Raw genomic sequence first — 72,089 nt, forward strand, 5'->3', positions numbered from 1 at the left:
TTATTCTCTATAGAAAAAAATATATGAATAATTAAAATCTAATCAGATCATATATTAAGTAGTGACAGAATGTTAGAATTAAAACAAAACAAAAACCCTAATATGGCCGGGCGTGGTGGCTCATGCCTGTAATCCCAGCACTTTGGCAGGCCGAGGCAGGTGAATCACTTGAGCTCAGGAGTTTGAGACCAGCCTGGCCAACCTGGTGAAACTCCGTCTCTACTAAAAATACAAAAATTAGCCAGACGTGGTGGCAGGAGTCAGTAGTTCCAGCCAAATATTGATGTTGTTGCTTTTGTTACATGTCTTTAGGGAGACTTTTTAAAACTAACTGCCTATAATTTCTAAGTAAAAAAAAAAAAAGGTTAGTTTTTAAAGGCAAATAGAAAATATATTCATCATGGCCGGGCACGGTGGCTCAAGCCTGTAATCCCAGCACTTTGGGAGGCCGAGACGGGCGGATCACGAGGTCAGGAGCTCGAGACCATCCTGGCTAACACTGTGAAACCCCGTCTCTACTAAAAATACAAAAACTAGCCGGGCGAGGTGGCGGGCGCCTGTAGTCCCAGCTACTCGGGAGGCTGAGGCAGGAGAATGGCGTAAACCCGGGAGGCGGAGCTTGCAGTGAGCTGAGATCCGGCCACTGCACTCCAGTCCGGGCGACAGAGCGAGACTCCGCCTCAAAAAAAAAAAAAAAAAAAAAAAGAAAATATATTCATCACTACCTTCTATGCTATCAGACTTTATTAGACCTTTGTTTGTACTTCTATTACCAGGTTCTATGCTATTTTGTATTACAGGTGTGCACTCTGCCACACAAAATGACTGTCAGCTCCTTGAGGGAAAGTATCATGCCTTTTAGTTTTATATTCCTTGCCTGGCCCACCCCCACCAAGGGCTATCAGCCATGTGATCATATTGAGAGGGTAGCTGTTATCAGAACCACTATTCTAGACATCCTGAGATATACAGGGTATTCCTATATAACAAAGATTTATATTACACAAGACACTTTTAGAAACAGTAGGCAGTGTAGTATGAAATGATTAAGTTTGTAAACCAGTAGCTGTCATTTACCAGTTAGTATGAATGAGTTGACTAGGTGCATTAGATGATGCAATACATATACATTTATTTATTTATTTTTTTTTTTTTTGAGACAGCGTCTTGCTCTTTCTCTCAGGCTGGAGTGCAATGGCACAATCTCGGCTCAATGCAGCCTCCATTTCTCAGGTTTAAGCGATTCTCCTGCCTCAGTCTCCCAAGTAACTGGAATTACAGACACCCGCACCATGCCCACTAATTTTTTATATTTTTAGTAGAGATGGGGTTTCACCACATTGGCTAGGCTGGTCTCAAACTCCTGACCTCAAGTGATCCGCCTGCCTTGGCCTCCCAAAGTGCTGGGATTACAGGCGTGAGCCACCGCGCCCAGCCACAATCCATATGTACTTTTGTTAGAACTCAGAGTAACTGGAAAATGATGAAAGTATGATGTAATAAATTCACTTCACCCTCAAGAGATCCTGATTCAGCAGTTCTGAGCTATGGCTGTGAAATCTACACTTGTGTGAAGTTCATCAGAATATTTTAATGCTGCTGTCAGGGCTGGAAATCACTACAGGTTTATAATTCACTTCTGAAGGTGGAGTAAGAATAGGAAATAGGATAAAAAAGAGAATTTAGAGTCCCTAAAAGAAAAACTTCCATTCTATCCTGTGTGTTGAGAAGTGATATTGACTGTCGTTGGAATTTGCCAGAAGGCAGTTATTCAGCTTTTGAGTTTTGCTCAAACTCAAAACTGTTGCCTTTCATGTAAGGCTCATAGCTGGTTCCATAGTCTAACTTAGCTAGAGCCATATCTGATATCAGCAGACCCAAACCATCAAGGCAACACAGTTACTTGAAAATTGCTAAGAAAACAGTGTTTCCCCTAGTCTACAGATTTTACAGACATTTTGGGACATAGACACTGTAATTTCTTTCTTAATCCATGAATAATCATGTCTTTTAAACAAGCTGTTCCTAAGAGTTCTATAAAAAATCTGTAACTGCTAGCCCTAAAACATTTGCTCATAGCTGATACTTAAATACAGTTTAAAATGAACTCCAGCTTCAGATGTAAGGATTTATGTGGTATTATGAAATATTATGCTGTCTAGTCACCATATAATGACTGCATGGCCAAATAAACATTTGAATAACTGCTCAGTTGCTCTATTAATCAAACTAATGAAAGTTAAAGGAGCAATATTTTTTTCTACCCAAATGGCAAATATTATTTAACTTACAATACTTAGTGTCAATTACATGCACAAAAATTTATACAAGTTATTTTTTGTTGTTAATAGTAAAATCTAGAAACAATCTAAATGTCTCGCAATAGGAAGATGATTAAATAAATGGACAATTACTCAAGCATTAAAATGAAGAAACAGTTGTCACATAATTTTTTAAGGCAAAGTATGAAAATCGATACATAATATTCAGCAGTTTTATAAAATATAAACATTTGTATATATGAATAGCATATCTATATCTATATATAACAATATAGCAATATAACTATTTCTGGATGGTAATAATATTGGCAATTTTTATTTTTTATAACTTCTCATGGTTTTCCATGTATTGCACCATTAACATGTGTCATATATTTTTAATTAAAAATCAGTACTATTACTAGCTTAGTAATACTCACAACCTCATGGACAATACTCACCAAGTAAGAAAAAGCAAATGCTAAAGACTACTGCCTTAATTCCAGAGAGACTTTAAGGTCTGATTCAATTAGGGAGAGAAAAATCATTACTTTTATTCCCTCTGAGATGTTTTCTATATGTTGTCAGAATTGGAGGTAAAATATGCCATGTGGAATACTAAATCAAGAAAAAATAGATCCATTTTAAGAGAGGGTATTTTGAACTTATTATTATAAGTGAACTTACTCACAGCACATTAGACTTTAATAATAAAACAGCACCTTCCTTTCTCCATGCCTCATGGTTTTCCTGCTCTGTCCTCACACTTCTGAACAGGAAAATAAACCAAATTATGCCAACAAAAAGCATAGTATTCTCCAAAGAGAGGCCCTGTGTCCCTTCCTTTATTCTATATTGTGCTGGAAGAAATCACATGGGACCCTCTCATTGAATCTGTCTACATATAAACCCTTTGGAAATACCAGGCAGCCTCCCCTTCCCCAAATCACATACAATTCCCATTAATGTTAATAAGAGCTATGTGGAGGGATGAGGAAAAACCATTCCCCATTATGTTTTATTACATTTTTATTTTATGAACTGGTCTCTTGGATGATAAATCAGTGCTACTGCAAAACCATAATTCTTTGGGGAAAACCTCCATGAAATTTCCCCTCTCTGTGCTATTCTGATGCTGTCAAAAAGAAAACTTTAAAAGACGAAACACAAGCCTACTGTTTTTGACATGTAGTAGCTACTGTACTGCGGATGACACCCCGTGTAAAGGACCAACTTTATTGTTCATAATCAGCAGCAACTGCAGTTTTGCTAAAAAGAAAAAAAAACCTGCCTGAGGTCATTATCATTGTATTTTACAAACATCCACCCAACAGCTGGCAATCAGATAACCCAGAATCAAATCATGCCCACCATTAGGTATACCTCAGAAGCCCAAATGCTTCAGAGTCACCAGTTGGCAGAAGTCCAGTCATGGCAACATGGCCCTGCCTTATGACTGGCCACAATGGAACGACTTTGTGTTTTCTCTAAGAGAAGTACAAGGATTCATATCTTTATTCTCTTGATCTTTATTATTTCCATACTGTTCATCTAATACTGCAAATATATCCTTTTCTGTATACTTCTTTGTGCATCAAGCCCACCCTTACCTCCATACCTATGTTAAAGTAACTCCCTAAACTGAAAATATCTTGTTTTCTTTCTCACCACGACCTCTTTTCTCCACAAGCTCTTTTACACAAATATTCTGGCCCGCATTGCTCTTTTCCCCTTGCCCTCACTTATTATTGTTACCATTAAGCTTTCTTTTTAGAGCAGTTTTAGGTTCAAGGCAAAATTGATCAGAGTTTCTCCTGTACTTTCTGTTCCCACACATAATACAACCTCCCTCACTACTGACATCCCACAGCATCATGACACATCTGTTACAATCAAAGGACCTATACTGACACATTGTTATCATCTAAAGTCCATAGTTTACACTAAGTTTCACCCATGCTGTTGTGTATTCTATGGGCTTTAAGAAGTGTACAGGCCGGGCATGGTGGCTCAAGCCTGTAATGCCAGAACTTTGGGAGGCCAAGACGGGCGGATCACAAGGGCAGGAGATCGAGACCATCCTGGCTAACCCGGTGAAACGCCGTCTCTACTAAAAAACACAAAAAACTAGCCGGGCAAGGTGGCGGGCGCCTGTAATCCCAGCTACTTGGGAGGCTGAGGCAGGAGAATGGCGTAAACCCGGGACGCAGAGCTTGCAGTGAGCTGAGATCCAGCCACTGCACTCCAGCCTGAGCGACAGAGCGAGACTCCATCTCAAAAAAAAAAAAAAAAAAAAAAAAAAAGAAGTGTACATTGATGTGTATTCACACAGTACAGTGTCATACAGACTAGTTTCACTGCCCTAAAAGTTCTCTGTGCTCTACCTGTTCCAGAAAGTCATGCACTAGGAATCATATAGTCTTTCTAGGTTGGCTTCTTTCACATAGTAAAATTAAATTTGTTCCATGTCTTTTCATGGCTTTGTAGCTCATTTCATGTTAGTAATGAATAATATTCTATTGTCTGCATGTATCATAGTTTATTCAGCCACCGAGAGGCATCTTGATAGCTTCCAAGTTTCATCAGTGATGAATAAAGCTGTGATAAACATCCATATGATGGTTTTTCTGGGGACATAAGATTTCAGCTCATTTGGGTAGATACCAAGGAGCACAATTGCTGGATATCTGGTCAAGGGTATGTTTAGTTTTGTAAGAAACTATACAATTGTCTTCCAAAGTGACTGTACCATTTTGCATTCTCACCAGCAATGAATGAGCATTCCTATTGCTCCATATCCTCACCAACATGGGGTGTTGTCAGAGTTTTGGAATTTGGCTATTGTAATAGATATATACTGGTTTCTCATTTTAATTTGCAATCCCCTCTTGACATATAATGTTGAACACCTTTTCATATGCTTACTTGCCAGCTGATACAGTTTGGCTGTGTTCCCACCCAAATCTCAACTTGAATTGTATCTCCCAGAATTCCCACGTGTTGTGGAAGGGACCCAGGGGGAGGTAACTGAATCATGGGGGCCGGTCTTTCCCGTGCTATTCTCATGATAGTGACTACGTCTCACAAGATCTGATGGGTTTATCAGGGGTTTCTGCTTTTGCTTCTTCCTCATTTTCTCTTGCTGCTGCCATGTAAGAAGTGCCTTTTGCCTCCTGCCATGGTTCTGAGACCTCCGCAGCCATGTGGAACTGTAAGTCCAACTAAACCTTTTTTCTTCTCAGTCTTGTCTTTATCTTCTATGTTTTTATCAGTAGCATGAAAATGGACAAATACGCCATCTGTATAACTTCTCTGGCGAGGTATTAAGGGGTTTTTCCTCATTTTTTAATCAGGCTGTTCATTTGTTTATTGTTGAGTTTTAAGAGTTCTTTGAACATTTTGAACAGTCCTTTATCATATATGACTTTTGCAAATATTTTCTCCCTGTCTGTGGCGCATTCTCCATAGACTTATATTGTCTTTAGCAGAGTGAAAGTTTTCTATTTTAACAAAATCCAGTTTATCAATTTTTTTTTTCATGGATCATGTCTTTGGTGCTGTATCTAAAAAGCTATTCCATATCCAAGGTCATTGAGGTTTTCTTTTTATATTATCTCCTAGGAGTTTTACAGTTTTGTGTGTTACATTTAGGTCTATAACCCATTTTGAGATAACTTTTGTGAAGGGTGCAAGGTCTGCGTCTAGATTCATTCTGTGTGTAGATGCCCAGTTGTTCCCACATCTATTGTTGAAAAGACTACCTATTCTCCACTGAATTGCCTTTGCCCCTTTGTCCATGACCAATTGTCTACATTTCACTGTGGGTCTATTTCTGAGCTCTCTATTCTGTTTCATTGACATATTTGTCTTTTTTTTTTTTCTCAACACCACTGTCTTGAATACTGTAGCTTCAAAATCTTTAGGTTAGGTAGTGTCAGTCGCCTGACTTTGCTCCTCTCCAATATTCAGTTAGCTATTTTCTGCTTTTTTGACATCTCCATATAAATTTTTGAATCAATTTCAATATCCACAAAATAATTTGTGGAGTTTGATTAGGATTGTGTTGAATTTGTAGATCAAATTGTGAAGAACTGACATCTTAATAATATTGAATCTCTTCCTATGCATGATTGTGGAATATCTCATGTAACGCATTTACTTCTTATTTAGTATCTTCATTAGAGTTTTATAGTTTTTCTTATTTGGACTTGATATATATTTTGTTAGCTTTATTTTTTTTTTATTTTTTATTTTTTTTTTGAGACGGAGTCTCGCTCTGTCGCCCAGGCTGGAGTGCAGTGGCCAGATCTCAGCTCACTGCAAGCTCCGCCTCCCGGGTTTACGCCATTCTCCTGCCTCAGCCTCCCGAGTAGCTGGGACTACAGGCGCCCGCCACTTCGCCCGCCTAGTTTTTTGTATTTTTTTAGTAGAGACGGGGTTTCACCGTTTTAGCCAGGATGGTCTCGAGCTCCTGACCTCGTGATCCGCCCGTCTCGGCCTCCCAAAGTGCTGGGATTACATTTTGTTAGCTTTAAATTAAGTGTTCTGTTTTGCAGGGAACTAATTTTATATTCCACTTGTTCACTACTGGTAGATAGAAACGTGCTTGACTTTTGCACATTAACTTTGTATTCTGCAACACTGCTGAAATCACTAATTAGTTCCAGGAGGTTGTTTTAATTTTTTTTTTTTTCAGATTTCTTCATAATCAAATTATCTGTAGACAAAGAAAGTTTTATATCTTCTTTCGCAAATAACACACTATTTTCTGCTTTATTGCATGAGTTAGAAATTCTATTATCAAACAATGCACAGTTTACTTTTTTCTATCTTATTGCATTAGCTAGGATTTCTAGTATGACGGTGAAAGTAGTGTTGAAAGAGGACATCCTTACCTTTTCCTCATCTAATTAGGAAATCCCGTTTCTCACCATTAAGTATGATGTTAGCTGTAGGTTTTTTGTAGATGATGTATATTAACTTGACAAAGTTGCCTTCTATTCCTAATTTACTGAAAATGCATCAGATGAATGCTTTTTCTGCATGTGAGAAAATCCAACACATTTCATGATCATGTGATTTTTCTTATTTATCTTGATATTATGGATTTAACTTTCATAAACTGGACGAGCTTTGCACACCTGGAATAAATCCCACTTGGTCATGATGTATAATTCTTTTTATACATTTTATACATATTTTGATAAGGATTTTTTCCCATTTATGTTTATGAGAGATGGGCTGTAATTTTATTTTCTTATAATGTCTTTATCTGGGTTCAGTATTAGGCCAATGCTGGCCTCATAAAATGAGTTAGGAAGTATTTCTTCTGTCTTCTAAAAGAGATTGTAAAGAATTGGTATACAGTAAGTCCTCACTAAACGTCATCAATAGGTTCTTGGAAAATGTGACTTTAAAGAAAAATGATGTATAATAAGACCATTTTATTCTCATCAATATTGTAACTAAACAACATTGAACAAAATGATGTTATCTGAAGACCTGCTGTATGTCGTTTTGCTGTATTTGTTTTGTATGCTGAATTAAACTATCCAACCTGGAGCTTTCTGTTTTGGAAGGTTTTTAAATATTGATTCCATTTATTTAATAAAAATGGGCCTAAACATATTGCTTATTTATTCTTGTGTGAATTTTGGCAGATTGTGTACCTCTAAAAAATAATTCATTTAATCTAGGTTACCAAATTTGTAGGCATTGAGTTGTTCATAATATTCTTTTATTATCCTTTTCACGTCCATAGCATCCGTAGTGGTGTACCTCTTTCATTTCTGATATTAGTAATTTGTGTCTTCTCTTTTTTCTTAGCATGTCTAGAGGCTTACAAACTTTATTGATCTTTTCAAAGAACCAGTTATAGATTTTGTTGATTTTCCCTCTTAATTTCTGTTTTCAATTTCATTGATTTCTGCTCTAATTTTTATCAGTTTTCTGAATTTAATTTGCCTTCTTTTTCTAGTTTCCTTAGACTATTGACTTTATATCTTTCTTTTCTAATACATGTCATTCAATGTTATATATTTCCCTCAAAGCCCTGCTTTTGCTGTATCCCACAAATTTTGATAAGTTGTATTTTCATTTTCACTTACTTCAAAATATTTTTATATTTCTCTTGGTATTTCTTCTTTGACCTATGAGTTATTAAGAAGTATGTTATTGTTTAATCTGCAAGTATTTGGGGATTTTCCAGCTTTGTTTCTGTTATTGGTTTAGTTTACTACCATTGTGGTCTGACAGCAGAGATAGTATGATTTCTATTATTTTCAATTTGTTAAGGTGTGTTTTATGTCCAGAATGTGGTCTCTCTTGGTGAATGTTCCTTGTAAGCTTGAGAAGAAAGCATAATATACTTTTGTTGGTTAAAATAGTCTATTGATGTCAATTATATTCAGTTGATTGATGGTGATGTTGGGTTCAACTATGTCACTGATTTTCTCCCTGCTGGATCTGTATATTTCAGAGAAAGGGTTGTTAAAATCTCCAACTGAAATGGTAGATTTATCTGTTTCTCTTTGCAGTTATGTTTTTCCTCACCTATTTTGATGCTCTGTTGTTAGTCACATAAATATTAAGGATTATTATGTATTATGTCTTCTTGGAGCAGGAACCCCTTATCGTTATGTAACATCCCTTGTTTTTCTGAGAACTTTCCTTGCTTGGAGATATCTTCTGTCTGAAACTAATATATTTCATAGAATACTACCAATTTTGAAAAAGTAGTATTAGCACATCTTACTTCATTCCTCCATTTTAATATGTGCTTTATGTTAAAAGTGGGTTCCTTGTAGAAAACATATAGTTGAATGTTGTTTTTTGATCTACTCTGGTAATCTCTTTTAATTGGTGAATTTAAACTATTCACATTTAAAGTGATATTCATATGGTTGTATTGATACTTTTTCTATTTATTACTGTTTTATATTCCTTGACTTGGTCTTTGTTTCTATTTTTGTCTTCCATACTTTTTCTGTCTTTTGTGGTTTTATTTGGAGATTATATGTGATTTCATTTTCTATCCTTTCTTAGCATATCAATTATACTTCCTCTTTTTATTTTTTAGAGTTTTTAGACTAAACCTCTTATTGGTGGTTGCTCTAGACTTTGTAACATTTGCAAATTATTCCAAGTCCACTTTCAAATAGTATTATAATACTTCACAGGCAGTGCACATATTTATAATAACAAAATACTCATAATTCCTCTAATGCTTTATGGCATTGCTGTCATTCTTTTCACTTGTACATAAGAATGCATGAGTACATATGTTAGGCTGTTTTTAATACTTGGGACTTGGTAATTTATAAATAAAAGAGATTTATTTGGCCCATGGTGATACAGCCTCTACAAGCACAGCATCAACATCCGTTCAGCTCCTGATGAGGGCCTCAGAAAGCTTACAATCATGACAGAAAGTGAAGTGGGAGGAGCACATCACATGATGAGAGTAGATGCAAGGGGGGGGGGGTGGTGTCACAAACTTTTAAACAACCAGATCTCACATGAACTGAGCAAGAACTCACTTATCACCAAGAAGATGGTGCTAATACCTCCATGAGGGATCCACCCTCATGATCCAATCTCCTTCCACCAGGCCCCACCTTAAACATTGAGAATCACATTTCAACATGAGATTTGGAGGGGGCAAACATACAAACTATATTATTCTTCCCCTTGCCCCCCAAATCTCATATCCTTCTCACAATGCAAAACACAATCATTCCTTCTCAATAGTTCCCCAAAGCCTTAACTTGTTCCATCATTAACTCAATCAAAATTCCTAAATCCAAAGTTCAAAATCTCATCTGGAAATGAGGTCCTTCTGCCTGTGAGCCTGTGAAATTAAAGACAAGTTATTTACTTCCAAGATACAATGATGGTACAGGCAATGGGTAATCATTTCTGTTCCAAAGGGAGAAACAGGTCAAATAAAGGGCAACAGGCTCCATACAAGTCTTAAACCCATCAGAGCAATCATTAAGTCTTAAACCTCTAAAATAATCACCTTGACTCCATGTCCCACATCCAGGTCACACTGGTGCATGGATGAACTCCAAAGGTTTTGGGCAACTGCCCCTGTGGCATTGCAGGGTGCAGCCCCCATGACTGCTCTCATAGGTTGAAGTTGAGTGACTGTGGCTTTTTCATGCTAAGATTGCTAGCTGCTAGTGGTTCTACCATTCTCAGGTCTGAAGGGCAGTGGCCCTCTTCCCACAGCTGCACCAGGCAGTGCCACAGTGGGGACTCTGTGTTGGGGCTCCAACCCCAGTTTTCTTCTTAATACTGCCCTAGTAAAGTATCTCTGTGGGGGCTACCCCCAGACCCCTGTGGCAGCCTTCTTGCCTGGGTACCCAGGCTTTTCCATACATCCTCTGAAAACTAGGTGGAAGCTGTCATGCTTCCTTCACTTTTGCACTCTTAGCATCTACAAGCTTAACACCATGTGGAAACCACCAAGGCTTATAGTTTGTGTCCTCTGGAGTGGTGGACCAAGCTGTACCTGGAGACCTTTAAGCTGTTGGTGTAGCCAGAGCAGCCAGGATGTGGAGATCTGTGTCCTGAGGCTACAGAACCTTGGGCCTGGCCCATAAGACCATTCTTTCCTCCTAGGCCTCTGGGACTCTGATGGGGTGGGGCGGGGGGATGCTGCCTCAAAGACCTCTGAAATGCCTTCTAGGTTTTTCCCCCCATCGTTCTAGATATTAGTACTTGGCTCTTTTTTAGTCATGCAAGTCTCTCTTGCAAGTGGTTGCTCTGAAGACCACTTGTATTCCTCTCCTGAAAACACTTTTTCTTTCTCAGCCACATGTCAGGCTGCAAATTTTTCCATCTTGTACTCTTTGCTTCCCTTTAAAATATAAACTCAAACTTTAAGTCATTTCTTTGCTCCCCTATCTGACCATAGGAAGTTAGAAGCAGCCATGCCACCTCTTGAATACTTTCCTGTTTAAAAATTTCCTCTGCCAGACACCCTAACACACCACTGTTATGTTTAAACTTCCACAGATACCTAGGGCATGGACACAACACAGCCATGTTCTTTGCTAAGGCATTACAAGGGAGACTTTTTTTCCAGTTCCCAATAATTTCCTCATTTCTATCTGAGATCTTGTAAGCCTGAACTTCACTGTCCATATTTCTATTAGCAGTTTGGTTATAACCACTTAACAAGTTGCATTAAGTTCCAAAATTTGCCTCATCTTTCTGTTTTCTTCTGAGACCTCCAAACTCTTTCAACCTTTGCCTGTTATTCATTTCTAAAACCATTTCCACATCTTCAAGTATCTTTATAGCAACACCCCTTTCCTTGGTACCAGTTTTCTATGTTAGGCCATTTTTGCATTTCTATGAAGAAATACCCAAGACTGGGTAAATTATAAAGAAAAGAGGTTTAACGGGATTGTGATTCTGCAGGCTGTACAAGCAGGGCACCAGCACCCGCTCGACTTCTGGTGAGGGCCTCAGAAGGCTTACAATCATGGTGGAAGATGAAGTGGAGCAGGCACATCATATGGTGAAAGTGGGAGAAAGAGAGAGAAAAGGCAGGTACCACACACTTTAAACAACCAGATCTCATGTGAACTGAGTGAGAACTCACATATCACCAAGGGGATGGTGCTAAACACCTTCATGGGGGATCTGCCCCAGTGATTCAGTCACCTCCCACCAGGCCCCACCTTCAACATTGGGAATCACATTTCAACATGAGATCTGGAGGGGACAATCATGCAAACTATATCAGCATGTATACATACACACACACACACATACATAAAAGAGTACATTATTGCCATTATTATATTGAATGGTTACCAGTTTTATCATTTAAGAAAAATAAAAGCTTTTATTTTACCTTCATTTATTCCTTTTCTAATGCTTTTTCTTTATGTCAGTCTGAGTGTGTGATCTGTATAATTTTTCTTCTCTCCAAAGAACTGTTTTTTAACGTGTATTACAAAGCAGATCTACTGGCAATCGATTCCCTCAATTTTTATTTATCTGAAAAAGCCTATTTCTTCTTCATATTTGAACAACAATTTCAGAGTACAGAATTCTATGTTAGTAATTCTCCCCCTTAACACTTTAAATAATTCCTTCCACTTTCTTCTTGCTTGCATGATTTCTGAGGTCAAGTGAGATGTAATTCTTATCTTTGCACCTCTGTAGGTAATGTGTTATTTTCCTCTTTTCTCATATTTTTTATCTTTTATTTTTTGAAGTTTAAATATGATATGCTTTTCTGTCATTTATCCTGCTCAGTGCTCTCCTAGCTTCCTGGATCTCTGGTTTGGTATTTGACATCAATTGGAGGGAACTCTCAGTCGTTATTGCTTCAAATACTTCTTTTCCTTTGTCTTTTTCTTCTCCTCTGGCATCTCCATTATGCATATTTATATCATTTTTTAGTGTTTTCAGCTCTTGAACATTTTGTTCTATTTTTCTTTGTTCTCATTGCTTTTCAGTTTTAAGTTTAGTTTCCATTGTCACATCTTCGAGCTCGGAGTTTTTTTTCCTCAGCTGTGTCCAGTCCACTGACAACCCTGCCAAAGGCATTCTTATTTTCTATTACAATGTTTTAAATCTTTTTATTCTTTCTTAGAAGTTCCATCTTTCTGATTCCATTATTCATCTGTTCTTACATGTTGTCTACTTTTGTCATTAAAATGCATAGTGTATTAATCATAGTTTTTAAAAATTTCTCATATGTTTCCAAGATTGCCGCCATATGTCTCTCTGGTTCTGATGTCTCTTCATTCTCTTTAAACTATGTTGTTTTTTTTCCTTTTACTATGCCTTGTATTTTTTAAATTGAAAGTTGGACATAATTTACTGAGTGAGAGGAACTATAGTAAATGGGCCTTTAATAATGTGGGTGGAAATGTGTGGGGCAGGGGAGGCGTTCTATAGTCTTATGATAAGGTCTCAGTCTCTTGGTGGCCCTGTTCCTCTGGACTGTGACTTTCACCAGTGCTTCTGAGTTGCTTTTTTTTCTTCCTGCTTAGGTGGGACAGGATGCTACTAAAGGGGACTGGAGAGTTGCGTATTTTTCTTCACACCAGGTAGGTTAAGCCCTAAACTCTGAAACAAACAAACAAACAAACAAAAAACCCAGATAAAAGTTTCTCTTGGGGGCAGGTCTTGTTAAGGAGAACAGTGCTCCTGTGAATTTCAAGGTAGTTACTTTACCCCTTGCCCTATTGGAAGTTGCAGAGGGGTTTTCTCCCATATTCACTGTGAGAATTTGTAGTACTCCAGGAGGTAAAACTCACAAAAGTGCTCCCCTCCCCCAAAGCCCCTCCACCCAACTGGATCCCCCTGGAATTTTTAATTATCAGATTTATCCACACAAATCCTGCAGCAATTCGTCATTTAAACTTCAAGTACTTCCATTCCTGCAATGATTCTTGCCTAAGTTTCTGCTCATGGTTTTCTGCTCTAGTAAGTTGTGATTATCCTTATCTGCCTGTCTCTTCATTTTCTGGAGCATCATTTTGCCACTTGAGCTCACTTCTCTGAAAAGACCCAAGGACAGTTGTTGATTTTTCAGTTTGTTTAGCTTTTTACTTGTTGGTAGGACAGGGTAGAGACATCTAAACTCCTTCAATGCTAGATTGGAAACCAAAAGTCCTGTTCTCTTTCCTTCCCATATTTTACTTAAGTTTGTAAGTACCACACAGTTTATACTGATTACATGTTTTATGATATTAATCTTTACATTTTTATCTATATCAACTTGACATTAAGCTTGTTTTCTTAAGAAAATGTCTTACACAGTCTTTATTCTACTGTCCCCACAACACTCAGTACTACTCAATAGGTGTCCACTAAATGATCAATAATTGATTAATGCTTGTGAATAGTTTCTAATCTATGAGCACTCCTTTGGTGAATCATACCATCTTGTGACCTTATTTAATTGTAAGTGGAAGTTGAATATCCTGGACTTTGAAGATGTACAATGATATAAAAAAGCTACTAGAAAACAGTAATGCATTTAAACAATATGCATTTCAGGAATCCAAACATTAAAAATAATATTATATATAAACAATATATAAATTTGTTAATTAGATAATACTTTTGGACAAATTGCATATATAAAGGACTTCTTGCAAAAATTTTGCAGGACCTAACTTCCCTCCTTCCCACCTTAGACAAGCTAGAGTTCAAATCTTAGCTTTGTTGCTTACTAGTCATGGGAATAACTATGGGTTAACGGGGAGTAACTGGCAGTCAATTTAATCACTGTGAGGCTCAGTTTCTTCATGGATAGGACTGTGATTGTAATTACATCGTGGCATGTTTGGGAATATTAAATACTATGGAATGGATAGAGTAGCCAATATAATCCCTGGAAGATAATAGTAGATACCCTGAAAATGTTACTTCTCACTTTTCTCGTCTTCTACTCTGAGTTTACATGCAAGAAAATAAATTGTCTCTATGGATGACTGTATGAATTTTCTTTATTAGGAGAAACAACCACCATGTAATTCAATGTAATTTTTTTCTGCTTTAGCTGCTGATAATCTCTAAGCCAAAAGTATTGCTCAAGTATTTTAATCTAGTCAATTCTTATTCTGGCAAGACTACTTTCTTGTATATCTTTCCTATAGATGAGGATCAGTTTTCAATCAAATCATCTCAATTATCTCAATGCACTAAGTTCATAAATATACATCAATTTAGGTACAAATTATACATACTGGAGAAAGCATTGCATTAAAAATAAGAAAACTGGAGATTTGCTCCCAGCTTTTTCACTATCTGTTGTGCTTAGACATATATCTTAACAGGCTTCAGTAATATTATGGCCGTGCATCACTAATCAACAGAAGTATGTTCTGAAAAATGCATCCTTGGGCAATTTCATTGTTATGCCAACATCATATAGGATACTTACACAACCTCAATGGTACAGTCTGCTATACACCTAAGCTATATGGTGTAAACTATTGCTCCCAGGCGACAAACCTGGACAGTGTGTTACTGTACTGAATCCTGTAGGCAATGGTAAGTACTTACATATCTAAACATAGAAAAAGCACAGTAAAAATATGGTATTATAATCTTATGGGACCACCATCATATATGTGGGTCTATCATTGAGTGAAATATTATTATGTGGTGCATGACCATAATTTTTGAGACCAAAATTATAACATGCAATTATTCTGATCCTTAAATATCGACAACTTCAGAATAGACATTAGGCTTTACACAATTTTTTTACTGTGTCAATTTTTGAAGAGAGAAATTAAATGTATACATATAAATATCTTGAGAAAATGTCTGATATTTCTCTCTCAAGCATGCTTATAGATAGCTAAAACTATAATAATAATAAATTAAGTCTCCTCAGCTTATAAGTCTTTATCTTTTAGTGAAGAAAACAATCTTTAAGTCCCTTGAGAAAATTTGAACTTTCATTTGGTCCACCTAAAACTTTTATTTTTACAAAACATTTGTCTAGTGAAAGGGACATTGGATCAAGGGACAAATTTTAAAATACACTGGGTAAATGCTTGTAGTTACAGAAGAAAACAGGCTACACAAACCTGAGGTACTATTTTTATAAGTTCCTTACCATAAAATGCCAAATACTTTTACAAACTTAAATTGTTTCATATTGGCCGGGCGCGGTGGCTCAAGCCTGTAATCCCAGCACTTTGGGAGGCCGAGACGGGCGGATCACGAGGTCAGGAGATCGAGACCATCCTGGCTAATACGGTGAAACCCCGTCTCTACTAAGAAAAATACAAAAAACTAGCCGGGCGACGAGGCGGGCGCCTGTAGTCCCAGCTACTCGGGAGGCTGAGACAGGAGAATGGCGTGAACCCGGGAGGCGGAGCTTGCAGTGAGCTGAGATCCGGCCACTGCACTCCAGCCTGGGCGGCAGAGCGAGACTCCGTCTCAAAAAAAAATAAAAATAAAAAAAATAAATAAATAAATAAATAAATTGTTTCATATTTTAACAACTAACTTTTTATTAAAGTATTTTTATGAAAAGAAAGAGTAACTATGTTTTATAAAATATGATAGCAAAATGAAACTTCTTTCACATTCACTGATGTGTGTTTCTAATATTTGTGACAATATAGACATAATCTCTCTATACAAATGTGTTATATATTTTCATATTTTGACATAGTTCACATAGATGCAGAATATCCATCTTGTTAATATATATTTGTTGGACTTGATCTTCAATTCTTTAGACATTTTCTTTTGTTATTATTATATATTATGCAGACCAATATGAAATCAAGTTAACAGGATAAAAATGCATTTATTCATTCAATTCCCATTGTCAGCTTCCCTAACTTAATAAGAAAGCAAACGTTTCCAAGTTTTATACCTCAAGCTAAAGATTTCTATTTGCTTTTAGCCTGTATCTACCACGAGTCAATATAATGCTAAGTAAGCACACATCTTTTTTTCTTTCTAAACTGAGACTAATGTTTTGTAGTGCTTTAAAAAGCCAGTCCATCTGATATTCTCACACTCATGACCCTTTCTAGTGTACAGTCTCCTGGCGAGAGAAACAAGGTGTATCTATCCATTCCTATAACACATTTTTGCTTGCTAAAATCTATTTATTTATTAGGTGGCTTGGAATTGAAATATGTGCGAAATCAGAGAGTCCTCATAAATTCTTAAGAACAATGACTTTTCTAACCTATCACCCTCAATTAAATAATTTTTTCTTTTTCAATCATTGCACTATTTTTTTTTTAAATAACTTCTAAGATAATTTCAAATGGCCTTAAAACAGACTTGGCGGATTCACTAGATTTATAAACACAGAAGACATGAGACAGTACATCATGCTTTACAAAGGTTACTTTCAGATCTGACTTTCTGAAAGCACTAAGAGGAAAGAAGGATAAGTATTTTAAAAGCATGATCCTTTTTCTCAGATATGTATTATGCTAGCAATATTTGAAGACTCATGAAAAGTTCCAAATATAAATGAAATGCTGGCAATGTTAAAATATGTAAATTAAGAATAAGAAAACCCAGGGTTAATTCATAATCCACCCCAAAATAATGTTTTCAAAGGTTCCATATGCTACCTCCTACGCTAAATGTCTTCCTTCACATGTGCTAACATTCTGTATTCATTGCAGGATATCAAATGCAGGAAGTGAATTTCACCATTTTTTTCATCATTTGATATTAGGAAGTTACAAATAGTATATTGGATCTTGGGAAGTTAGGAGTAGCATATTGGAGAGTGCAGGCTTAAAGCTGGAGCTCAGTTCTACCCTTGACTCTAGTATTAACTGGCTTTATAATGTTAACACATCAGTTCACCTTTCTATACATTTAAAATTCACTCAATGTTCTGCGTTTTAAAAATATAATCTTTGCTTGAAAAATGTAAATGACAAACTGAATTGTTTCTTCTAGACAAGAAAGAGATGCTCTAATGAAAGCTACTTGGGTAACATAATTTTTTGAAAGGCCAAAGGCCTTCAACAGCAAGAAAAGACAATACTAAACAAATTCTTAGCAGATTTCTCAGGACAGATGGCAAACAACAAGAAACTAGCTTGATGCAGGCTTTGCACAAGAACTTCAGATCTATGTAGTTCCCTCAAGTAAATATTCCCAACAAAACTGCGTGACTGAATGGTCTGTATTTGTTTTACAAAATCAGGGAACTTTAGAATCTGGAGGTTACCAGGAAATTACTGAAAATGTGACTAAAATAATACTAGTGCAGTTACTGGTATCTTATCAGATAAAATACATTTTAAAAAGCAATATGCATTACTAGGGTACATATATTCTCTGCATAATAAAATTATAAGTATGTATGCATTCAATAACATAGACTAAAAATATATATATATATAGAAAAAATTGCTCAAAAACCAAGGAGAAATAGACAATATACAATCATAGTGAATGATAGAATTGAACTTTTTTCAGTAACTGATAATTACTGTAATGGGTAAAATACAATAATTGGTAAAATATAGTAATTGGTAAAAAAAAAAAAAAAAGTCAATAAGGATATAGAAAACACGATTACCAAACTTGATTCGTTGTAATTGGTACCTAAAGAGATAGTATTTTCAAAATAAAGAAAATAACAATAATAGGGAGAAAATATTTACCAAATATAAAATCAATTTAGCATTAACATCAATATTATTTAAAGAATTTCTACAAATAAATTTTGAAAAGAAACAAAAATAAAGTAATTGAAAAATAGGCAAAAGCTGCTTCACAAAAGTGGTGGTTGCAAAGCTACCTTTGTAGAGCGATTATGATGTCTACTTTGGGAATGTCAGAATTGCTTCTATGAAGACACTTTTGAATCTTCATGATAGATTCTATTGCATAGTTTTCTCCAAACTAGGTTCTCCAACTTCACTGGAGATTCTATGAATCGAATTTTTTTTAAATAAATTCTTTTTCCTCTTAAACTAGTCAAAGTAGTATCTCTCTGTGTTTTATTTTTTTGTTTGAACACAAACTCTTAATGACACAGATGCTAACACGGGGACTGTATTGCAAAGTTTAGGCATCACTGACTCTATACCTCAGGTGACTCTATAAACTTAATCCTGCCACCACTAGCTGATACCCACCCTATTGTTACCTTTCCAAGTGCCCACATGTACTAGTTCCATGGTTCCAGTTTTTCATCTTATTTGACTTGCCCTTTGCCCCTCTTGCCAACATTAGTGTTCAGTTTCTCTAGGATGCCAACAATTTCAGAGTTGAACATCTTCATAACACCCTGTGGTTGCATTAACCCCTGTTACAGCAAACATTGTGTTTTCTAAATCCTGCTGACCAACCTTCATGGTGGCCAGCAAAGCATCAAAGTGAGGGGAAAGGAATTGGCCTATCAGAGACCTATCAGAGACCACTATAGAATGAAAAAATCATCTAAAAGACCACATCTTTCCCATATAATTATGTGTCCAAAGGATAAGAATCATCCTTCTTTCTAGTTTTTTTCCCAATAACTTGTTTCGCCCAAAAACAAACTTGGCCATTTAGCTGAAAATTCATTTCCAAAAAATGCTATTATATAACAGGCTATATAATGCTAGTACTATCTGCCTACAAATTCCATTGTCTACAGTATAGCCTTGCCTGTTTGTTCAACCTAGAAAGCCTACAATCTTGCCTAAATAAAGCTCATTGACTATTGATCACCTGTTCCTCCAAAATGATGACATGCTAATTTAAACATAGTAAATTGACCCAACCAGAGTAAGCCAGTCCTCATTAAAGAGCAAGGTAGGCAGAGCTACATACACACACAGTCATACATCATTTAGGACAAGAAGATGTTCTGAGAAATGCATCATGAGGCAATTTCGTTGTCGTGCCGATGTAATAGAGTGTACTTATACAAACCTAGATGATGTAGCCTACTACACATTTAGGCTATACGGTACAGCCTATTACTCCTAGACAACAAACCTGTAGAGCATGTTACTCTACTGAACACTGTAGGCAATTTTAACACAATGGCATCTGTTTATCTAAATGTAGGAAAGGTACAGTAAAGTATGAGGTTTTTTTAATTGATTTTTTTTTTTTTTTTTGGAGTGCAGTGGTGCGATCTTGGCTCACTACAACCTCGGCCTCCTGGGTTCAAGCAATTCTCCTGCCTCAGCCTCCCAAGTAGCTTGGATTACAGGTGCCCACCGCCATGCCTGGCTAATTTTTGTATTTTTAGTAGAGACGGGGTTTCACTGTGTTGGCCATGCTGGTCTGGAACTCCTGACCTCAGGTGATCTGCCCTCCTCAGCCTCCCAAAGTGTTGGGATTACAGGAGTGAGCCACTGCGTCCAGCCAAAATATGGTATTATAATCTTATGGAGTCACTGTTGCGTATGCAGTTCATCGTTGATTGCAGCATATGACTGTACTTTATACCTTTCACTCCAGTGAAATTTTTCCTTCCTCTCTCATCAGTGATATTTTTTCTACCTCCACGGTTATTGATGTCCTTGTGTCTGAAAACATATAAAGTATTGCCCCACCCTCCTTCCTATTCTATCAAATGTATCAACCCTGTTGCCCATTCTTCAGAGTCCTGGCCTAATTACTCTCAGCTAATTCAAATCATTATCTATGCATTAACTATCTATTACATACATGACATATCCATTCTGGGAACTTCAAAGTTAAGCAAGACATATTTCTGTGTAATCTCTTATCCTTAGGAAATTATTTGGCAGAATCAGCCCTGCTGGAAAAAAAAAAAAAAAGGCAGACTGTGATCATCCCTCTGGTCCTGAATGGAGTGCATGAGCCAAAATCTTGTTTTCACAGTTCAAGTTTCTTTGCAGGTACAGATGCTAGCGAGTAGAAGAGGTAAAACAATGTAATTGAACAGGGACGTGGTGATTTTGACTGAGCCTATGGAAGACAGTATGGACTCAAGCTAGCCATTATATACATATTCAGTTTCTTTGCTTCATGACTGCTCCCATTGTCTGTAGAACAAATTCTTCCTGAATACCGACCCAGACTTCTGCTCAGAGGAGTCTATGGACACCATGTCTGACACCACCTGTAATTAATGTGTGCATGGGTTTTCTTCACTGTAATGGCATTACCATGAGGAAGAAGCCTGTTGCCAGGGCAACAGTCCTGTGGATTCTTCCCAGTGCAGTCACTGCTGAAAACTTCATCTTCCAAAACTTTCCCTGTTTTTTTGATGAATAAAATGTTTTGATCAGAAGAGTGTAAACCTGTTGTCCTTACTAGCTGGTTTCTCTCCTTGCTTATTTTGTTGTGGTTTGGTGGTGGTGATGGCGATTGTCATTGATGTTAGCTTTTGGTTTTTGTTGTATTATTATGGTTTTTTCTCTCTATTTTTACTCAAGAGGGAGCTGATCTGTATAGTTTCCCTGAATTTCTTCATAATTTTGAATTTTTGTAATCTCCACTAATATTCATTCCATCTATAAAACAAATCCTTGCCTGAATTTTACTTCTAGAATTTTCCCAATTCAATATGACTCAATCTCTGAAAGTGTCTTCTTACTCTTATTATCTCTCCATAAAAAAGAGTATATTGCAGTTTTTCTCTGCAAGTCCCTCTTGCCTTTCTTTTTAACCACATCACTTTGCTACATTACTTTAAAGCTAATATTCAAAGAAGATATATTTTTATCATTGCTTTATAATTAAATACATAGAACTACATGAAATATCAACTCTCCAATTCATTCTGTCAAAGAATACTTTTAATAGGCCCCAGGCATTTCATTGAGAAGCAATACTTTTTAAACCTCATAGATAAGACCTACTCCTTTTTCTTATTTCTAATTGTGCCTGATTTCTTCCAGTGTTCCCAATGTAGTTTTCATTGCTAAGTCAGAATAAATTCAAGCTTTCTTGCTATGTGAAAGCTGAAATGTAGTTCCTACTTTGGAGTGTTCTCTAGGTAGGAATAAAAATATTCCACATGTTAACACTTTGCATTCTCTCATTAGAATTTTACTCAGATTTTACATGCATGTTGAAATCTTCAGAGCTCAATAAGTAGCAGCCTTCTTTCCTACTCAGGATATGAAGAAATTGTGAAATAAGTAAGACACAGAATTGACAGATGACAGACCAAAATACTGTATTTCAAAAAATCTAATACTTCATGGGCTGTAAGACATTTTGCAATTTCAGAAATGAAAAATGTGAAAAGTACACGATAGTTGTTGAAATGTGCTATCCCCTGTACCACTGATGAAGGATAGGCTGTAGGACATAATTTCCGCATTTAAAAGAGTATCTTTACTAATCAGAATCACAAAATTAGACTTCCATGCAGTGACAGGCAAGGCTGGCCTGGAGCAGACCTCCTCCATGAGGAAGGAGAGTTGGTGCAGCCCAGACAAGACTTGCGGCCTGAAGAAACAGAAAACAGCCGAATCAGGCTGGATGTGGTGGCTCACGCCTGGAGATCAACACTTTGGGAGGCCAAGGTGGTTAGATTACCTGAGGTCAGGAGTTCACCTGATCAACATGGTGAAACCTCGTCTCTACCAAAAATACAAAAAATTAGCAGTGTGTGTGACAGGCGACTGTAATCCCAGCTATCCGGGAGGCTGAGGCAAGAGAATCACTTGAACCCAGGGGTGGAGATTGCAGTAAGCCAAGATTGCACCATTGCACCTAGCCTGGTGACAGAGCAAAAGTCCATCTAAAAAAAAAGAAAGAAAAAAGAAAAAAGAAAACACCTGAAGCTTACTAGCAATCTGCTTTTCAAAGTAGCATGCAAGAAAAGGGGACTGGGCCTCTCATACCTCTTGTCTCCTTCTAAACTGTCTTAGTCTGTTTTGTGCTGCTACCATAAAATGCCACAGACTAGGTAATTTATAAAGAACAGAAACTTATTTCCCCATAGTTCTAGAGGCCTGAAAGTCCAATATTAAGGGGCTGACTTCTGGTCAGGGCCTTTTTGCTATGTCAGCCCATGGTAGAAGGCAAAAGGACCAAAAAGAGTAAGAGAGAAAGAGAGAGAGCAAAAGGGGTCAAAACTTATCCTTCTATAAAGGATCTATTCTCAAAATAACAAACCCATTCCTACAATAATAACATTAATTTATTCATAAGGGCGGTGCCCTCATGATCCAAACACCTTCTGTTAGGCCCCACCTCCCAACACTAACACATTGAAGATCATGATTCCAATGTATAAACTTTGGAGAACACATTAAAATCATAGAATTCTACTTCTTGCCCTCAAAACGCATGTCCTTTTCACATGTAAAATGCATTTACTTCCTTCAAATGGCCCCAAAGTCTTAACTTGTTCCAGCATCAACTCAAAAATCTAAAGTCCAAAGTCTCATAGAGATCAGATATGGGTAAGACTCAAGGTACGATTCATCCTGAAGCAAATTTCCTCTCAGCCCTGAGCCTATGCAATTAAATGCATCATCTGCTTACAAAATATGATGGTGGGACAGGCATAGAACAGACATTCCCATTCCAAAAGGGAGAAATAGGCAAGACTAAAAGGGTCACTGGTTCCTAGTACGTCCAAAACCCAACAGGGCAAATAATATTATATCTTAACACTCTGGAATAATCATTTTGACCCCATACCCCACCTCCAGAGCACACTGAGGCAGGGGTTAGGCTCCCTAGTCCTCAGTTAGCCCCACCCCCATGGCTTTGCCTACAAAGCAGCTTTCACGAATTGAAGGCTCCTACTTGCAACATTGCCGGTGTTGCACACCAGTAGCTCTACAGTTTTGGTGTCTCAGTGATAGCCCTACCTCCACAGCTTCACTAGGCATTGTCCTAGTGGAGACTCTCTCTCTCCATGGCTCCTACCCCACAGTTCCACTGGCCACTTCGCTAGTGTGGGCTCTTGGGGTGACTCCACCCCTGAAGCAGGTTTCTGTGTCCCCAAGATATTCCATACATTCCTTGAAATCTAGGTAGTTCTGCCTCCAAGTTTATGAATCGTCTGCACCCACAGAATTAGATGCTACGTGGGTTTACCTCTTGAACATTCTGGAGTGGTAGCTCAAGCGAAACCTGAGACTTCTTGAGCCATAACTGGGGTGGCCAAGGAGCAGTGCACTGGAATGTGGGGAACAGAATGCAGAAGAGGCTCTGAGAAATGAGCCTTTTCTTCCCTCAAGGTCCTAACATGCTGAGCCTGTGATAGAGGGGCAGCCTGGAAGCGATTTGAATTGTCTTGATGAATAGCACCTGGCTTCCTTCTAGCTCTAGTAATCCCTTTATCAGAGGTTGCTTAGCTGTACTCTTGCATGCTTTTTTGTTCTACATATAGCTAGGATGCAAATTTTCCAAATCTTTACATTCTGCTACCCTTTTAATTATGAATTCTGTCTTTCAATCATTTCTCTCTTCTTGCAGTTTACTATATGTGGTGAAAAGAAGTCATGCAGCACCTTCAGTTTTGCTAAGGAACTTCTCCCACCAGATATCCTAGTTTATCCCCTTAAATTCTTCTTCCCAAAAAGCCCTTGGGTATTCAGCCAAACTCCTTGCATTTTGTCATATGGATGGTCTTTACTCCAGTTTTCAATAATTTATTCCTTATTTCCATCTGATACCCCCACAGAATGGCCTTCATGGTCCATATTTCTACCAACATTCTGGTGACAATCACTTAAGTAATCTCTAAGAAGTTCCATACTTTCCCTCCAACTTTTCTTTTCTTCTGAGCTCTCACCAGAATTACCCTTAATGTTCCATCTATGGCAATGCAGGCTTTTCCTAGCACACTGTTCCAAACTCTTCTAGACTCTACCCATTACCCAGCTCCAAAGCCGCTTCTTCATGTTCAGGTATTTGGTATAGCACCAGCTCTACTTCTGGGATTATTTTGTGCTGCAAGAGCAGAATACTTAAGACTGGGTAATTTATTTAAAAATATAGGAATTTATTCCCTCACAGTTCTCGAGACTGAGATGTCAAGATGGAGAGGCTAGCTTCTCCATCTTGATGGTGAGGGCCTTCTTACTGCATCATCCCACAATGGAAACACAAAGAGAGAGAGCAACAGGGTGTCAAAGTCATCCTTATGTAAGGAACCCACTCTCACAATAATGAGCCCACCTCCACAATGATGGCATAAATCTATTCATTAGGGTGGTGCCCTCATGATCCAAACACCACCTATTAGGCTCTGCTTCCCAACATTGTACACACTGGGGATCGAGTTTCAACACAAACTTTGGGGAACATATTCAAACCATAGCATGATCTTAGCAAACTCATCTCTGTTCCACCTGTGCAAGACAAGGAATAATTGAAACATAAAGTCAGAAATGTTCTAGCAAGAGTTTTGTTCCTTTCACATGGAAGAAAATATAGGAATGAATAATAAGCATTCCATCCCTGTCCCACCACACTCCCCCTCCCAGAATATCCTGTAATTTTCTATATGGTCTGCCTGTAAAGAGTCTCAGCTATAACACATGCACAAACCAGTAAACCTCTAGAAAAATTCTCGAGGTTACAGTGGCCAGCGATTGTTGTTTAGGAACACTGCTCCAACACCCCCATAGAGATGTATGAAAGGCAATTACTTCTTCCCTACAAAAGGGGCAACAATGGCATCCACCTTCCCTGAAGGCTATGTTCCAGCTACGCCATGGTATTGAACCCAGTTTGTTATATAAACTCTTATTTTCAAAAAACCACATGACATTTTATGAAACTATTATATTTTGTCTCACAAAGGACTACTACAGTTTCACCAGCTGGGTCACAAAAGTTTAACTTACTAGACTGGTCTACAAAGATGGAACTCTGATGATCTCATTACAGAAAACATGGGAAGAGCAAAATACTTTATGCAAAATTCCCACATCTTTTGCATGTCTTTCTGCATTTCCATTTTTCTATTTAAAAATCTATCTCCATATTTTATAGTTCTTTGATTTACTAAAACTGCAAAGTAAGATACATGTCATTTGGGTTACATAATACATATCCTCTCCTGTGTGTGATATTCGAAAATGAAGTATGTTACAAACACTTTTTAACATGGTGTGTTAGTTTTCCTGTTTTAGCACAATTATGAATATATAGCTCCTTTAACAACCTTAGCTTGTTCCAATTGACTATAATTTTTACCTTTCTGATGCTCAAATTTTAACAGCTTGGCCACTAACAGCCTTTTAAAAAACGCTGGCCTCTTTGCCCTTTCCAACAAACCCCAAACATCTCTGAAAATGTTTGCTTTCTTACAAAAAATATTTCAGGTTCATCTTTATCAGTTATGCCTCAAGACACGGGATTAGCTATTCTCCCAGGAGTTATAGTGGCCTTAGTAAATGATAGTCATCCTGAAAACTGAGGTCAAGAGGGGCATAAAAATAATTTCCATTGAGTACTTGCAGTAAACAGAGTAACTCCAGAAAGTCTAGGAACACTGCTCCAACACCCCCATAGAGATGTATGAAAGGCAATTACTTTTTCCTACAAAAGGAAAGAAGAATATTTCCTTTAGGTTATGAGTTTATATTGACATTTTAAAATTGCCACTATCTTTTCTCAATTTGTTTTCCTATTGAACTTGGCTAATATGAACATATGGCAATCCAGTTTTTCTGTTCTATTGACTACCACTTCTATCTCCTTTGTCTAGTATCCTTCAAGTACCATTCCTACATACTGCATCATACCAAACCTTTCTATCAAAAAGCATATATTTTTCTATTTTCCTCATTGACTTTCAGCCCGTGCATCCTAGACTTGACCCCAAAGGGAACAGATAAAGATGATTTTATCTGTATTATCTGAAAACATTACTATTTGCAAGGGAATGAAAATGGCCGTCTAACCCAGGGGACACCAGGTAATTTGAAAGCAAATGTGCCTAATACTGTGTACGGACTTCCTCCCTTTGCTTAATAAAAGTCATCAATGGAATATAAAATATAGGTAAATACTGACTCTAAACGTTTTCTCCTTTAAGCTTCACTGTCTTTCCATTGGTTTTATTTTCTTGTTTTATTACTTTGTCATTAGTATTTTGATACTGAGGTCAGTTCAATTATAATTCTATACTTACATTGTATTTAAACATCTACTGTTGTCATTACAGGTAATTGCAGATATGTGTGACCCGCCACCAGTTTTCTTTCTCCTTGTATCCAAGCAACAACAAACAACAACAAAAATCAGAATGTTGTAGCAGTGAAATATTGTAGTGTAAACATACAAATTTTTTCTTTGGTAAAAATATGCCAGATCTGGGATAAATGCCTACTTTCTGAAGAAAGAAAACATACAGTCATCTTATAAAAGTAAAAAGCATCCAAATACTACCTATTAGGTAAGATATCCCCACAGTTTGGATTGTAGCATCAAATAAAAAAAAAGTTTGATGTTCCTTTTTTAGTAAAATATCAACATCTCTGAAAACAATTATTTTTGTGCCAAGTAACTTGAATATATTCAGAAAAAATCATAGCACCTTGAGGTTAGAATATATTACTTTAAGAAAAATGATTTGGTGTGCACATTTCAAAACAGAGATACTTGGACCCAAGCTTCCCCTCCGTGTGGAAATAGCTGAAGCTATGAGCTGGGGCTGGAAAAAGGGTGATTCAGATCATGTTATGTTTTCTCACATGTGCAAATTGTTAAATGGACTCAGGTCCTGGGAATGGGCATTAACTCAGTTCACCTTGCATTCCAAATTATGACAGATGTGGTGATCAGGACGTCTTCCAGAGTTAGAAAGAGAGCAAGAGAGAGAGAGAGAGGGAGCTAGCGCACTGATTTGTCACTTAACTATTTCTTTTCAGCTTCTCCGTGTCAGCAGTGCCAAGTTGATTGGTTCTCAGGATCTCTCTTCAACTCTGCAATGCTGACAGCCCTGTACACTGGGCTCTTCAACTCTGCAATGCTTGCCTCATTCAGAGCCTCCTTTCCTAATGTTGTCTGTATGTAAGAAAGTGTGGGGTGCTTCAGGAGCTAGCCTTAAACCCCTGAACATTGCCATTTTTATCAAAAAGTGATGTATTAGGAACTTTGAACTCATGCCATCTAGTTTGGGTGAAACTTGATTGTTGCATGTATAGGCATTTGTCCAACCTTGGGTATTTCAGAGTAGTTCTCCATTTAAGTGAGGCAGGGTGTTGAAGTCATCATATCAGATAAAAATTATGTACATTTTGGCTGGGCGCGGTGGCTCATGCCTGTAATCCCAGCACTTTGGGAGGCTGAAGCAGGCAGATCGCGAGGTCAGGAGATCAAGACCATCCTGGCTAACACAGTGAAATCCTGTCTCTACTAAAAATACAAAAAATTAGCCGGGCATGGTGGCGGGTGCCTGTAGTCCCAGCTACTCAGGAGGCTGAGGCAGGAGAATGGCATGAACCCGGGAGGCGAAGCTTGCAGTGGGCCAAGATCTTACCACTGCACTCCAGCCTGGGCGACAGAGCAAGACTCCATCTTAAAAATAAAAAAAAAAATTTGCATACTTCAATGATCCTTCAGAAATCTCCCTTAGTATACTTAAGTCAACAGGACAGGAGTTCTCAGACTCCTAAAAGACTATGATTGGCTTTGTCTTTGTTTCTTTCTGTATTTTGGACTTGTCCTTCTTTTACTCTGGGAAGTGGAGGCCCAGAGATCTAGTTTGAATTAAGGGAAAGCAAAGAACTAAAAAAAAAAAAAAAAAGATTTCTCTCCTACTTGGTTGAAGGCAATGAGGTTAAAAGGGCATACATTCAAAACTATACTTCATTTTTTTGATAGATGTTCACTGATCACTGCTGTAAATGCTAGAGGTATGATAAGTGAACCAAACATGGGAAAAATCTCTCTCTTCATGAAATTTACATTCTATAATAGCAACTATATTAATGGTTTCCCAGTTTTGTTAAAGGAGGATACTTTTTTTTTCTTTTACTGCTTTTAGCTGGATTCAGAAGAAAATTAAGTAAAAATACTATTATTTTGCTGTCTTAGTAAGTCACTTGTGTTGGCTTTGTGAATGCAATAGCATGTTGAGTGGATTATAAAGCAGCTCAGCTTACCTGGGTTATTTGAGCAGAGTTATTTATAGAATATTGTAGACATCCACGTGTCCACTGATTTACTGTATTCAGCTACCAAGTCTACACAAATAGACACCTCTGCATACATACACACAATATCTACAACTTGCCTGGGCAAATAATAATAGTTTACAGTAAATTCATGGGCTTGATAAAATTTGTATATTATCTCCTCAACTAAATTTTTGGGTTAGCTACAATCCTTTGCCATAATTTCCTATGTCTATCCAGTGTGCTTCATGATAGAAAAGAATGATCACCCGAATTTTTATTAATGGAGTACCAACCCTCATGGTCTCCGTTCTTTCTTCCTTAATGCAAAAAATAAAAAGGAAAGATTATATTTTTACCATCAGAATTCCTCTGACTCATCATCCATTTCTAAAATTGCTCTGAGACTGCTTTCTGGGCAGAGAAGTGAGAAGCTCACTGTGAATAACACAGCAACTGTCATTTATTACATTCTCTGAGGTTAACTACACTTGCCCCTTCTTTAACAGAATAGTAGCCATTTCTACTATAGAATTCTTCTGGTCCTTGTCCATTTCTTCCCAGTGAGCGCTTGAATTGTTTTTGACAGCAATATGTTCTCTGCTTCTGGCACCATCTCCTATGACTCTACTATAACCAATGTTTGAATTACCATGTGGAACAAGCACAAGCCTGTATTTCTGTCATAATTGCCTTTCATTCAGTAAACTGTGGAATAGGTAAGACCACTGTAGCTCATAAAGAATATTTAGGACTCCTACTGTGATAAAACCTTTCTGATAAGAACATATTTTACATTCTCTCCACTTAGACCGTGAATTACTACTGAATACATCCTGTGTTACTATAGTAATTGATTTACAAAATAGCTTTCATACAGCACATACAAACTCACTCTTTTGCCAAATATGAAAGATTTTTGAATGCAACAGTTTGGTGGGGCAGAGAGCCTGCTGAGCTGAAAAGCAAATACAGCTATCTGATTAATTGATTCTGACCTCATAAATATTATACTTTGGGGGCTCTAATGGAACTTCCTGAGGGTAAATTGTATGGTTCACCTCATTCATTTATATCTCTGGCTGACAGATGTACATTATAAAATGTCACTGAATACGCTGGCAATAAATGAGGTATAACATTAGCATCTTGATTCTGTGGTGAGATTTTTATGGCACACTTCTGTTAAATGATTCCAACAGTAGTAAAAATATTACAATATTATTCAATATATATAGTCCTGTCTTTTTAAAATCAGTCTTCCAGCAATTCACACTGATCTTTACTTATAACTAACATTTCTGCATTTATAAAGCAGGTTTCTCTTTTAATGCATGCTCTCTCTCCTAAATAATTAACAATTGCTGACTAGTGGTAACAAGAAGCTCTGGGCATTCTGGTTGTTGTACTATTAATATTCTTTATAAAATTTCAAACTTCAATATGAGGCAAAACTCAAGAGATATGTCACAAATTGATAGTCTTGTTGAGAATTTAAAATTTCAGCCTCATAATGATGAAAAAGTTATCATTTCATTTCCTTCAAAGAAACATTTATAAATACTAAACATCTACAGAATAAAAGCAAAATCAAAGCAATTTTATAAAATAATAGCATAACTATTTTAACACAATATATTTGATTATGCTCACATCTCCCAGAAAAAAATGTCTTGTACCTATACTATGAGAGTCTAAAATATGCAAATTCCTGGGAACACTAATTTTGCCAGTGAAAAGATGATTATTTTAAAGACAATTTAGCTTCAAGAAAAGATTAAAAAGAAAACCAGCAGGTCTGCCAAATAGAACAGTTTAATAATATACTTGGGGCACCATTATTCTTTTTTGTTTTGGATTTTTGGAACTCAGGAAAATAAAAGAGCATTTACTTTTTAAAAGTTAGAATCCTTTTCACCATTTAAAGATCTGAGAATTTGAATATTAAAGACAGAATTTCGTATGGGTTACATGGTTGTTACCATTCTTATAAAGCTTTGATTTTCTATATTTTGTGTTGTATTATTTTGATATATTTACACAGTTGGAAGGAAAAACATATTTAATCCTGTTTTTTCAATGAGAGGCAAGAATATAGAGAAGTTATGAAGCGTGAGTATGGTGTTAAGAAATCAGGGGTTGAGCTGGTTATTATCAAATGTCACAATCTAATTCAGTCAGCCAGACATGTTCAGTCTGCTTTTTACCTTAACTGAAGCCCAGCTAAACAGACAACCACAACACTCTAAAAAATCTACAGGCTGAACTGCAAATAAGTTCTAACATGATTAGTAAACTTAACGTTTAAAGTTCCTACATAAAAAGTAAATAAAAAAGAACATGGCTTTGGCACAAAGGAAAGACTCACATTTGTTGTAATATGAGTAACTGTAGCATGGATATTTCCAGATACTGCTAATTTAATGTTAAAAGTGGCTACAATTATGCTATAGATGTATTTTCAGATTTCCTCAATTAACTTTCACACAACCTTCAGACTTCCACTTCTGTCCTTTGTGCAGAGAAACCTTCTTTGATCCTCTTTTCTTTTCATGTTCTTTCGTTACTTTCTTTTTGGCCCGTATCCTTATACATTCCTGAGTGTAATTATGTGATTAAACCCTACCTCTCCTACTAGACTACTAGGACCATGAAAGAGGAGTCTAAGCACACTTATTGTATTCCCAGAGTATTAAGTTAATCTGCTGAAAATTTTAATTTACACTGCATTTGACTAAAAATTCTATTTTTTTCAAATATGTGTAAATATCAATTATGTACTTCATAGTTTTATTCAATTTTAATTTACTAGAAATAACTGAAATATGTCTATCTCCTAAAAATGTTGAAATCTAAGCAGGAAATATAGGATTTGATGTGGGAAACTTTTTAATGGAATTCTGTCGAACAATGTTTACTTTTTTTTTTTTTTACAATCCTTTAATCCATGTCTCTAGCAGCACATAAATATCATTATTGTTAATATTTTCAGATGTATTTTATATTTTTCCTTTATTCCTCCCCTTAAAGATTTAGGTAAAGCTTGTCAAACTTGAGGCCCGCGACACAGGACAGTTTTGAATGGGGACCGACACCAATTTTTTAATTTTCTTAAAACATTATGAGATTTTTGTGATTTTTTTTAGCTCATCAGCTATCATTAGTGTTAGTGTATTTTACATGTGGCCCAAAACAATTTTTCTTCTTCCAGTGTGACCCAGGGAAGGCAAAAGATTGTACACCCCTGATTTAGGTGAAAAGTTCTATTAATTTATTTGATTTTTAAAAATCAGCAAATCAGTCATTTGGCAAACTGATTCTCAAATAATTGATCTGAGGTGAATTAACCTGCTTCTTATTTACAGTGTTTAGCAAAAATCCTAGTAAAATAAGTATGTATGGTTTTTTATTTGTAATCTGTAAAGTTATATTTTTAAAAAATAGTTTCCATACTATGAGAAAGGTTCTTGTTTGATTCATTTAGATAGATGCTGAGCCACTTTACAAAGACCTTTTAACCTCCCTTAATCTCTTTTCACTTGAAAAACATATACCAATAACTCCTTGCCTCTCTGATGGGAATTTTGGAGAGATTAAATAATGTATATGTAGGCCTTTTGTAAACTATAGAGAATTATAAACATATAAGGCAGTCAAAATAAAGGATCATTTTGTATGACCCATCTATCTTTGTAAAATTGTTCCACACTTGAGTTATCTAGAAGCCTGAATGGCACATTAAGTCTTGAGGGCTTTTGGAGTTAATCAACCAGAGGTCTACGGTTATAACAGTTTCATGGGTATTTTCAGGGCATTTTGTCAAATTCCTTTTTTTAGAAAAGCAAACACTATTTATTCCTAGAACCCCCTTAGGACTATAATCCACAGAGAATTTACACTACCAGTCAGGACCTCGTCAAAACCAAATAAAACAAATTCTCAACCATTTATTAGTGTGTAACTTATCTGAACATATTTTCAAATTATTCTTCTCTATTCATTGCCACAAATAAAAGGTAGAATTTGTTATTTTCTTACCTTATATTTTGGCTATTAAATAAGAGGTGCCCTGCTTCATCAAGCTCCTTTGTGGTTGGATGTTATTGGAGGTCTTATGGCACAATGGTCGGAAAAGTCAATTTAGTCCATTTAATCTTCATGTTGCAGATGAAAACAAATACAGTTTAGTGAGCTTGAGTATTTAGTTTCTCAAAGGCCGAACAGCTAGTAAATGGTGGAACTGGGATGCAGCTCTAGGGCTTTCTGACTTAGAAGGACACATCTTAACTCCCTGTCTAGATAAGTGACTGTTAGCTTTCCCCCAAACTCTTTCCTCTTTAAAGCCTGTGAAATAATTTCTCAACTATTTATTGGCATCTCCTTTATCTCAATGTATTTTCAGTTACAGCCATCTCTCATTATTGGTTTTAGGACCCCTACAGATAACAAAATCCATGGATGCTTGAGTTTCCAATATAAAATGGCATAATATTTGCATGTAACCTTTACACATTCTTCCATATACTTTTAATCATCTCTAGATTACTTATAATATCTAATATAATGTAAATGCTTGTAGATAGCTGTTATATGGCATTTTTATTTGCATTATTATTATTGTATTATTTTTATTGTATTATTATTATTATTGTATTATATTGCATTATTGTATTATATTGCATTATATTGTATTATATTACATTATTGTATTATATTGCATTATTGTATTATATTGCATTATTATATTGTATTATATTGCATTATTATTATTGTATTATTGTATTATTTGCATTATTATTATTGTATTATTTTTTACTGTTTTTTTTTTTTTTAATGAATATTTTAGATCCACAGCTGGTTGAATCTGTGGACACAGAACTCATGGATCCAGGGCCAACTATATTCTTCTCTATTAACTGTCACCCATAAAGAGTAAAATTTGCTGTTCTTCCTTTCAGATACAATGAAAAGAGATGTACTCTAATATCAAGTGTCAAATATGAAACTGACTTGCAATCTATAAAAGCTGGAGTTAATCCCAGCTCCATGTTTTAATGTACACTGTGGCCAACTAAGGCAGATGGGAAGTGAAGCAAAGAAAGAAGAATGGTTTGCATCCCAATGGCAAAGCAGTGTTCTAAGGTCCCCTCCCATCACCATCACCACACACACACACCACACACACACACACACACACACACACGGTTCTTAATTCACCTCTAACTTCTGAACTTCTGAAGTTCTATACCTTATATTTGCTCAAGGCTAAGATCCGCTTTCTACTTACTTAATTCTACTCATTAGTTTTATGTCCCTGAGTCTCTGTTTTCTCATATATAACATTAGAAATACTACATATTAACATATACAGTATGTTAACTTAGTATGCTTTTTAGAATTGTTGTAATGATTCAATGTGATGAGATAATTTATATGAAGTTCTTAAAATAGCTAGTGGCATTTAGAAATAACAAAAATAAAAATTATCATTATTATCACTGTTAATAATCTAATTATTATAGAAAATCAAAAAGAGTAAGTGACAAGATGGAAAGGGGGAAAATGAGAATAAATGAAGGGAAGAGAAAGAAATCTGTGCATCTTTGGAGATAAATATGAAAGTGAAGATACAAGGCAATGCTTGGCACACTACTTCTTCCCCTTTTCTGCTCTCATCTCCCACCATTCTCTTCTTTGCTCCCTATAGTCCATTCATGCTGCTCTACCTGCCTTTTCTCCATACACCTTGCTTCCTAGTACTCCCAGTCCTTTTCACATTCCATTTCTTCTCCTTTGAACAATATAGTTGTCCATTTTTAATCCATGGAAGAATTATTCACAAGCTTAACAATATTTATACAGAAGTGCAGCTGTTTATGTGCACATTGTATCACCTCGACTATATTTCTACATTTTTTAAAGAAAAGAGAGCCTTGTTGGGTGTTGTATCTTCTGTGGCACCTACAGATGTTTATTGAATTGAATAAAATGTTCACAGTCTTGCTTTCTTCATTTTTTAGGAAACAATTGATTTATATATCATGGTTTTTAAAAATTTCTCTTTGAGCTAAAAACAATCTTTTTACATTTTTTACGCCATTTTATCTATCAATATGGTTGCTTTGGAATAAGATGTAGTACTTATACTGAGATGGGAAAATTCATTTTTCAACACTGGATGCATTTTGGAACTATTAGAACACTTAAAAAATACTGATGTTCAGCATATACTCCAGAATAAATCAGAATATATCTTGGTCTTTATTGGGGAGAGGAGCTGGCATGAGATTTTTGTTTGTTTCATGGGTTATTTTCATTCTAAGCCACAGTTGAACCATTGGCTTAACTCCATGACTTTGTGGTTGGATTGGATAAAAAATGGGTAGCCAAACATGGCCAATCTCTGCTTCATGTAAACGACTGCCAACTTCTTTAACTTCACCCAAAGAATGATTTGGAGCCTGTCATCAGAGAAGAACAGAGTGATAGAGCCAATAGTGGGGACACTGATGGAATTAATAATTTGGATACTGTAGCCAATGACATATTTCACCCAGGCATGGAGATTACCATTGAAACCAGAGTAAGCGACTTGAGGGGCAAGTTTCTTTTAGTCAAGCAAAGATTAACAATGTGGCATCAATAATTTGGCTTTGGGAATGTGCAGAATAGAATTTGAATTCTGGGCCTGCCACTTACTTGCTGTGGGCAAGTCACTTTGTCTATCTGACGTTTAATTTCTCATGCATGAAATTAAAGCAATAATACTAACATTAAAGAGTAACTGTGATAATTAAGAAAAACTCATCATAATTTGGCTTCATTGTCCTACTGCATTAATTCCCTAAAATCCTGTGCATGACCTCTGGGAACGCTATTCTTTCAAATCCCAAGACATAGTAGATGATTCTTAGGAAATGCATTTACTCAGGGTGACAGTGAAATCATGCTGACCTTATTCTATGAAGGCAACAAATCATGGCTTGCTCTTTGTGAGTTTTATCCTTGAATTCTACTTATATCTATTCGCCAGAAACTTCTGTGTTTATAGGTTGCCCTTTAAAAGACACAGAATTACTCATGTCCTTAAAAATCCCAGACTCGCATCTGCCAAAAACTCTGAGATTCACTCCTTCCCACCCGCACACCCGTCTTCATTTATAGTCTTTCATCCTTTATACATGACACCTCTGGCCGGGTGCCTGGAAGGAAATGCATGACCCATAAAGTTAACTTACCTCAGGAGCAGTAGACAAACAGGCTTAATTTAACCCAGAAGACACCAAGAAGTAATAACTTGGAAATGGAGACTAGGCTGAGCTAATATATAGGCAGCCTTGAGGACTATCATTTATAGCAGGATGTACAGCATTCAGGCACAGATTAGCTCACCCAGAAGGCAGTGAGCCAGCAGCCAACTTTCAACTTTAATTATAAGATAACTGGTAGGTTTCTGCTCTACATATTCCAGGCAATTTGGTCAGCTGAAAGAGTATATATCCATCTTGCTCCAATGCAAGCCACCATGAGCACATTTGTGACTCAGTAAAAGGTAACATAATATGTTCAGTGATACATCAGACTGCCCACCCCCAAATCGTCCCAAAGGGAAAATCATAAAATTGTAGTACCTTTACGTAAGTGTGAATCCTTAAATATCTCCAATCTAGAATAATTGTTTTGGTATATGGGAGAACATGTGAGTGTATTTTTAAGAAAGTAGGGAACAGAGCAGGTTCTTTCTCAAGCATTTTGTTCCAGTGACTTATTTCTGCCATCCAATTTAACACATCTAAAACAGAAAATGAGAAAATTAAGAAATATGAGTAAAATAGAGTCTAAGAGAAACCACAAAATCTGGTGTCACTCTCAGGCTGTCTTTTTCAAGCCCTTCTCACTTCACAAATCTGCATTTACTCCAGAGCTGGAAGAAAACTGCTATGAGGACAAACCACTGGGGAATCTTATTCTGTTGGTTTAATAGCCCAAACCAGGGTCTAATGATTAGCAGTCTCATGCTTGGCCTGCTGCTTTATCCTTATTCTTTAAACATCCTGGTACAATGATACAGTTTTCTTTGATTTCTTCCTACTCCTAATAGCCTCTTGGATAGCCATGAAGCAGGGTTAGAGGCACAGTCACCTTGAAGGGAGAATGTCTTTTCCTGAACCAAAGGGGGCTGCTTTGGGCAAGATAAAGGAAGGAATGAGAAGAGGACACATCATTTCTCCTTACTATTGTTAATTACAGTAAATTTTCATTTTCAGAAAGAGACATACTTATTCTCAATAACTTCCTGAACTTAAGATGAATTACAGCCCATAACTATAAGACGGTTTTCAATTGTAAAAATCCATAAGATGGATTTTTATTGTAAGAAGAGGTAGAAGATGGTCACTCATTTGTTCATTTAACAAACATTCATTCAACCCCTGCTCTGTTTCAAGGGTTCTGCTAAATGCTAGCAATATGAAAATATAGAATACAGACTCCCAACGAGCTCACAGTTTGGAAGGGGTCACAGATAAGGATACAAATCATTTCAACATCACATATTTTTACAGTGGTGCTATGTCTAATTTCATCAGAACCACAGTAAAGTAGAAAGGAATGTCTAGCTACAGACAGTAGGGACTTATAAAGGTTAATTTGGGCTGGGTGTGGTGGCTCACACCTGCAATCTAGCACTTTGGGAGGCTGAGGCAGGCGGATCATGAGGTCAGGAGTTCAAGACCAGCCTGACTAACATGGTGAAACCCCGTCTCTACTAAACATACAAAAAAATTAGCCGGCCGTGGTGGCACACTCCTGTAATCCCAGTGACTCAAGAGGCTGAGGCAGGAGAATCGCTTGAACCTGGGAGGTAGAGGTGTGGTGAGCCGAGATCATGCCACTGCAATCCAGCCTGGGTGACAGAGCAAGACTCTGTCTCAGAAAAAAAAACAAAAAACAAAAAACAAACAAAAAAAAACAAGTTAATTTGATTGAGCACTTAAGCCGAGATTTGAAAATGGTATAAGAGTTTGTCAGACACAACAAAGAGAAAATGTAGGCCAAGGGAAAAGTATGGAAATGAGTAGATGAGTAGTCACTGCAAGGTAAAACCTAAAGGCTAAGAATGAGGTAACAGCAGACACCAGGGCCAGGACTCAGATTTTCTTCTGCAGATGATGGAAAGTCACTGAAGAATTTGAAGCAGGTAAACAACAAAGTCAGATTCAAGGTTGGAAAGTTTACAACAGAAGCAGACAAGGGTGTGGATGGGAGGGGAGAAAGTGGAGGTGGGGAGACCGCTGCAGTGATCCACAGAGGTGGATGATGGCCATGACAATGGAGATGGAGAGTAAGGTAAGCATGACAGAATACTGGAACCGTTTTGGTATAGGCACAAAGGTTTTTGATTTTGGCAAACCTAAGAAGAAACACTTTACTGTGAGGAAATCCATTCAATCATTTTCAGGAGCTGTAGTTCAACTATTCACTGGTACTAATTTGAATAGTACAAGACTTTGCATATTTGATACAATGGTATTGTGATATATACTCCAAATAATGAGAGAATTCCAGAGGCCATTTGAGTTGAGGTAAATGGAGAAAAGTGAGGTACAGCAAAGTAAGAGTAATTTATTTTCTTTTCTCTCTTGTTGCTTCTGATGTTCCCTGTTATGGAAAGTGTTTGTGAGTAGGGAGTTGTAATCAGAAAACCTGGGTCAGGATCAACACTTTGTACAAAATGGCTTTCTTCCTACATACACTTTATATAGTTTAGAATCAAGTGTATGAATCTCCCTTCTGAGAAAGAAATGATCAGTAACTTTCAAATACTGCAAATCATAATTTACTCAGAATGTAACTAACAAGTATTAACTGAGCACTTGTCATGTGCCAGTGCTCTTCTGGGTCCTGTGGATACAGGGATAAATGAGACAGTTGGACTAGTATTAAAAATACAGAAGTCAAAAATTACCCAGCTGATGTGGCGGGTGCCTGTAATCCCAGCTACTTGGGAGGCTAAGGCAGGAGAATCACTTGAACGCGGGAGGCAGAGGTTGCACTGAACTGAGATCGTGCCACTGCACTCCAGCCTGGGTGACAGAGTGAGACTCCATCTCAAAAAAATAAAAAAATATGTATATATGTGTGTGTGTTATATATGTATGTGTATATATGTGTGTGTATACGTGTGTATATGTGTGTGTGTACATGTATGTATGTGTGTATATATGTATGTATATATACATATGTATGTATATATGCATATATATACACACACGGGGTGTGTGTGTGTATATATACATATAGGTAGGTAGGTAGGTAGGTAGATAGAAGGACACTAGAACACAAAGTAAAATATAGCACTTACTAGATGGATAACAGAGCTTGTATCACATGAAGAATTTCCTCAGGAGCTGAGACACTTGTTAAAATTGTCCACCAGCAGGACTGTGCCTCATCGAACAAAGAGGCTTTGACTCATAGCTTACCTAGAGGCTACTTTTGTTTCTATTCTCAAGATAGTCATCATTCTTCCTAGAATTTAAAATAATCTTCATTTGTGTCTTTACTCTTCTCATCTCAAACTTATAATTTTTCCTAGGACCCCATTTGTTTGTCTTTAACACATGATTAGCGAGATTCACCTACCCGACAAGAGTAAGTAACACCTAATAAAAGTTATCATGGGCCGGGCGCGGTGGCTCAAGCCTGTAATCCCAGCACTTTGGGAGGCCGAGACAGGCGGATCACGAGGTCAGGAGATCAAGACCATCCTAGCTAACACGATGAAACCCCGTCTCTACTAAAAAATACAGAAAAACTAGCCGGGCGAGGTGGTGGGTGCCTGTAGTCCCAGCTACTCGGGAGACTGAGGCAGGAGAATGGCATAAACCCGGGAGGGGGAGCTTGCAGTGAGCCGAGATCCAGCCACTGCACTCCAGCCTGGGCGACAGAGCAAGACTCCGTCTCAAAAAAAAAAAAAAGTTATCATGGTTGGGCGCAGTGGCTCACGCCTGTAATCCCAGCACTTTCGGAGGCCGAGGTGAGTGGATCACCTGAGGTTAGGAGTTTGAGACCAGCCTGGCCAACATGGTGAAACCGTGTCTCTTCTAAAAATAATAATAATAAAAAAAAATTAGCTGGGCGTGATGGCATGTGCCTGTAGTCTCAGCTACTAGGGAGGCTGAGGTAGGAGAATTGCTTGAACCCGGGAGGCAGAGGTAGCAGTGAGCCAAGATCGCGCCACTGCACTCCAGCATGGGTAACAGAGTGAGACTCCATCTCAAAAAAACAAAACAAAACAAAAAAATTATCACAGACACATAAAATATCTGCATATCTGATCACCTTAACTCGCAATGACATTCCTGATACTGTATATGAGAGGTAAAGTAATTTCTAGTTGGAACTTCAAAATGAAGATTTTGTTTTAGTTTTTTTCCATTTTTCTCCTTCTGCTTGTCCCCATTCCCTGCAGGTGTGTCTACCTTTAGGCTCCTGTCAGCCCCTAACTGTGAAACTTCAACTGGTTCTCCCTACAGGCAGGACTCTCCAGCATGCCTGACTATTCCGTAACTCCAAGTTACTTGCCTCCCCACTCTTTATAGCCAACAACTCATCGAGTCCCATGATTCTCTTCCTCTCTTCAATTCCTTCTTTCCAAGAATAGTACCGGAAATTCAGCAGCATTTAAATCTCAGGCTCTGAGTCAGCCACTAGAGATGACATTCCTTTTGAAAAAACGGTCTTTTAAGGCCTGGGCAACTAGAATTGCTTTAACTGAGGAGTGTGTGTATATGAATATGGATACAGCAGGTCCTTGAATAACTTATTTCATTCAACATGGCTTTACTCAATGTCGCTTCATAATAATGTTAAGAAAAGAAATGGATTTTCCCAGACAGGGCTCCTGTTTGTGTATAGTTTGCATGTTCTCCCCATGGCTACGTCGGTTTCCTCCCACATCCCAAAGATGTGCCCAGCAGCTGAACTGGGTGTCTAAACGATTCCAGTCTGAGTGTGGGTGCACATTTGAGTGCACCCTGCAATGGGATGGATGACATCCTGTCCAAGGTTGGTTCCTGCCCTGAATGAATGGGTAAGGCTCCAGTCACCCAAGGTGGCCCTGAACTAGAATAAGCAGGTAGATCAGGCTCCATGTCTCATACCTGTTATCCCGGCACTTTGGGAGGCCAAGGTGGGTGGATCACTTGAGGTCAGGAGTTCGAGACCACTCTGGCCAATATGGAGAAACTCTGTCTCTACCAAAAATATAAAAGTTAGCGGGGAATGGTGGCTCATGCCTGTAGTCCCAGCTACTTGGGAGGGTGAGGCAGGAAAACCACTTGAATCCAGGAGATGCAGGTTGCAGTGAGTCGAGATCATGCCACTGCACTCCAGCCTGGGTGACAGAGCAAGACTCTGTCTCAAAATAAATAAATGAATAAATAAATAAAATAAAATAGAATAAGAAGGTAAATAGTTATCTTCCATGTTGGTATTAATCTTTCTTAAATGTATGTGTTGCTCCCATTTATTTCAATATTTAATAGAAGTGTTTTGGTTACTGTTTATAAGTTTGATGTTTTTGTGACCAAAAATATGCCATAGGAACTTAAATCTTGTTTATATCAATCAGCCAATGGTAAAATGGGTTTTGTTATTTCCCTTGAAGTCTCAGTCTCCAACAACCTATTGCTGACATTGAGGACTTACTGTATGTGTATGGATATGAATTTGTGTAAGAGCATGGATGTGTACATTATCCATATATGTATATGGGATACATGCATGGTGGACTTGAAGTCTATATCATGAGTTAGAAAGGAAGAAGTATTATAGCATGCCTTATGCAGATGATACAAACCTGAAAACGTCTATATAATTCAGTCAGGGGCTACTCCAACAAAAAGAACCATCACAGAAGAATTAGTACAAAAGTGAGAACAACTTTGGTCAGGACCATGAATATTCTTTCAAATGTTGTTGAGAGTATGGCTGGAAGGAGAATACTTAGATCCTCAGGGAACTTTCTCAGGTTAACACAGAAAAACTCTACAAAAGACCTCCTGGTGCATTGTGTTAACACTGAAATAGTGGCATACACGTCCCATGGCTATGTTAGGTACCAGCATAAATCAATGTCAACTTTAAGAAAACAAAACTAAAGAAGCATCTTGCCTTCTCATCCCCAGCCTATTTTCTTAAGAGACACTTGCACTGCCTTCCTTAACTAGAGCCAACCTCTGGGATTCAAGCTGCACAGAAAAAACAAACATGATATGGAGCAAATGCAGGCAGAGAGACTCAACTGGATCCCTGAAGGACGGTGCAGTATTGGCAATAGTTTTTATACCGCACACCCAGAGCCTTGCACACCTTTTCTCAGAAGTGCCTCTGTGTCATACACATGTTCCAGGGGAAGAAGTAGGAGGGAGGGCTGAGTGGAGCCCCAGGCCCTTCACCCTCAACCAACCATCAGAGCTCCACTCTTTCTGAGTAAATATGTGATCCCATTAAATTTCTATGTGCAGGAAGGATTCCCCAGACTAAAAACAGTGAACATACTGTTATAGGGTAGCAAGTTCTATATTTAGAGTCAGGACAGCTGGGTTCTAGTATTGTCTCTGAGACTTCATCTTTCTGCACTTCCGTTTCTCATTCGTATGTACGTGCCTTCCACATAGAACTGTAGTAAAGATCAAGTGAGCCAATTTAAGGTATTTGCAAAGCTGAAAAATACAATACCAATTTCAACGCAGTATTTATGGCATTAAGCTGACTACAGTCACCTATTTATCTATTGCATTGTGGAGCTGAAGGCTAACTTTTACCTTGCTTCCTCCACAATGTCAGAGATGATGTGGACCATGAAGACCCCATGGCCGGGATGTTATTCCTTTGCTTGGTAGTTTTGGAATGATTGTTAGGTTATTGTTTTTCCTATCTATTTGTTTTAGCAGCAGAAGTCTTTTTCTTTCTTTCTTTCTTTTTTTTTTTTTTGAAGTAAAACCTGACATGGAATGCCATCACATTTCTAAAAATTAAAAAAAGAATAAAGCAGCCTGAACCAGCTGAAATGGAATTGGAGCCTTGTGGCTTGAGCTGACAGCCCTGGCCAGCCACCCCTGAGGTTCCTCTGAGGAATTCTAGGGCACAGCTGGTCAGAGTTGAATTATTCCCTTGCCTCATATTTGCTATGTTAATACCACCTCCCAATTCTCTGTTTTGATACTGAAGTTTTATCTTATTCCCCTAAATAATTTTATTCAATACTTTCCTATTCCATTCTAAAGCAAGCGTGGGTTACTTGGAAATCTGTAGTGACATTTTAATTGATTAATTTTAACAGTTAATTTGTCATTTTAATTCATTCATTTTAATTTTGCCCTTTGTAACAACTTGAGCTTCAGTTTGAGAAATTGCCTTTTCTCCTTGCAAGTAAAGTTGACAGGGACAAAAGTTAAGGTGCTTGACTCCCATAAACAAAAAGATGGCCAGGTAACTCAAGCTAAGCCAATCAGATTTTTTCTCAAGTATCCAAATTTAGAGCAAAGTTGCATGGGATGGGGGAAAAAAACAATAGTCATCAAATGCATTCATCTCGATGATGGAATCCAAATACGTCTCTTGAGTGGTTCTTGAGTGAGGCCAGACCCAGACACCTTGAGCCAAATTGGCTCCCATCATGCCTGACTTATTTCCAAGCCTGTTTCTCCAGCATTCTTATCCATTCACAAAGTTACTTCTTATTCTTCTGATTAAATCCCTTTTGTTTAAATAAACCATTCTTTTTGACATACAAAACAAACAAAAACAAAACAAACAAAATCTCTAGTTAAGTTCACATCCTTAATTACCCTCCAATTATACTAGACTATGTTTAAGTAGATAAATTCTAAAGGAATTCACCATGCACCTATAATATCTTGCCATTCTTATTATATGCAGGTGGTTGTACAGGGTATTTTAAATATATTTTGAATTTGGTTGCCAAACAATGCAACAATGAACAGGTATTATTTTTATCCATTTTATAGATGAACAAAATTCATATGTATTATATAACTTCCCTGGACTTATATAGCTGGAGGGTAATCTCACAGTTCAAAGACACCTTGCTCTGTTCCTAAACCCTCGTTCTTTCAACTTATATATTCTACCACAAATTAAATTATTTAGCTAAAGGAATGCTTTGCTTAGTGTTTCATTGTAATTTTGGGTTGTGATAGCACTATTATATAATAATAAAATATAAATATTTTAATATTTGTTTTATTATTAAATATATTATATACTAATATAGTCATCAGAGTAAAATATTAATTAGAATTTTTTTTTTTGCTAGGTTGAGAAGAATTTATTCACATAAACATATATTGCAAATGTTACTGTCATCTGTAGGATAAGCACATCCATGAGGTGTCATATTTTATATTTCTTCCGTATATATTCTTAGCCCAAATCCTATTCCAGCTAAGTATTTACTGACTAAGCTGATCAAGCACTATTCACCTCTCCTGGAGGTCAGGAAGCACCTTGGTGTTTTATTAGTAATTCTGCTGATATGAATGAGATCACGTTTGGTTGCAGTCTTCAGACAGGAATATTTCATCAATTTCCTAGAGGTTCTGGCAAATATCTGGCGTTTTAAGTCAAGTTTAATCTTAACTCTTGATCTCTTCTTTAAGGAAATGCAACACTATGGACAGAAATAAATAGTCAAGAATGTTAAGAAATGCATCTTCGCCCTGACCTGTGAGAACTGCAATGACATGTATTAAAGTTTAATCTGAAATTTCTCTAACCCGCTACCTTACTTCCAAACTACAAACCATGACACATATCATTCACTTATCATTCACCTTCTAAACAGTAGGAAATCCACATTTTGTAAAAAAAAAAAAAAAAAAAAAAAAAGCACCTGTAACATATTTTAAATTAAAATCTATTAAAATTGTCTCCATATCAATATAAAACATAACAATATTTGTGTGTGTCTGTGTGTACATACATATACATTGTTTTGGAGATTGATCTCTCATTTCATCAATTCATTTAAAATACTTCTCTGCTCTGTTAGTACAAAAAACAACTTTCTTCATTCAACAATCTCTTCATTTCCCAAATTAATATTTATTTGAAGTTTACCTACTATGTGCCAAGAATTGTGTTAGGTACTGGCAATGAGGAAGAAAGATACAGTCCCCCAACTCCAGGATTTGTAGGATGGTGGCAGAATAGGCAATGCACAAACAAACAAATATGATTTACAAATAGTTGGTGTATCCTATGAAGAAACAAAGTGCCAGGAAACACCGGAAAGGGAAGCTAGTCCAGCTAAGTCACTCATGAAAGGCCCTTTGAGAACACAATGTTAACAAAGAGAACTGTATTGACACGAACCAGCAAAGGATACAAAACGGAACATTCCAAAAGAGACAGAAAAGAGTTCAGCATCTTCAAACATCCCATTAGTCAGTATGGCAAGAAGAGTGAGCAAAAGGAGAGAGTGGCATGAGATGAGTTAGGCAGGGGCCAGACCAGCCAGGACCTCCTGGGCCAAGAAAAGGTGCTTAGGTTTTACTCGAAGTACAAGGGAAGACTAATCGGGAAAGTGAGAGGGTGTATAATTTACATTTTTATATCCATTCTAGCTATTGGATGGAAAATAGATTGGAAAAAACACGAGGCTATTGCAATAGCCCTGACAAAAATGATGGGATGGAGTGGGAGCTGTAGAGATAGAGAAAAGTAGAAAGGATTTAGAGAGGGAAAAGGAGAAGACAGGGAGAGAGGCTTTTCATAAATAAAATAACTTTTGTGCAAAAGTATGTGAATAATTCATGCTCATCTGCGTGTTTATGTATCAAACAAAAAAGAAGAGGGGGTAAAAGAATATTTCAAATTCTATCAGATAGAAACATTACCAATCATACACAGCCATACACATAATAATATTACATATACCTTTTTCAAGCTTCCTGTGTTCATTGTTAAAATCCCTCCAAATTAGCTGTATAAATTTCATTAGTTTTTACTTGGGTGTATGAAAATTTTAGACATGGTTATATTGCATTTTATTCATTTCTTCCTGATAGGTGGGTTTTCACTTTATTGGCAGGATATTTTTCTGCAACTATAAACAATGCTCTTTTAAATATATTTATTATATATTGGAGTTTTTATTTCTATGCTAGAGATTCCTAGGAGTGGAACTGATTTGTACATTATTCCTTATTTTTTTCCATAAAGAGCTATAACAATCCCTTTTCTATCAGCAATATATGACAACAAACTCCTCTGCACATATCCACCAACAGTCACTATTATTTGTCATTCTTCCTGGCCTTCCACACATTCTTCACATCTGGAAAGCTTTAAATGACAGTCTCTATCCAATAAACACATCCAAGCAAGGCCTTTAATGAGAAGTGACATTAAGACTAGACGATATTAAAACATCTATTCTGACAAGGGCAGGAAGAGTATTATCTAAGTTAGAGAGGGAGCAATGGGAATAAAATCCAGTGAAACTAGTCTGGTTTTGGACATGTTAAGTTTAAAATGTCACTTCCAAGTAGAGATTATGGGTAGGCAGTGGGATGTATGTCTAGAGGTCAGAAAAAAAGTGTGGGCTAGACATGAGAACGTCAGCATATGGATGGGATGGCTTCTAAACCTACAGTGCTGGAGGATCTCAGAAGAGACAGATCTCCAGCCTGAATCTCAAGGAACTCCAGATGTAGAAGTCAGCCCAGGGAGGGAGAGCCTGGGAAGCAAACTGAGAAAGAGCTACCAGGATGGTGAGTGATAAACCAGGTCATTGCAAATTAGGAAAGTTAATGGCTTCACATTCTCTTAACAGATCTTATCAAATAAAGACAGAGAAGGCAAGAGCAGCTCCAGTTGAATGCTGAGGTAGAAAACAGATTGAGCTATATGAAGGAGAGAATGGGGAAGGGCAAACCAAAGCACTGAGGGAAGAACACATGAAGCCATGTGCCCTGATCTCCTCATCCTGAACCTTTGAAGCCCTGGAGGGAGGATGTACTCAGAATAAATTTAGAGGAAGGCCCAAGGTAGGTATAGAGACTCCATTCCTGCCCTTTAGGGCTGCTGAAGAAGGCTGCTGTGACAGTGATCCCATACCATCTACACACAGGGTTAGCAGTGTTGGGACACCAAGAGAGTCTAATCAGTCTCCCGGGTCTTCTTCAGTCCCAGTGTGTGGGGCAAAATGAGTTTAGGGCCTGCAAACCTGTCATGGGGTCAGCGACGCTGAAAGGAAAGAAGGAAGAGTACAGGGCCCCTATAGAGTCAAAAGCCTGGACACGGACTTTGATAAAAGATAAGGCAGAAACTTGAAGTAAACTGTCATCTCAGTGAGAGTTGGAAGGAGGCAAATGGGAAGGAAAATCAGAGGGTCATTTGGATCCTCACCTAGCCTGAAACAGTCAGCTCTGCTGTCATGAGGCATATGTGTTCCAAAAAATTACCGTGCAATGCAAAATAGGACAATAGAAACCACAGGGCTTACCGGACAAATGAGGTTTGGGCACAACATTCAAACATTTCATCTGTGACGCATTAAAGAAAAAAACAAATTGGAACCTGATAAAAATTCAAGCACAATATCACACCTATTACATAGTTTTAAAACACATAAACATTATACTACAATAAATATGATACTTTACCTTGAAAAAGAGCTGAACTCTGCCTATCAAAGTGGGCATTGAAAGAGTCACAGCTTGTTAGTCATTGAGAAGCAGTGGAAGGACGGGAGGTTGCAACACCAAGTAAGGACTGGAGTGAAACACAGGGTAAACTGAGGCAGCTGGGAGCTGCTTGAGGTGTGACATATGTGTGTTTTATATATTCCTACAGGACCTGGTTCTCCTGGGTACAGTTTTCAACACTGTTCTAATGTTTCTTGCTTAAGAAATTAAGCATAAGCAAAAGGAAGCAGGATTTATGCTCAAATTATTCCCTGATATATCAATTTCCTTTTCAAAACAAGCATTATAGCAGAACTGACCATACCCCATGAATTCATCAGCTGCAGATAGTAGCAGATGTCAGCAAAACAGAGAAAGGACAGCCCGATCATGTATTAGCAGGTGTCAGGCAGGACACATTGGAGGACCAGCATTAGGGTCTGAGGACCTTTTCCCAAGGCTGTTCAGACCTGTAGAGCCCTGTGTGCAATCAGGTTGCTATTTTAGAGAGGAACAGGACCAGAGGAAGGATCAGAAGTTTGAGCAACTATACAAAAGGACTGAGGAAAATCCAAAATGACTATAGGATAATTTCTTCAATCACTTTTACTTTTAAACCAGATTGGCCCAAATTTAATTCCACAATCTTACTCTCTGCCTACTACTCAGAGGGCTTTAGGAATTGGGCATATAAGACTAGATCAATTATAGAGAAACATAACAATACAATATTGTCATCCTTTCTCTCAAAAGCATGAAAGAAGGTAAGTGAAGATGTGCGTAGACAGTCATTCTGATAAGTTTGCTATAACGAGGAATTGAGAAATGGCAAATGACTGAAATGGAATATGAATTCTACAATAGATAGTAGAGTAAATATTTTTTTAAAGAAGATTATCCATTTTGCTAATTTTTTTTTTAAATTCAGCAATGCAATGCCAGTAAGAGACAGGGTTTCTTGAATCAGATCTACCTGATGAGTTTAACAGATTAACATGAAGGCAGATATGAACTTCAATGGAACAGGTATTTTTGGGAGAAGAGAAAGGTACAATAGCCAAGTAACAATATAATTCAAGACAGAATCCAGTGCTACTTCCTGGTCCTGGGTGAGACCAGGATATGGGTGAGAAAAATGGATATGGGTGAGAAAAAACAAGCAGCTGGCCCTTGAGAGAACTTAGGGGACAGCAAAGAGGAAGGAAATGTTTTAAGAAGTAACCAACCATAGAAGGGACTTTGTTAATCACTGGTGATCTAGAGAGCACTGTGGAAGGGATGGCAAGGAGTGGAAGGGATGGGTAGAGAATTGTGGCTCATCAGGTTTCATGTAGAACCATGGAAAGGAGAGAGTGCAGGAGATGTTCAATTGTCCAGAAGCCTGGCACTTCTGGTTGCAATCATGATGAGCATTGATCTAAGACTCCATGACCCAACTGCTGTGTCAAGATGCTGCAGCTCTCAATATTTTGTTGGGTGGAGTGCCAGCTTCCAGGAGTCTGTTTCTTCAGAACGGCAGCTTCCATTAAGGAAAAGAAAAGAGGCCGGGCGCGGTGGCTCAAGCCTGTAATCCCAGCACTTTGGGAGGCCGAGACGGGCGGATCACGAGGTCAGGAGATCGAGACCATCCTGGCTAACACGGTGAAACCCCGTCTCTATTAAAAATACAAAAAACTAGCGGGCGAGGTGGCGGGCGCCTGTAGTCCCAGCTACTCCGGAGGCTGAGGCAGGAGAATGGCGTAAAACCCGGGAGGCGGAGCTTGCAGTGAGCTGAGATCCGGCCACTGCACTCCAGCCCGGGCGAAAGAGCAAGACTCCGTCTCAAAAAAAAAAAAAAGGAAAAGAAAAGAACCAGCACTTACTGAACATAAATCCAGGTCATGCTGTAGGTTTGTCATATATGTCTCTGATTATCTTACAATTGCATGAGTTGTTTTCTATTTACTAAATAAAATAACTGAAACTCAGAAAATTTTAATAATTTACCAATAAATTGAAGAGCCAATAGTCAATTTTAACTTAAATACCAAAGTTCATGCTGTTTAATACCCACTATGTTCTTTGTTCCTCCTAGAGCAAATAACCTCCATGAACAATAACCTTGTTAAAATGCAAATTGTTGCAAATTCATGGAGGAAAGATGTCAAATGAAATGTATTTCTTGCTTTGATATCGTATTTATCACTGTATTTCATATACAGAAGGAAGCGCGTTTTTCTTTTTAGTGAATGCACAATTGAACAATATTTTTAAAAGAATGTTATTAATTCATTCAGCCACCTTAGATTAGAAGATCCTTATTGAAAAATCATGATCCATTTAGGGGAACATGGCATAATGAGAAGTGTTAGAATTAGTAGAATGTAAGCTTCCAGTGCCAACAATAGCTGTGACATTGAATTTATAAATAGTACTCATTGAATGAATGGATGAACAGACCAATGAATAAACAGGTTTGAGTCCAGTCACCTCTAATTAGAAGTTATTTGGCCCTGGGCAAATCAGACTATTTAGGTTCTCTGAACCTTTTACTTTCTTAAATTTGTAAAATAAAGATAATGAATGGCTTATGGACATTTCAAGTGCAGTCTAAATAACCAGATGAAGGGAATAAAAACTAGCCTTTGTTGTACTGATATTAAAGACTCCTTGATAAGCAACTTTCTCTATATCATATCAATGACGTATGAAAATAAAAGGGCTTTGCAAAGTTCTTGCAAATGACTATTTATTAGATAACTTATAAATGAGGATCTATTGAATAGTTATTGGCCTGGATAACTAAATGACTGAAAGGGTACTCTTGGAACCTGGATATTTAGGAAGGGTTGAAGAAAATATTATAATCAACAAATCTGGGAACACATTATCCCAAGATATGGAATAGGCAAGCCACATGTCTGCGTTAAGACAAGGTAAGAGCAAATTACTAATAATGGAATCATAAAATTGGATCCTATTTGTAGCTGAGTCCTAGTGAATCTTTACAGTTAATGAGTGAGAAGACAGCCATGCCCCCTCACAGCTATTCAATCAGGAATCCCAAGTTAAATAACTAGAAGTCTGAATCAGTGTGGCAGTATGGCATACAATACAAGAAATTTTTTCAAAGGTTGTGCAGAAAGTCAAAGGTAAAACAAAAAATTCAGTTTAGTACTCCTTAGTTACAATCTAATTTTATATCCTTCAACATACATCACCAAGTTCATGTTCTCCTGGCAAGTTTTGAGTTATTTCTATCCCGCACTTGTGTTTCTAGCATTTCGTTTTGCTAGAAATCTATCACCAGTGCATAAAAAGTAGAACAAACGCTGCCAAAACAAGGAAGAGTTCTTGTTCCAATGAGTTTATCACCTAAAGGCACAAATAATGTAGGGAAAGAAAAATGAAATCACTATATAGTAGCAAGTGGTATAAATGTAATTATTTTTAGACTGGGAACTTGGAACTTAATTTCCTAGGAGAGAAAGTAAAAGATTAGCAAATACTAACACTGGAGACTTGCATCTAAAGGGTAGTACTCACATGTTTAGGGCAAAGTCTTTGAGATATAGGAAGATGATCACAGCCACATGGCATCAGTACCCCCTCTTCCTCAAATGGAACATTCTCCCTGGGTCTCATTTCTATCACTTCCAGGTAACATCAGTAATATCTGTCCAAGAACATTTAACCCCTGTGCCCTTCTATGCTTGTATACTTGTTGACAGCAGATTCTTCAATACCAAGGACCTTCAAGATTCAATGGCATCATCATTACTAGCATGAAGACCAGTGAGAATAATTATTAATATTTGCTTCATGCTTCAAGATTTACATCGTGTTTCAGTTTCAAGATTTACTCACCTTCAGTTTTTAATCTTAAAAACATCATGGGTTAGGAAAGGTATGTTACATATCTCGCCTAAAAAGACATTGAAATATGCCTCTGATCACTGAACTCTCAAGTTGCAAAGTTGGAGCTTCATTCTAGGAGCCTTCATTCATCTCCTTTCACCCTCTACCCCACACCATCTACTTTGGCTTTTTATAAAGCTTGCTCTGCAGAATTATCTGCTCAGCATCCACCTGAAGTTATAAACCCTTCCTCCCACACAATTTTTTATTTCATATATTGTATGTGTTGTCCATGTTCTACATAGTATTCGTTTTTAATGTTTCCGTATTATTAAAAGTAGCATATTTTCCGGATTGTTATGCATTATGGCTACTTCTGTTCATTACAACTTTTTAAATTTTCAACAGCTTTGGTGAAGAGTTTCATAAATAGTACCCTTTTCTTCTTTTATTAGTATTTCCTTGGGATAGATGTCTAAGAGTCGGATTTTTATAAGTTAAAAGCATACAAAATGTTATAGCTTTTATAGCCATTGCCAAATATCTTTCCAAAATTATTGAAACAATTTACATGACTAACAGCAATGTATGAAAATAGCAAATGTATAATTGATTTTGTGTACCTTTCTTTCATAACCCAATAGACAAAAATAAATGTAATTCATCAAACAGTTATTCAAAACCAACTATCAAGAAATTTTCTAGACTTTGGAAATGCAAAAGTGAATAAAAAAGGCACTAAGCTTATTCTAAAGGCACTCTGGATAGTTTTGTCACAGATAATCCCAGAGACTCAGAAGGTAGGCATTATGTGCAATTGGAACACATGTGTGTTTAGTGATCAAATTATTTTAAAAGGATTTGAGTGGTGATGCACCTCCCAGCTTTGCATGATTCCATCCTGAGTAAGTCATTCTTAGTTGCCAAAGCTCTCAGAAACAGGCCATGCTCATTTGTTTATGTTCCACATCCAACCTGAAAAATACTGACTCATCAACTGTTCTTTGTACAGTTCCAAGATGATTGATTGATTTGGGACACAGGTAATATTTCTTTTCAAATTTTCAGGTACAAGATGTCACAAATCTTGTCTGGCTCTTCTCAGACACCAGAAAAAAGTGTGCCTGTGAGGAAGGAACACTAGAGCAGAATCAGAAAACTTTGCTTCAGCCCTAGATCTGCCACTAAATATGGGACCTATGGCAAGATATCTAAGGAGTTTGTGTCTCATGGATAAAGTAGCTGAAAGTACTTTTTCTTTCTAGTCCGTGACCATCCTGATTTGATAAATAATTCCCATCTCAAGCTGGCTCTCTGCTGGAAGCTTGTCCATCTTCTCAGATTCCCTTACTGCTCCATACTTAATCCCAATCACAGAGCTTGATTCTGCAATCAAGAGCCAGTCCAGCTAGTAACACCTCCAAGAAGTCTAATCTTTTATAATTCCAGCCAGCATTCATTTTTTCCCCTTCTGTCTCATTGGTAATGTTAAATTAAGCATTTTATAGTGAACCCTTTCCTAATTGTTTCTTAGGTTGATATTATCTCTCTTTGCTTCTCTACTAACTTTACCCCCAAAGATGTAAGCAGAAGATAAAATTGTGTTTAATTCTACAGAACTCACCACAGTACCGGAAACATAGTAAGTACTCCAGCAAAGTTTGTTTAAAAGTGATCGAAAGCAATCAAAAATGTCAAAACTGAAAGGAACACGATCCTGGAAAAGAATGAACTATAGAAAGGGGAGGCGAAAATTCTGCTTACAACCTCACCTCAAAGCATTTTTAGATTCTCAAGTTGTGCATCCATGAGAAAGGCTTACAGAACCCTGGGGAAAACACCACAGGGAGAGAGAGAGTTGCTGAGCAGCAACACTTACAGCCTTGCAGACTTGCAGAACTGTGGAGGTAAAGTTTGGAATTCTGGGGCAGCCAAGGTCAGGGGTAAACACTTGGGGGTTGAGACCCTCCCAAAAGGGCTACAATGTGGCTTAGGCACTACATTTTAGGCGTAAGGGCAGACTGGAGAAAAGTCAGCCAAGACAGAACCTGGAGACTGGCCTTGTTTGGATTAAGGTGAGCTTCCACTAGCAGCAGAGTACTAAGAGAGACAATGAAAAGAATATTCAAACACTCCTTAGAAAGATAACATCAACCACAGCCACTATAGAGGCTTAAAATAAGTTAGATAGATAGATAGATAGATAGATAGATGTATATATAAACACTGGTAGTTCAGGGATTAAATTAAAATTTGTACAAGATGACTGAAGTCTAATTTATATAACAATAAAACACACAATTCAAATTTTACCATTTGATGAGTTTTTATGAATGGATCCACCCATATAAACATCATAAACATTCAGAAAATAGAATATTTTCATGACTCCATAAAGCTCCTTTATAATGCTTTGCTGAAAATTTCATACCCCTCTTCCCCACCTTCCAGACAAGCACTGAATGCATTACTTTTTCACTTTCTTAATGTTGTCTTTCAAAGAGCAACTAATCTACCACTTCAAATCAGCTTGACCTGTTCCAGAATTTCACATATGTATAGAATAATGTGGTATGCGCTTGTGTCTTATTTTTGTTGCGGTGGTCCTTTTTATCGTTGAGTAGTATGTGTTATCTGAAAATCTCACAACAGTTTGATTTTTCCATACAATTGTTGCTGGACATTTTGATTGTTTCTAGTTTGGAGCTATTATAAGTAAAGCAGCCATGGATATGCATATACAAGTCATGTGCGTGAATGTGTATGTGTGTGTGTGTGTGTGTGTTAATTTCTCTTGGGTAAATATCTGGGAGTGTCATTGCTATCACCTGGTAGGAGTATGTTTAACTCCATAAAAAACATATTTTCCAAGGTAGTTTGTACTGTCAAATAGCAACAGACGATGGATTCGGCTGCTCCACATCCTTGCCAAAATGTGATTTTCAATCTTTATTTTTTTTTTTTAACTTTAGCCATTTCAGCGATTGTATATTGATATTTCTTTGTGATCTCTTTTTGCATTTCCTTAATGACTAATGATATTGAAAATATCATATAGCTTCTTTTTTTTTTATTTTATTTTTGAGATGGAGTCTCGCTCTTGTCACCCAGGCTGCATTGCAGTGGCATAATGTCGGCTCACTGCAACCTCTGCCTCCAGAGTTCAAGCAATTCTCCTGTCTCAGCCTCTCAAGTAGCTGGGACTACAGGTGTGCACCACCATGTCCAGCTAATTTTTATATTCTTAGTAGAAACCCCTTAGATGGGGTTTCGTCATGTTGGCCAGGCTGGTCTCAAACTCCCGACCTCAGGGGATCTGCCTGTCTCGGCCTCCCAAACTGCTGGGATTACAGGTGTGAGTCACCGTGCCTGATCTTTGTTGTTTTTAGATTCTCACATTTTAACCTTTATTGAAATAAGATTTGGAACTCTTGCTTCTTACCCATGATTCCTTTTTGTTTGAGACGGAGTTTCACTTTTGTCACCCAGGCTGTAGTGCAATGGCACGATCTCGGTTCACTGCAACCTCCGCCTCCTGGGTTCAAGAGAGTCTTCTGCCTCAGCCTCTTGAGTAGCTGGGACTACAGGTGCCCGAAACCAAGCCCAGCTAATTTTTGTACTTTTAGTAGAGATGGGGTTTCACCATGTTGGCCAGGCTGGTCTCAAACTCCTGACCTCAGATGATCCACCACCTTGACCTCCCAAAGTACCAGCATTATAGGCATGAGCCACCATGCCCAGTCTAGCTTCTTTCCTAAAGGGCTTCTTTCCCAATTTTTTTTTTTTAATTATTTTGCTTCCTATTGAGTTATAAGGGTTCCTTGTCAGATGTATGTACTGTGGATATTTTCTCTCAGTCTGTTGCTTACTTTATTATTTCATAATTTTGTCTTTCAAAGAGCAGAAGTTTATAATTTTAATTAGTTCAATCGATCAATTCTTTTATTTTATGGCTAGTATTTAAGTTTTCTAAAAATTTTTTGCCTATAACATAATCAGAAATTTTCTCCTATGCTTTCTTCAAAAAGTTTTAGATTTTAGCTTTTAGTTAAGGTTCATAACCTATTTCCTATTCATGTTTATGTATGATGGGAGTTGAGGATTGCAGTTTTTTTTTAATGTGGCTATTCATTTTTCCCAGCACCATTGTTGAACATTATTGTTTTTCTACTTCATTACTTAGTGTCTGTATTGAAAATCAGTTCACTACCAATGTGTGAATCGATGTGTAGATTCTCTGTTCTGTTCCAATGATCCATGTTTCTACAGCCTATACCAATACTACCCTGTCTTAATCAGTTGGTATTCTTTATTTTATATCTTAAAAGCAGTGTATGTTCTTCAACTTCCTTTTTTTTCCTTTTCCTTTTTCTCAAAATTGTTTTGGCTATTCTAGGTCCTTTTCATGATTAATTTTAGAATCAGCCTGTCAATTATATATTTTTTAAAGTACTAAAATTTGGACTTGGGTTGTGTAGAGCCTGTAGATTAATTTGAGAATAATTTATGTCTTAATATTATTTGAATCTCCCAATTCATGGTCATGATATATCTTCTATTTATTAAGGGTCTTCTTTAATTTCTCTTAGCATTGTTTTGTATATTTCAGTGAAGAGTTCCTAAACACATGTTCTTAAATGTATCCCTAAGTATTCCATGTATTCTAGATGATATTGTAAATATTTTATATTTTAATTTTCCAATTTAACTGTTAGTTAGTTAATTTTTATTACTGTTCTTATACCCAGAGGCCTTGAAATATTCAAGTATTAGTTCAATAGTTTTTTGTACATTTTTAGAATATGTATAATTGTAACATCTGTAAATTGAGAGAATTTTACTTCTTCCTTTGCAATCTATATACATTGTACTTTTCTTGAATTTTTACAATGACTTCCAAAACAAACTTTAATGAAAATGAATACAGCATATATCTTTGTTATCCATCTCAAGGAGAAAGTTTTATATTTCTTACAATTAAACATGTTAGTTGTATGTTATTCAAAGATGTATTTTATCAAATTAAGAAAGCACCCATTTCTAATTTCTGAAAATACTATAAATTGGTGTAAACTTTGTAAAATACCTTCTATGACTTTAATAACATTTTATATTTTTTATTCCTGTTTTAATATAGTGAATTACATTGTTATTTAAATGTTGAACAAACTTTTCATTCCTAGAATAAACAAAATTTGGTCATAATACCTTGCCTTCTTTATGTATTCAATTTGTGTTCAATTCGCCAATGTATACCTGAGGAATTTTGTGTCTGGGTTCATAAGAGATATTGGTGTGCAATTTTCATGTGATGGTTTTATTTAGTTTTGAATCATGGTAACACTGTACTCATACAATAACTTCACTCAATGTCTTCATACAGTGACTCTACTTTTATTCCTGATATTAGTAATTACTATCTTTTATTTTGAATTGATTCATGTATCTCAAAGGTTATCAATTTCATGGAACTTTTCAAATAATCAGTTTGGAGTTTAATTTATTCCTATCTGTTTTTCAAACATTTGCTATTTCACTGATTTTTGCTTTTTAAACTTTCCTGTCCTTATTAGCTTTGGATTTAATTTTTTTTTTTTCTATTTCTGTCCTCTCAAGGAGAAAGCTTAGATCATTGATTTTTAGAACTTTCATTCTCTAAGAATATAAATTTCCCTTTAAACATGGCTGTAGATTTATGCCACAAATTGTATATTGTTATTTAATTTTTATTCAGTTCTAAATATTCTCTCGTTGCCTAATTCTTCTTCTACTTATAGTCAAAGTTTCAAAGGGACACCTATGCAAGACCTTGAAATAATTTATCAAGGTCTTATATAAATAATTTATCTTCATAACTTTCTTCTGTATAGTACTCTGCTCTGCAAATTTTGGCTGTTTTATCATCTCCAAAACCTAGTCTCTGTCTCACCCAAGCAAGGCCACCACGTCTTGGCTTTCTTTTCTGCACTATAACATGAAACAATGCCTCCAGGCAGGCAGCAAGCATGGCCCAAGGGTTTATCTCATTTACTTTTCTTTTATCAAAGATCACAGTCTTGTCTTGCCTGGTTTCCAGTGTCAGGAAATATTTATGTCATATATTCAGTTCATTTTTCTAATTACTCCATCATGGTTAGAAGAAGAATTCTGTCTATAATTTTGCTGAACAACATTTGACACTGACTAGAAAAGTAATAGCTATGCCAAGAAACAAGAAAAAGTTATCAAAAACCAAAGTAAAAGACAATGTAAACAAAAGTGCCTGTGGTTAAAATACTAGAGACTGCAGACAAGGACTTTAAAACAGCTATAATTCGTTTGTTCAGATAATTTATAAAAAATAAAAATTTGGCTAAAAATAATTATATAAAAATTATTAAGAGTCTTAGAGCTGGAATATGACAAATAAAATTAACATTAGACATGAATTTAATACTGTTTAGGAGATAAACATACAAGAACATAGGGATTATGCTATACATGTATGCTATATGTGAACTGGAAGAGAGTTGTATTAGTTTTCTATTAATGCAAATTAACAGAAATTATTATTGTGGTAATTATTATAAATTGCCACAAACTTTGGAGTTAAAACAATGCACAATTTTTAATCTCACAGTTTCCATAGGTGCAGAATTTGGACATAGTTGAGTCTGCTTAGGGCTCACCAAGGCTGCAAGCCAGGTGACAGCTGGCAGGTTGTGGTATTATCCAAAGCTTGACTGGGGAAAGGTCTGCTTCTAAACTCCCTCTAGGCTGTTGGCAGAATTCATATCCTTGCAAATGTGGGCTGAAGTTCCTGTTTTCTTGCTGGCTGTCATTCAGCAGTATTCTCAGCTCCTAGAGGCCACCTTTTTCAAAACCAGCAAAGAGACTCTCTCACTCAGTTCTGCTGAAACAGTCCTACATAACAAAATCTAAATCAGGGAGTAACTTTCTATCACCTTTGCCATATTTGATTGGCTAGGAGCAATCACAGGTTCTACCCGTAGTCAAGGGCAGGGATTACAAATTAGAGTGACTTATTGGAGGGTGACCCTAGGATATGTCTGCCACAGAGCCATAAAATATCCAATTAAAGCCAGAAAATTTAAGATGAATAGATAGGTAGATAGGGAGAGACATAGATGATCGATAGCTAGAGAAACAGAGAGACAGATGATAGACTATAAATACAGATATATATTAGAAAGCACAGATGTCAGTATAGAAGACATCAGCAACACAGGAAAAACATGTATGTTAAATTGAAGAGGTAAAAGGGAGAAATAGTTGAAGAAATACTAGTTGACAAAATTTCAGAAAAACCTAAAAGCTTCACATCACTACTTGAAAATCTTTATAAACCTTAAGCAGGAAAGATATGAAGGGAACCACACCCAGGCACTTTATACTCAGGCCAAAGGAAGATAAAAGAAAGAGAAAAAATGTAGAGTACTATCAGAAATAAAGGAAATATTTCCTTCAAAGGGGTAACTATCAAACACAGAAGAGATTTTTCACATAAAACTGTGAAAGCCAGAAGACAGTGAAATAGCATCTTTAAAGTGCTGTAATAAAATTTTGCCAAATAATTCGATACCAGCAAATAACATATAATTATGTACATATATACATACATATATTATACATATATACACATATATTAAGAGTCTTAGAGCTGGAATATGACAAATAAAATATATATATATATACACACATATATACACATATATGTGTATATATGTACATGTACGTATATATGTATGTATATATGTACATGTACACATATACATATGTATATATGTATAATATATGTGTATATATGTATATATAATATATTATATGTATATGTATATGTGTACATACATATATTATACATGTTATAATACATGTATATATGTACAATACATACATATACAATACGTATAATATATACATATATCGTATATTGTGTATACTATATATACATATGTGAATGAGATATATATAGCTCCTTTAAGAGATGAGATGTAAAAGCTAAAACTGACAAAGTTTATAGAATAAATCACAAGAAAGCAGTCATGTTTTGGGGGGTATGCAAAGATTTCTGAAACAGACCTACAAAGTATTAATCATAAATAAAAGGACTGATGATTGGATTACATTAAAATGAAGACTTCTTTTCATCACAAGATACCATTAATGAGTGACAATCCAAGGTATGGAATGGAGGAAGGTATTTTCAATACATTTATTTAACTAACATTTATACCCAATGTATAAAAACCTTCCAAGCCAATTATTAAAAGGCAGACAAGTCAATTTTTTAAAGTAAGCAAAGGATTTGCATAAGCACTTCATTCAAGAGGATGTAAGATTGGCCAATAAGGCCGGGCGCGGTGGCTCAAGCCTGTAATCCCAGCACTTTGGGAGGCCGAGACGGGTGGATCACGAGGTCAGGAGATCGAGACCATCCTGGCTAACACGGTGAAACCCCGTCTCTACTAAAAATACAAAAAACTAGCCGGGCGAGGTGGCGGGCGCCTGTAGTCCCAGCTACCCCGGAGGCTGAGGCAGGAGAATGGCGTGAACCCGGGAGGCGGAGCTTGCAGTGAGCTGAGATCCGGCCACTGCACTCCAGCCCCGGCGACAGAGCAAGACTCCGTCTCAAAAAAAAAAAAAAAAAAAATTGGCCAATAAATATATGAAAATACCATTCCCATCATAAGTCAGTAAGAAAATAAAAATTAAAACCACAATGTGATACCACTGCATACACTCATTAAAATCCTTGAATAGCTCAATTCTGATGCACTTGTACAATGAAATATTACATGCCAATCAAAATGAGCAATATACAACTATAGACAAAAACCTGGATACCTCTCATAGACTTAATATTGAGCACAAGAAGCTAAACAGAAAAGAATGTAAATGACTCCACTTATATAAGCTTAAAAAACATGCAAAACTAATCCATGATAAAGACAGATTAGTAATGATATATGGGACAGAGTGGTATTAATTGGGTACTAGAATACGGATGATTTATGGGACTCTGGTCTTGTTGTACAGTCCAATCTAGATGTTTGTTATGTATACACGTGCAAAATTTAATCAAGCTGTACACTGAATATTTGCTTATACTATATCTGTTATATTCAATGAAAATGGCAACAAAAAGCAAAATTAAACAATCCCTTTTTCGTATATTGTAATAAAACACAGGTCTGCAACAGGGGAAGATGAAAAGAAGTAGAAGGAATTTGGTAAATACACATTTATTTTCTCTGTGAAGATAAACTGAAGGAAAAACATTTCAATAAGAGAAGAGAATGCGATGAGAGTAATTTGAAAAATATTTTAAATTACTTATGAGTATCATCTATTATCACTATTATCACAATGTGAACATTATTTCTGTTAGGAAGATTCTTCATTCTCTTAAGCACCAACTGTCTAAATTTGCTGAAACTAATATTGATATATTGAGTGCTTAGTGTATGTCACAGGCTGTAATAATCATTTTCAATGCATTACCCCAATTTACACTCTCAACAAGCCTATAAAGTGGGTGCATGTACTATTATTAGTGTCATTTTATACATGAGAAAACTGAAGTTTAAATAGGCTTAGTAACTTGAACAAAGTCACGCATGAACCTGTGGCAGAACTAGTTGCTTAAAGCAGTGCCTGTCATATTGAAGGCACTCAACGGATAGTTGCTGGAAAAAAAATGAAAAAGCGTTCTAACCCTCTTCATCTATGCCCTATGTTTATAACAAACCATCCTGCCTCTCAAATGAAACCCTAAAATATAATGCAAAATTGGCCTAAACTTCAAGATGTAGGTGATCATTAGATAGCTCATTATTTATTAATATAGTATTTATTAGTATATTCATCTTAGCAACTGTTTTGATATCACTATCTCGACTCATTCATCCAGCAACCATTTATTAAGCATCTGCTATGTACCAGGATTCTAGCGGCAAGAAAACTTCCTCCCCTCCTGGAGCTAACAATTTGGAGAGGGAAGACAAATAAGTCAGATAAGTTTAGAGAGTTATATATGCTATTAGGAGAGTAAAGAGACTACATGCCGACTTTAATAAAGATGTTCAGGGTAAGCCTCTCCAAAGAGGCAACCTAAATGTCAAAACAGAGGCCAGCCAAGCAAAGACCTGGAGAAAGTATATCCCAGGAAGGGGAGTAGTAAGCGAAAGCGCTCCAGGCCAGCTGGGTAAATTTAAGGGACTCTGCATTAGTTAGCAAACGTGCCCTTTAACATCCACATTTTTAAAATGTTTTCTTGAATTGTACTTTTTTTTTTTTTTTTTTTTTTTTTTTTTGAGACGGAGTCTCGCTCTGTCACCCAGGCTAGAATGCAATGGCGCGACCTCGGCTCACTGCAAGCTCCCCCTCCCGAGTTCATGCCATTCTCCTGCCTCAGCCTCCCGAGTATCTGGGACTACAGGTGCCTGCCACGATGTCCGGCTAATTTTTTGTATTTTTAGTAGAGACAGGGTTTCACCGTGTTAGCCAGGATGGTCTCGATCTCATGACCTCGTGATCCGCCCACCTTAGCCTCCCAAAGTGCTAGGATTACAGGCATGAGCCACCACGCCTGGCCTGAATTGTACTTTTAATACTGCCTGTGCATGCTCTGCATTGAAAGTCAAGTGGGAATCTTACTAGCAATTCTCAGGCTCTGCTACATAAGGAGCAATTTCTCTCTGCCCCTAAATTTGCATATTTAACTTAGAAAAGGAAAGCCCTGATATTTACAGGACCCACTGGTCCTAGAATATGTTTAGTGAGCACTTCTTTTTATTTGAGCATGCCTTTGGTGGCATATCTCCACCTATGGTCCCGGTGGCTGATTTTCAAACTTCTATGTGGTCCTTGGTATGTTGTTAAAATGCAATTCTGGTTCAGGTGAGCTTGGCAGGGCCTGGGATTCTGCATTTCTGACACACTCCCAGAGGATGCCTGTGCCGCTGGTCCTTAAACCACACATGGAGTAACAAGACCTTGGAAGACTTCGGATAAGTACTATCTCTATCTTCCAGTGGTATTTAAAAGCCTGTAGAATTTTACTGCCTGTCAGAATGGGACTCTGGGCAATGGCACAGATGGTCTGCTTCTTAATCTGGCTCTGGTTGTGATAATTAAGTTAAATAACATATGTGAAAAGACTTTACATATATTAAGTGCCCAATTAATATTATTTTTATGTAGTGGAAAGTCAACTGCCTCAAATAAAAACTGAATTACTAATGATGGCACTATTAAAATTATGCCTTAGTGAAATAAGTTTTTAAATACACTGGACTTCTCAAGTCTTTATGCACAAAATGGGATCAGTTAACATATGGCACACTTTTTTTGTGTTCAGCATTGTGTTAAGCACCGAGAGAACACCAACAGTTATACAGAAGAATCTCTGCCCTCAAGGATCTAAATTGTAAACTCTTACCATTTCTTGCCTTAAAATTTTCATGTAACAATAAAATATGCATGAGTGCGTGTGTTCACTGTGTTAAATGACTGAGTGCGTGTGTTCACCGTGATTACTAAAATCATTACCACTGTAAACCTCTTGTAATTCACCACATATTCTTACCGACTCTCTCTTCTATACGTTCTATCCTGATCACTCATTTGCTTGGAATTTATTTTCCTGTTGCCTCCTCCAGTTCCTATTGAACAATTCATCATTTCTAAGATAAAAGATATTCCTAATTGTGCATCTCTCGAATCTTTCTCTAATTTCTAATGATCAATTAATCCTTTAGGATTCATCTTAGCCCTTACCTCTCCTGACTTACACTGCTATATTCCAGTCTGTAATTAGATGTTGCTGTCTTACATCTGTGCCTTCACGATTTAGACACATTTCCATAAAAACATGCAGCCATAATGTATTGCAATTATCTTTTTGTGAGTCTCCTTCACTGTAGATGCCTTAAGGGAGCAGACTGTTTATATTTCCAGCAGTTAATAGAGTGGCTAGGAAAAAGGCAGTGCTCAATAAATATCTGCTGATTAAATGACTGAGTGCATGTGTTCACTGTGATTACTAAAATCATTACCACTGTAAATATGAATAGTAATTTCATCTAGCCTCTTGAGTCAAAATTTGGAACTCCAGTTTCATGGTGAAATTTCTTTACTTCTTACAACATCTTGAAATGCAAAATGAAAACTTAGCAGAAGCTCCATCTTCAGGGGTCTTGGAAACAACTATGTAGGATAGGTTGATGAAACAGGAAATTTTCCCAGGAAGTTTTTCAATAATCCCTTCTTCATGTGGAAAAAGTGTTTTAAAAACACAGCAACTTAGGAACCAGAATATGCCTGAGGATCCAGGTCAAGAAAGAATGAAGGTAAATTCATTGACATTCAATTATTTTAAGATCCTTGAGACTACATTTTGACAGATTATTTAGGTTCACTGTGTCTTTAGTATCTTCTTATAGATAAGTGTCAAACAAGAGAGAAGCAAGCAGTGCACATAATAGGAATATATTTTAATGCATCTGCAGGCTATGAAATACAGCAAAAATATACAAATATAGTCCTCAATACTATGACTCATTTTCAAAGTTTGATGTCAGAAGAATATAAATTTTATGAACTGACAATCTCACCTAGTAAACAAAACATAGTAATAAGTTATAAATGAGGTATCTGAAACAATTGTATTAGCAGAGGTGACAAACAAATGATAAACAACCAAACTTCTCCAAGACTTGCCTTTTTTTGTTTTGAGACAGGGTTTTGCTCTGTCACCCAGGCTGGAGTGCAATGGCTCAATCTCAGCTCACTGCAGTCTTGCCCTCCTGGGCTCAGGCAAAATCCTCCCACCTCAGCCTCACAAGTAGCTGGGTCCTCAGGCATGCACCACTAGGCCTCGCTAATTTTTCTGTATTTTTTTTGTAGAGTTGAGTTTCACCATGTTGGCCAGGTTGTCCTCAAACTCCTGAGCTCAAGCAAGCCCGTCCTACCCTCTGCACCCAACCTCTGCTGGCCTCCCAAAGTGTTGGGATTACAGGAATCAGGTATCAACCACTGCGCCCTGCCTAAGATTTGCCTCTTTATTGTTTGGTCCATTTCACCGAAAGCCTATTCTCTGCCTGGCTTTGGTGTGCAGAAAACTGTTTATAATCACCCAGGCATTTCCCAGATATGCCATTTCCCCTCCTCTCTACCTGAAACATAGACAGTTCAAGTCTGGGACCACACTAATTTTGCTAAATTCTTGTATCAAATGTTGATCTCTCTGAGGGCAAAGTTTCTAGTTCCGGTTTTCTTGTATTCCTAATGACTATAAAGGCTTTGTAAAGACGTTTAATTTATTTATACTTAAGCTTTCCCAATGAGAACTACATTTTACCCAACTTTTATAAATTTAAATTGATTGTTTGGTTTCATGATGCTATTATAAAATATTTTCTAAAATTTTATCTATGTATAAAATATATGTGTATGTTACATATGTATACATTTTATATATAATATATGCATCTATTGTATATATACTCTATATATTAACCTTTGTGTTATAAATTATAGTCTCTGCCCTTGAGGCACTTAAATAATTGGGGAAAGAGAACATAAGCCAAAAACATTTTAGATGTTTACATAAAATTTTTAATTGTATGGCGATCACTTAGTGAGTCACTGATTCATCTGATAAAATTCAGAAAATGCTTACCATTGGCCAGATCTGAGAGTAAAAACATGACAAGCAGGATTCCTTTTTTCATGGAACTTGTGGCCTAATGAGGGAGAAAAATAATAAAATAAGAAATTACAATAAAACATGAAACACAGCACAATAGGGAAATTATCTGCTAACAGGACCTGTGGAAGGCTCAACTAACCAAGTCTGTAGGTCCAAGGGAAAATCCTGTTTCACATAAGATTATGTTTGCTGCAAGTAACAGAGATCTAAAATAACAGTTATGTAAACAATGTAGAAATGCACTGCTGGCTCATGCAAACATCTGTAGGCAGGCAGTTGTGCAGCAAGGCTCTGAATCCACTGGGGAGCTGGTCTCTCTTATCCTGCTGCTACACCCTTCTTGGCATGCTATCCCAAGGGCCAAGAAGACTGCTAAGGTTACAGCAAACATTTCCACATTCCAGACAATGGGAAGGATGAAGGAAATAGGTGTTGCTTTCTAGGAGTCACACAACACTCCCAGTTACCTCCCATTGGGCAGTAACAAGACCCTCACCCAGCTCCAAGAGAGGCTCAATTTTAACAGTTCAGTTTTGACCAGTTAAAAATAGGGCTTCTATCACAAAATTATAGTGAAAGTAAATACAAATTGAATGATATAGGAAATGTATCAAGATGGTAAAGAAATATGACATTCTCTCAGAAAACAATCGGCAAGAACACATTGTCTTTTTAGCTTAAAACTTTAAATATTAAAATTCAACAAGATGAAAAACAACCCAATTTAAAAGTGAAAGATTGAGCAGACACGTGTCCAAAGAAGACATATACATGACAAATAAGCATATAACAATATGCTCCACCTCATTTGTCATTAGAGAAATGAAACGTAAAATAAGGAGTTATCACTGCACACCTACTAGAACTACTAGAATCGTTAAATTCTAAAAATATGACACCACCAATTGCTGGCAAGGATGTGAACCAACAGGAACTTTCATTCATTGCTGTTGTGAATGCAAAATGACACAGCCACTCTGGAAGACAGTTTAGCAATTTCTTATAAAGTTACTTGCAGTCTTACAGTATCATCCAGCAATCATGTTCCTAGATTGCCCAACTGATTTGAAAATTTGTGTGCATACAGAAATCTCTGTGTGAAAGTTTGTAGCCACTTTATTCATAATTACCAAAAACAAGAAGCAATTAAATGTCCTTCAGTAGGATATACAAAGTACAACATATCCATACAATGAAATACTATTCAGGGACACAAAGGATTAAGCTATAAACCTATGCAAAGACAAAGATGAATCTTAAACGCTACATGAAAAAGCCAGTCTGGAAGAGCTACATATTATATGGCTTCATGTATAGGACATCTTGAAAAGGTAAAACTGTAAAGACAAGAAACAGATGAGTGACTGCCAGAGCTTCCAGGTAGCAGGGATGGGATGTTAATAAGTGAAGCACAGGGAAATTCTTAGGGCAGTGAAATTGTTCTGTATGATACTGTAATGATGGATACAAGATACTGTGTATTTGTCAAAACCTATAAAAATATGCAGTACAAAGAATGAACCTTAATGTATGCAAATTTAAGATAATAATTTAGGAGGTTCGGAAATCCCAAGATGGGATGTAGAATGTGACATTGTAACTATATTACAAATGTTTGCAACAACCTCAATGAAGACGGCGTGGAAAATCTTTCTTAGATCATGTTTAAGGCGTCTCTGAGACTAAAAGCAAAAGGAACTGCCTACTCTAGTTGATAACATTTCCCAACAGGGTAATAGTAATCAACCAATACACATGTACGCTGAAACTGAACAGTTTAGCAAATAATAGCAGTTGATGCAAGCCAGGCTCCTCATTGTTAGAGTGGGAGGTCACAGATAAACAAGGGAAGGAGGACAGAATGATGCATGAGGTAGTGAGTTAGAATTGGAAACTTTAGTGTGAATTCTTGTTTAGCTAAATATAGATACAGATGGTTACCTATGGAAATACTGATAGATATGTGTTTATGTACACACACACATACATTTCCTTGCTTTCTCAGCTGATAAGGCCTAAAAGTAATGAAACCTGTTATCAGTGAGCATAGCTAACACTCAATTCTTGGTTTCTAATACTATTTTCTAATAAATAAAACTAACAGCTGATCCTAGGACTAAGACAAAAAATATGTAAGAGCCTGGAGCACATTTTGATGCCAAAATAAAGAATTCAGGAAGTGCTCAAAAACAGCAGCAACAGCAACAGCATAAAAAAACCATAAAGCAAACAATGGAAATATGGCAAATGTCTGTTGGAACCAACTGAAAGAAGTCTCAACAATGAATGCTAAAAAGATAAAAAGAAACTAAATAAAGTAGCACTGGATTATAACCCAAGTATTCTATATATATTATATATATATTGTATATAAAATATATATTATATAATATTGTATATTATATTACATAGCATATTATATTGCATATAATATATTGTACATTATATATTATATTGTATATTGTATATTATATATTATATTGTATATTACATATATTGTATATATATGTGTGTATATGTATACTTATATATATAAGTCCATACTGACATGAATACATGAATAAACAAATGGAAGACAAATCCCCCACGCAGAAGAATTCCAAACAATTTATGTAGATACTCAAGGAGGTAGAGCTTAATATTTCATTCCTAAACTGTTGCTGTGCATATTGATTTCCTTCCAAAGGATATTTTCTGGGAAAAGAGAAAAAAATGAGTCACTTTACAGTACATAAAATTGACAAGTGATCACAGCAAGGCAATCAAGGTTGACCTTAACAGCAATAAGTTGTGCCCTGAAAGGTGTGATGAGAATGACATTCATGTCTGTGTTCTTTCTCCCCAAAATCCAAAATCATCACCTGGTCTAATCATGAGAAAAGCACCACATTCCAACTGAGGGATATTTTACGGAACACCTGACCAGTATTCCTCAGAACTGCCCTCGTCATCAAAAACAAGGAAAAACTAGAAAAATCACAGCCAATAGTTTACTAAGGAAACGTGATGACTAGGTGTAATGTAGTATTTTCCATGGGTTCCTGAAAAAGAAAAGGACATTAGGTGAAAACCAAGAAAATTTCAGTAAGTATGGACTTGCTATAATAAAAATGTATAAATATAGGTTCACAATTTGACAAATGTGCCATTCTAAAGTGAGATATTAATAATAGAGAAAACTGGATATGGAGTATATGAGAATTCTCTGCACAATTTTTATAATTTTTATGTAAATTTAAAATGATTTTAAAATAAATTTTATTTAAAAAAGATAACTGAACTGCATTAAGCTGTCTAAACCTAAAATTATTTAAATAGTTAAACCACTAAAAGTGGAATAATTTTGAGTCTTCTGTGTATCCTTGATTCCTATTTAAAGCTTCAAAAATGTCTGTGAAGGAAAACAGTTATTGTTTTATTAAATTCTATTCAAGAAACGATTACATTAATACATAAAGTTATCAAGGCAGCAGTGATAGGACATGAAGACATTTAGAAAAATTTGGCCAAATAACCCAAAGGTTTAGGATTAGCTTCATAAATGGTTATGTGTGAAACTAACCACACGGTGTGTAATGGTTTCTATTATCACTGGCTGAGGTGTGATTATTCCTATAATCATAATGTGATTTCTTTTTACAACTCATAATGGAAACTTTTTTTATAATTGAACTTTCTTGTATGTGAGAATCATGTACAGCAGAGGAACTGAACATTTCAAAAATATAATGAAGTTCAGTTTAAGATTTTACAAGCATTTGAAATATTGAAAAGGAAGCATGCTAACTGGGAAAAATGAATTGCCAACTGGTTTTCTCTCCTGCTGGCCCCACAGGAGATACAGTAATCTGAGAAAATCCAGTTGTACTCTTGCCAAAGAATTTCATGTGTCAGAGAAAAGATGCTCTGTAGGACTCTGTTTCAATAAAACAGCTCAAAATATACTTTGCCTATAAGCATGCCTGTGTACATGTAATATAAAGGAAAAAATGTAAAAATGAAAGCATACATTCAGAACACTTTCATCTCAGAATATTTTTCTATATTAGAATCCCCAAATAAAATGTTCCCATATAAGAATGTGTGTATGTTCTAACAAAATTTATACCTGCCATTAATTCTGTGGCAAATATCGAAACTTTCACAATAATCCAAATGTAAGTCCATTTTTTCAGTTTTTAAAAATTTGTATTGATACTTATTAGATGTACATATTTTGGGGCCACATGTGCTAATTGGATACTCTCATATGATTAAATCACCTTAAACATTTGTGTTTTCTTTATGCCAGGGACATCTGAGTTATTCTCTTCTAGCTATTTTGAAATGAACAGTTGATTACTGTTAACTATAGTCAATCTACTGTAAGAGTCTTATTATTAAAACTTTCTAAACCCCTTGGTGGTATTGATTGAAAAACTCAAAATTCTTTTTTTTTTTTTTTTTTTTTTTTTTTTTATGACAGGGTGTGGCTCTGTCACCCAGGCTGGAGTGCAGTGGTGCAATCTCTGCTCACGGCAACCTCCGCCTTCCTGGCACTAGTGATCCTCCTGTCTCAGCCTCTCAAGTAGCTGGGACCACAGGAACATGCCACCATGCCTGGTTAATTTTTTGTATTTTTTGGTAGAGACGGGGTTTTGCCATGTTGCCCAGGCTCATCTCGAACTCCTGGGCTCAAGCAATCGCCTACCTAGGCCTCCCAAGTTGCTGGGATTACAGGTGTGAGCCATCGTGCCTGGCCTCTAAATTCTTTAAAGCAATATACATATTTAAATTTTTGTAAAATTCCATTTGAATTCAGCGAGGAGCTGACTTAGTTGTATGATGGAAAGTCGGATGCATATGAGTCATCTAGGCAAGGTATTAGTTGAAAAGGGGACCAGAGGCTATTCTAGAGGCAAAACTCACGGCTAGAAGAAAGCCAAGGAAAGACAATTAGGAACATCCAACTTCGGGCCAGGCGCAGTGGCTCACGCCTGTAATCCCAGCATTTTGGGAGGCCGAAGTGGGCGGATCACGATGTCGAGATCGAGACCACGGTGAAACCCCATCTCTACTAAAAATACAAAAATTAGCCGGGCACCTGTCTACTAAAAATACAAAAATTAGCCCGGCGCCTGTAGTCCCAACTACTAGGGAGGCTGAGGCAGGAGAATGGCCTGAACCCTGGAGGTGGAGCTTGCAGTGAGCCGAGATCACGCCACTGCACTCCAGCCTGGGTGATAGAGTGAGACTCCGTCTCAAAAAAAAAAAAAAAAAAAAAAAGAAATCCAACTTCAAAGGAAAAAAAAACCAAAACCAAAACTGTAAAAACATAACAAGCAACAACTTTGAGAGTGAAAGGAAGATCCAAAATTTAAAGCTCAGTTCCATTATATTCTGAATATGGTTAACCCTTTGATGTTGTTTGCTCATCTATAAACAAGGGAAATTAATTCTTATCTCATCGGGTCAGAGAGAATACTAACGTATTATATGAAAGTGCTTAACTCAGTGTATTATACAAAATGAACACTAAATAATTGTTAGTTTCTGTCCTCATGAACACTTATTTTCTATAAAAGGAAAGTGCATCGTGGAAACCAATACAGAATTCCAAAACAAAGAGTCATTGACTTTGACTAATAGTGAAACTCAGGAAACAGCATCGATCCTTCGATAAAGGGACTGGTGCATTTTGTCCAGGACCAACTTTACTCACGGCCAACAAATTTGGACTAGATCCCAATTTTGCCCATGGCTACATCTGACCTCACTGAATGAGAGTCATATTTAACGAGGGAGGGATGATTATAAATAGGGAGAGGACATTATACCTTAAATTCAGAAATTCTTCAGAGGAGAATGTTGCTTGCCAGTTACCTCTGGTTATACTGTTGGTCTCATTTGAAAATATTCATCTAAAACTAAAACTCAGTAGATAAAATTTAGAAAATCCAATATATTAAAAGGATCAAACTAAAGGAACTGGAAAAGAAATTAAGTAATACAATATGTGTAAAGAATGTAAAAATTCAGCTGCTCTTGGATTTGTTAAATTTCTGTTTTCCTTTTGAAATACTTCTGGGAACAGGCAAAACCCAAAAGGTGTTCTACTAAGCACTTTTTCCATTCATGTAGAAATGTCCCAGAGGAAATTTAATCTCCATACTTCTGATACTTTCACACTTAACATCAAATAATTATTTTGTAAGGGTTATCTGATATATTAATAGGATCTGCAGCTTTTTTCCAAGGCTTTCAATTTGTTTTTCTTGGGGAAAAAAATGTAGTCACATACAACCAAGGGGAAACTAATTTATATACCACTAAGTTCAAATTCAGTTCAAAATTCTGATGCCAAATTATTTTTTGAAAAGCCTTTCCTGGTTAAAAAATAATAACACTTCTTCCACTGTAATATTACAGCCCCAAACCCCCAACTTCACAGATCATACACAAAAAATTTTCTATATCACTATACTAATGTCATATATATAATTTCATAAAGAAGCAGCCCCTTATATCATGGAAATGAGAACATTAAAACTTTCTGATATATTGCTATCATTAATTGAAGATGCATGAATGACTTTGTCACAATTTTGTGAGAGGATTCTAAGGGTGAATTGAAGAAAATTGGAACTCTATTAGTCCTAGCTGTTTAAAAAACCTAAACATTGAAGCTGTCTCCAACAAGTGCAAAGATAATTGCTCTTCATTTAAAAAAATATTATGGCTTTGGGCTTCTCTAATCTTTAACCAGGAAATATTCAGACACCATCACCTGCTGCCTAAACAAACAAACAAAAAAACCCTACTATTTGGTCTCCCCCACAGTTTATTTTCTCTCCAATCTACTGCTCGTGAAGAAACCAGTTCTCTTATCTACTTCCAACTCACAGTTTATTATTCATAGAACAGCCAGCATTGTTTCCTTAACATTAAAACCCTATTTTATCTCTGATCCACTTGAGCATAATCAGTGACTATTTTCCAAGAAAAACAAAAACAAACGCTGAATTTCTTAATGTACCCTGTC

This window comes from Trachypithecus francoisi, unplaced genomic scaffold (assembly GCF_009764315.1).
Source record: "Trachypithecus francoisi isolate TF-2019V2 unplaced genomic scaffold, Tfra_2.0 Lachesis_group10, whole genome shotgun sequence".
Taxonomy (NCBI): Eukaryota; Metazoa; Chordata; class Mammalia; order Primates; family Cercopithecidae; genus Trachypithecus; species Trachypithecus francoisi.